The sequence below is a fragment of the Homo sapiens genome, chromosome 21 (genome assembly GCF_000001405.40).
Source record: "Homo sapiens chromosome 21, GRCh38.p14 Primary Assembly".
Lineage (NCBI taxonomy): Eukaryota > Metazoa > Chordata > Mammalia > Primates > Hominidae > Homo > Homo sapiens.
This window is the reverse complement of record NC_000021.9, coordinates 14348938-14421026: the sequence shown is the minus strand read 5'-3', so window position 1 is coordinate 14421026 and position 72089 is coordinate 14348938. Positions and strand designations below refer to the sequence as shown.

Here is a 72089-nt window from a genome sequence, read left to right as displayed (position 1 = left end):
GAAGCCAGCGCAGCACAGGGTCTTGCCCAAGATCTGTAACCACTCCCCAGCTACTTCTTGTACTGACTCAAGGCCCTTGGCCCCTACAATGAGTAGACGGCCATTCCAGCCAGGCCTGTGTTCTTCCCTTCAGTGTGGTGAGATCTCTGAGGCCCCAGGTGGATTCAGAAATGCCATTTGGGGGTCAGGAACTAGAGTCAAAACCTTTGAAGTCAACCTGGTCTTCTATCACATTGCAGCTGATCTGGCACTCAAACCACAAGATGCAGTCCTTCCCACTATCTCCTCCCCTTTCCAAAGGCAGAGGAGTTTCACTCTGTAGGCACTACCACCCCAAGTCACAGGGAGTACTGCCAGACTACTGCCAATGTTCCCATAAGGCCCAAGGTCTCTTAAGTCAGCTTGTTGTAAATGCTGCCTGGACTCTCTTCGGGGAAGTGGGCTCCCCTCTGGTCCAGGGCAGGTCTAGAAATGCCATCCAAGAGGCAAGTCCTGGAATAGGAGACCCTTAGAGCCTGCTTTGTGCTCTACCCCCCTGTGGCTGTGCTGGTACCTAAAATGAAAGACAGAGTCCCTTTACTTTTCCCTCTGCTTTTTGCAAGCAGAAGGAGTTTCTCACAAAACAATAGCTGGTAATATCCTGAGTCTTACCTGAAGCCAGCAAGTCTCAGAGGTTCACCTGAGACCTCAATATAGTACCTGGGACTTTCTGCTGATTATTCAGGGTCCAAGGGCTCTTCAGTTAGCAGGTGATAACTATTGCCACGACTGAGTCCTTTCCTTCAATGTGTCTGGTCCTCTTGTGGCCCAGGGTGTGCCTAGAAATGTCATTTGGGAGCTAGTTCCTGGAACAGGGGCCTAACAACTCTGGCTGGTGCCTTATCATGTTGTGGCTGAGCTGCTATCCCAGATGCAAGACAAAGTCCTCCCCACTCTTCCTTCTCTTCTCCTCAACTGGAAGGAAGGGGTCTCTCTTCGAACCTTGAGCTGTGCAGCCTGGATTATGGGTGGGGGGACGCCAGCACTCCCTTAGCTGCCCCAGCTGGTGTCTCAGTATGTTCTATGCCCACTCAGTTCACTGCCTCTGGGCCTAGTTCAGCATTAGGACTCGCCCAAGAGTTGCAGTCCTTATGGACTAGACTGCCTTTCAAGTTTACCTGGAGTTACTCAGCTACACTGAGTGCTGTAGCTCTCAGTGGTGAGGTTTTCAGGCACTCAAGTTCAGAATGCTGGGGTCAGTGATTCTCTTCTGGCTCAGGCTAGTTTAAATGCTCCCTCTGTGGGCTAACATCGACTAAGTTTGGTTCGGATTTCCTTTCTTCTCTAATAGTACAGCACTGAGTTCAATGGCTCACAATTGCTGTGTTCTTCCCCCATCACCCAGAGATGCTGTCTGCATCACTTTGCCACTGCCGGGGGTTACATAAGGGTGACATCAGTGGTTTAGGACAGCTTTTTCTATCTCTTCAGTGCCTCTTTCTGCTATATGATGTGAAAACCAGGTACTGTGAGTGCTCATCTGATCGCTGGTTCTTAGAAAGGTGTTTTTTTCTCTAAAGACACTTATTAACTTGCTGTTCTTGCAAGGGTGTGTGCGGTCAATTGGTGGAGCTTTCTTTTCTGTCATCTTGCTCCTACCAAGGAATTTTATACATCATATATCTTCATGTTAGTTGTTAGTGTCCTATAATTTCTGCTTGAAGAATTCTGTTAGCATTACTTATGAGATGGGTCTAGTGGTATTGAACTGTCTCACTTATTGCATGTTTGGAAAAGCTTTTATTTCTACTTTATTTTTGAAGGACATCTTTGTTAGAGGTAGTCTTTTTGGTGGATGATATTTTCCTTTTAGCACTTTGAATATATCATCCCATTGTCTCCAGGCTATAAGGTTTCTGCTGAAAAATCTGCTTATACTCTAATAGTCATTCCTCTGTATGTGCCATGTCACTTTTCTATTGCTGTTTTCAAATTCTGTCCAACTCTTGACAATTTAATATAACGTGTCTTATTAACTCTTGACAATTTAATATAACGTGTCTTATTAACTCTTGACAATATAATATAATGTGTCTTATGCTAAAGGACTCTTTGTGTTGAACCCATTTGGGGACTTTTGAGTTTCACAGTTTGGGATGTCCATATCTCTCCCAAAATTAGAAAGTTTTCAGCCATTGTTCTTTAAATAAACTTTGTTGCCCTCTCTCTCTCTTCTCCCTCTGAGATTTCCATAATGCATACATCAGTTTGCATAGTGGTGTCCCATAAATCTCATTGAATTTCTTCACTTTTTTCTTTTTTCTTCTCTAACTAGATACAGGTTGAGTATCCCTTATCTGAAATTCTTAGGAACAGAGTGTTTTGAATTCTCAAGACAATTGAAAGGGTGAGACACTTGCATGGGGTTCATCCTTGCAAGAACACCAAGTTAACAAGTATTTCTTGGATTTTGGATTATTTGCATTATACTTACTGGTTCAGCTTTCTTAACCCAAAAATGCTAAATCCTAAATGCTCCAATGAGTGTTTCTCTTCAGCATCATATTGGCACTGAAAAAGTTGCAGATTTTGAAGCATTTCAAATTTAGGATTTTCAGATTAGGGATACTAGACCTGTAATTTCAAATGACATGTCTTCAAGATTACAGATTCTTTCTTTTGCTTGATTAAGTCTGCTTTTCACTCTTGTATTTTTCATTCCATTCATTGTATTCTTCAGCTCTAGAATTTCTGTTTGGTTCTTTTTATAATTTCTATTTTAAAAGAAAATTATTTTAAATTCCTTTCCAGACAATTTTAAAATCTCTGTTTCTTTGAGGTCAGTTACTTTAAAGTTATTTTGTTCCTTTAGTGCTGTTGTTTCCTTGCATTTTCTTGTTTCTTGTGATTTTGTGCTGATGTCTATGCATTTGATGGAGCAGTCATCTCTTCCAGACTTTAAAGACTGGTTTTAGTGGGTAAAGACTTTCACCTGCAGGTGGGTGCAATGGCACTGATTGGATAGCTCTGGTTCTAAAAAAATGTAGCAGTGTAGTCTCTGTGTGGCTCCATCAGCTGAGGTCAGCATTAATGAAGACTGCAGAAGCATCAACAGCTAAAGTTTCAGGTGTTTGTGGCAGTGGCATTGGCAAAGTGGACTGTTAGGGTCCTCAGTAGCAAAGACTCTTGGAGTCCTCTCGCCCTCCTTTTCCCTACTGGGGGGAAACCAAGCCAAGAGGATCCCTTTTGGTGTCAAGTCTAATGTGGACTGCAGGCAGCCACAGTGGCACTAGGTTCCAGGATACAGGTGCTCAGAGCCACTGCAGAGCTGGCTTCCTGGGCTCAGGCACTTGTGAACTGCCATGGCACCTGGGTCCTGGAGAGCAAATTGATGTACCAAGGCATTGGCATGCACTTATCACCCATGTTGCCAGGGTCTAGGACTTTGGAGCTTATTTCAGTGGCTTGGGCCTGGGGATATATGATATAATGGTGGCTTGAACCCTGAGAGACAGGCACAGAAGCAGCACAGCCTAGGGGTAAAGGGGTCCTCTGGCCACTCAGGTCCTGGAGGGTGGGGCACAGCAGCAACTCTAGTTCCATGGATGTCAGGGCACAACCGTGATTCTGGCCCAAGGGGCAGGGAGCAGCATAGTAGCACTTGGGCACCTGGGGAGACACATTACTGTGTTGGCCCAGGCCTTAGAGCAGCAGTGAGACCCTAGGGACTTGTGGACATAACAGTGACTTAGGCTTCAGGGTTGGTATGGCTCCACAGCAGCTCTGCCCCAAAGGCCAGGGCACAGTGGCAGTAAGGCCCATGGAATTGTGGGGTACAGCTGTAGCTCAGGCCCTGAGAGCCAAGTGCAGCACGGTGGTGACTCCAGTCTCTGTGAAGGCAGAGTATTGCCACAGAAAGGGCTACGAAGGATGGAGCTCAGTTGTGCTAAGCCCCCTGGTATGTCAGGACACAGTGGGAACTCTGGCTCTGAGGGGCATGGTACAGCAGCAACATGACCCCAGGATGGACACGACCCTGTAGGAGCTCAGCCACAGAGGGTGGGGCACAATGGTGACTCAGACTCCAGGCAGTCAGGACACAGCACAGCAGTAACTCCAGTCCCTGGGAAGATGGGATACCAAAGAAGCTCAGGCCCTGGGAACAGTGCACAGCACAGTAATGGCACCAGTCCCTGGGATGGTGGGATGCAAGAGAACCTCAGGTTCTAGGAGGTTGAGCACAGCATAGAGGCAACTCTGGTCCCTGGAAAGGTAGAATGCCACAGCAGCTCAGGTCTTAAGTCATGGGACAGCACAGCGTGACTCTAATTCCTGGGAGGCAGGTGGTAAAGCAACTCAAGCTCCTGGGTGTAGGTCTCAGTGCAGTGGCAACTCCAGTCTCTAGGAAGGCAAGGTGCCTCAGCAACCCACACCCTGGAGAGACAGGGCACTGTGGCAGCAAGGCTGCTGAAAAGGTAGGGCACAGTGGGGACCCAGGCTTATGGCAGCAACCTAGGCCCAGAGAGAGTGGCGCGCTGGGCAACCCAGGCTCCAGGTGGTGGGATGCGGTGACAGTAAGACCCTAGGCGTGTAGGGAAACAATGGCTACTCAGGACCTAACAGCAGGGTGCAGCACAGTGGCAACTCCAATTCCAAAATGTCATGAAACCACGGTAGCTCAGCTCATGGGACAGAAGGCACAGTCTTGGCTCTTTCTCATGGGTAAGTGTAGCAGCATGGACTCCAGGCAGCTCCCTGTGTTGGGCTCAGGACTGGTGAAGACTGCAGGGGTATCCATTGGTGAGCACTGCTGGTGTCTGTGGTAATAATGAGGGCGACTGGGATCTTCCTTCTCACCCTTTCCATGCAGAAGGAAGTACCTCTTGCCTCTGAGATAATCCAGACTGGGCAATGGAGTGGCCCAGACAAGGTGTTTCCCACCCTATTCTATGCAGCCATGCTAGGTTGCTCTGCTCCACAGGGTTTGTGCTACTCTTTCGCTATATTCCAGAGCTCCCCCTTCGTTATTTTATTTGTCATGTAGTTGTTTATTCATTATTTTGTGAAAGAAATGAGAATTAGGACCTCCTTGTTTGATATCTTGCAGATATTATTTCCTTTTTCTTCTTTTTGAATAAACCCAATTGATAAATGGTTTTGTTTTTTCACCTCTTCTTGAGGTATAAACTACATATAGTACATTAAATTTTAGAAATTGTAGCATACAATTTTTATATGTCTATATACCTGTGTAACCACCACACTGATCAAAATATAGAACATTTATGAGCCCAGCAAGTTTCCTTGTTGTCCTTTCCTGTCAACACTTTCTGCAAAAGTAACAAAAGTATTCTCCCCTCTACCATAGTAGATTAGTTTTCCCTGTGTTTAAGTCCATTTTGTGTTTCTATAACAGAATGCCTAAAGCGAGATGATTTATAAAGAACTTCTTTTATAAATAATTTATAAATAAACTTCTTTTACCTTATCAGGTAAAAGATAATCTATAAAGACACTTCTTTTACCTTATCAGTTGTTCTTAGGAACAAGTGAAACTTTTATTTCCAATAAATTCTATTTGATTTTTTTAAAGCAGTATTTTCTTCCTATTGCTTCAATTTCTTTGTTTGCATCTTAAAACAGAACCTTATTCTACAGTCTTCTCAGATTATTCTATTATACAAAATTCTAGAAGTTCTACTTCCCCTTTTTTTAAATCTCCTCTTGTGTTTTGAGCTATTTTGCGGGAGGATTTCCATGTGACCTGAATCTTGTACTCTAATTCCAGCATAGTTTCGCAAAGCCTTCTGCAAGAGATTCAAGAGTATCCCCCACCCAAGACCAATTTTTATGTTAATTCTTCAGCTTGGAGTGTCAGTGTCAGCAGTAAAGTGTAAATTTGGCTCCTTAATTTGTAAGCTGTAGAACCAGGGGTTTGATTTCTCAGAAAAGACCACTCTTGTTGGGTTTCATTTTTATTTTCACTCAGGTCCCAGATAGAAAAATCCCCCTTGTTGCCCTGTACTAGCAGATGTTTTCCTCTTTTCTCCCCTTAATATATAATTTTTCTCAATGGGATAGCTCTTCAAGAATTTTGGCTTGTGTACTGATCTTAGATCCAAAGGCCAGTCAAATCCTAGACTTCATATCCAGCCCCTGAAAAAGTCTTAAAATAGAACTCTTCAGTTACAAGGACTGAGACCCCCATAACCTGCATGGTGAGTTTATGCACCTAGCACTCTGGGGATCAGTTGGCACCTCATTTTTGGCACATAACATTTTCCTTTCTCCTTTTGAATTCATCTGTGCATTTAAAACTTATTACATTTTTGTTTGCAGGAAGATAATCTTTTTTTTTTCAACTTAACAGAAATTTTTTCTATCATGGTTCTGGAGGCTGGAAGTCTGAAATCAAGATGTCAACAGGATTGTTTCTTTCTGAGAGCTGTGAGGGAAGGATGTGTTTCAGGCCTTTCTCCTTGGTTGGAGATGGCTCTTCTTTCTGTGTCTTCACATCATCTTCCCTGTGCATGCCTGTGTCCAAAGATCCTGCTTTATGAAGGCAGCAGTCATACTGGATGAGGGTGAACCCTGGTGAAAACATCCTAACTAATTGCATCTGCAATTACTCTATCTTCAAATAAAGTCACATCCTGAGATACAAGGGGGTAGGACTTTAACCTGTGAAATCTGGGAGACATAAATCCATACATGTGGAGGCAAGAGGGGGCCTTGGAAAGACTGAGGATAATCATTTTTTGTGTGTTCATTTATTTATTTAGTTTTTCCTTAGGCATTCTGCTGGGAGTATCCCATTTAAGAAATTTAAGGGGTAAGCCCATTAATTCCCTTTTTGCACATTGGAATACAAACGTGTCACTTTAAGGAAGGACTCCACCAGAGGCACAGAACAAGAATCTTGAAAACTCATTTGCAAAATATTTCACAGAAAATAGAAAAGTGTTCAAAATGTGTTTTGCTCCAATACTGCTTTCACATGCAAAGTGGTACAAAAGTTGGATTCTTTATTTTCATGCATCTACATATATATTAATTTATGCACATTGACTAGAAAATCTGCACATTATTGGTTCAGTTCTCCTGATTATTTAATTGTTTTCAAGTATATAATACAATGTGTAGGCCAGGCGTGGTGGCTCACGCCTATAATCCCAACACTTTGGGAGGCCGAGGTGAGTGGATCACCTGAGGTCAGGAGTTCGAAACCAGCCTAGTCAACATGGCAAAACCCTGTCTCCACTAAAAATACAAAAACTAGCCAAGCATGGTGGCACATGCCTGAAGTTCCAACTACTCGGGGGGCTGAGGCATGAGAATCTCTTGAATCTGAGAGGCAAAGGTTTCAGTGAGCTGAGGTCGTGCCACTGCACTCCAGCTTGGGCAACAGAGTGAGACCCTGTCTCAAAATATATACATATAAAATATATAATATATATATGCACAATGTGTTGTCTATGATTTTCTAGAACATGCCTTCTGTAAAATAAAATAAAAATAGTACAGGAAATATGACTTTCAAAAAGGAATAGAAACTGGTATCATTTTTTTTCCATGATTTGATTTACAATATTTCAAAACATTCACATGATTGCATTCTCCTGAAATGTGGGATTAGGGAGGGTGTGAAATCAAAAAAATAAAAGAGGAGAGAACAATTTTTTTCTTGGAAGGTTGACTTTCTGTCTTGCTTCCAGGCTGATAAAATGATATATGACCCAAATGAGATCTCAGAGTCACCCCTGGATTTTTTATTCTTTGCTACTTAAATCTTTTCAAGTATGTTCTAACAACTTACTACACTGTTTAAATTGACATGTCTTAGCCCATATTGCATTCTGCACAATAGGAATTTTTTTCAAATTTTTGTGAAATGCTGTGATGATCACAAGACAAATGTGATATTAGTCTTGATTCGTTTTTCTAGAACTAGATTCCTTTTTCTAGGTAGTTCATTTCACTGACCCAAAGGCAAACTTTGACCTAGTTCTCTTGCTGTATGTGTCTGACAAGTGACTAAATGAATTTAATTGTATGGAGCTTGTATGAAACCAGGAACACAAGGAAGCTAACTGGCCTGTAAAGCCCACCTCCCTGATCTCATTAACATTATACGCAAACTCAAAATATGCTAAGCTGTGACTTCCTGCACAACTTACGGTGCACTAAGGGAGTTTGTGTGAATTAAATCAATCTCAGCAGACCAGGGAGAGCAGGAAAGCTCAAAATTACATCTATTCTAAACAAACGTTCTTTACACTAATAAGACACTTAGACAACTACAAGTTACATGTCAGCACAGGTGAGGGTAATATCTAGATGATGAGGCATGGCAATAGTTAGTAGTTTGGACTGCCTTAGAAGAATCATTTAACCAACATCAGCATGATCCTACATGTATTTTCAGGTTGTGTTTCAAACTCTTTTCTGATATATTTTCAAGACCACTCTTTTCTGATATATTTTCAAGACCAGGTGATATTTCAAAAAAGTTGGCTTTAAATTAGATGCAAAAATTAGAGATATTTATAAAAAGGAATTTATCATTACTACCTCATGCTTTTATAATAAAAGTTGCCTAAAACACACATTCTACAAATGTTATTTTCTTAGTGCTACTCTAAGTTTAAAAAGCAATATGACCACTCTTCCCTCATAGAGAAAGTAATTTAACTTATGAAGTAAGCAAAGAGATTAGAACCAACTAAAATTTCCAATTTTTTTCAAATCTAATGATGATCATCTTACTCAATATTTCTCCAAGGTTTTCACAGCACACTCCACAAGACCTAAATAAGCCTATGCATCTATTCACAGGAGCAGGCACATGTACACAGAAAACAAGTGCTAAAGGGAAAAGAAAAGTTATATTTCTGGAAGATCTCTTACTCTACACACTTATACACACACATGCAAATGATTCCTCTCTGCCCAAAAATAAACCTGGGAGTGATAAGTAATGGAAGATCTAATAAGAGAGTAGTGAGAAAAAAGAAGAGCAAACAGTTAAGAAGAAAACTGTCTGGAAATTTCAGAGTTATTTCATTCCACCAAGAATTAGTATGTCTCATCAAAAAGCTAATCTACCATGATCAAGTAGGCTTTATTCCTGGGATGCGAGGTTGGTTCAACATATACAAGGCAAGAAATGTAATTCATTACATCAATAGAACTAAAAATAAATTCTACCTGATCATCTCAATAGATGCATAAAATTCAACATCTCTTCATGTTAAAAACTCTCAACAAACTAAACTATGCATTGAAGGACCATATCTCAAACTAATAAGGGTCATCTATGACAAGCCCACAGCCAACATCCCATGGAATAGGCAAGCTGGAAGCATTTCTTCGAGAACCAGAACAAGATAAGGATGCCTACTCTCACTACTCCTATTCAACATAGCACTGGAAATCCAAGCCAGAGGAATCAGAAAAGAGAAGAAATAAAAGGCATTCAAATAGAAAGAGAGAAAGTCAAACTCTCTTAGCAGATAACATGATTCTATACCTAGAAAACCCTACAGTCTCTGCCCAGAGGCTCCTAGACCACATAAGCAACTTTAGCAAAGTTTCAGGATACAAAATCAATGTACAAAAATCAGTAGCATTTCTATATAACAATAATGCTCAAGCTGAGAGCCAAATCAAGAACATAATTCCATTCATGATAGCCACAAAAAGAATAAAATAAAAACATTCCATGCTCATGGATGGGGAGAATTGATATTGTTAAAATGGCCGTACTACCCAAAGCAATTTACAGATTCAATGCTATTCTTATCAAACTACCAACAACATTTTTCACAGAATTACACAAAACTATTCTAAAATTTATATGGAACCAAAAAGAGCCCAAATAGCCAAAGCAATCCTAAGTAAAAATAACAAAACCAGAGGCATCACACTACCCAACTTCAAACTGTATTACAAGGCTATAGTAACCCAAACAGCATGGTACTAGTACAGAAACAGGCACACAGACCAATAGAATAGAGTAGAGAACCAAGAGAAAAAGCCACACACCTACAACCATCTGATCTTTGACAAAGCTGACAATAACAAGCAATGGGAAAATGATTGCCTATTCAATAAATGGTACTGGGATAACTAGCTAACCATATGCAGAAGATTGAAACTAGACCCCTTCCTTTCACCATATGCAAACATCAACTCAAGATAGGTTAAATAATTAAATGTAAAACCTAAAACTATAAAAACCCTATTAGGAAATCCTAGGAAATACCATTCTGGACACTGGACTTGCCAAAGATTTCATGACAAAGACTCCAAAAGCAATGGTAACAAAAACAGAAATTGACAAGTGGGATCTAATTAAACTAAAGAGCTCCTGCATAGCAAAAGAAACTATCAACAGAGTAAACAGACAACCTATAGAATGGGAGCAAATATTTGCAAACTATTTGAGAAAGGTCTAATATTCAGAATCTATAAGTAACTTAAACAAATCTACAAGCAAAGAAACCAAATAACTCCATTGAAAAATGGGCAAAGGGCACGAACAGACACTTCTTAAAAGAAGACACACACAGAGCCAACAAGCATATGAAAAAAATGCTCAATATAACTAATCAATAGAGAAATGCAATTCAAGACCACAATGAGATACCATCTCACACCAGTCAGAATGGCTATTATTAAATGGCCAAAAACTAACAGATTTTGGAAGGTTGCAAAGAAAGGGGAAGACTTATAAATGCTGGTAGTAATGTAAATTAGTTCAGCCACGGTGGAAAGCAGTTTGGAGAGTTCTCAAAGAACTTAAAATAGAACTACCATTCAATCCAGCAATCCTATTATTTGGAATACACTCAAAGGAATATAAATTGTTCTACCACGAAGACACATGCACATGAATGTTCATTGCAATGCTATTCACAATGGCAAAGACATGGAATCAACCTAGATGCCCATTAATGGTGGACTGGCTAAAGAAAACGTGGTATATATACACTGTAGAATACTAGGTAGCTATAAAAAAGAACAAAATACTGTCCTTTGAAGCAACATAAATGGAGCTGAAGGCCATTATCCTGAGCAAATTAATCCAGAAACAGAAAGCTAAATACTGCATGTCCTCACTTATAAGTGGGAGCTAAAACTTGAGTACACATTGACACAAATAAGAGAACAGTAGAAAACAGGGCCTACTTGAGGGTGGAAGATGGGAGGTGAGTGAGGATAAAAAAACAAAACAAAACAAAAAAAAACTACCAATCAGGTACTATGCTTATTACCTGAGTGACAAAATAATCTGTATACTAAACCTCTGCAACACACAGTTTGCCCATGTAACAAACCTCAACATGTACCTCTTGAACCTAAAATAAAAGCAGAAATAAAAAAAAGAAAGAATTAGTGCCTTCTAATTCCCCATAAAGAAATGCATATTTGAAACTATAGGTATGCAACTACATATATGTATATTTCTAAAAAAGATTCATACATTACATTTGCTTTTTATTTTAACTTAATTTTAATGTCATTTTAATTTTTCAATGATCATTTTTCAATGTCAAGAAATACTCTTCTGGAAATCCTCACTAGAGCAATCAGACAAGAGAAAGAAATAAAGGGTATCCAAATTAGAAAGGAAAAAGTCAAATTATCCTTGTTTGCATATGATATAATCTCATATTTAGAAAAACCTAAAGACTCAACCAAAAACTATTAGAACTAATAAATTCAGTGAAGATGCTGGATACAGAATACATATACAAAAATCAGTATCTTTTTCTATATGCCAACAGCAAACAATTTGAAAAAAAAAGAAAGTAATTATATTTACAATAGCTACTAATAAAGTAAAATATCTAGAAATTAACCAATAAGTGAAAAACCTCTACAATAAAAACTATTAAAAAATTGATACAAAAAATTGAGAAGAACACCAAAAAATGAAAAGATGTTCCATGTTCATGGATTGGAAGAATCAAAATTGTTAAAATGTCCATACTACCCAAAACGATCTACAGACTCAATGCAATCCCAATCAAAATATCAATGACATTCTTCACTGAAATAAAAAAAATCCTAAAATTTATATGGAATCACAAAAGACCCAGAATAGCCACAGCTATCCTAAGCAAAAAGAACAAAGCTAGAGAAATTGCATTAGCTGAGTTCAAATCATATTACAGAGCTATAGTAACCAAAACAGAAGGATATGGGCATAAAAACACATAGACCAATGGAACAGAATAGAGATCCCAGAAATAAACCCATACATCTACAGAGAACTCATTTTCAACAAAGGTTCCAAGAATGCACATTGGGGAAGGACAGTCTCTTCAATAAATGGTGATGGGAAAACTGGTTATCCATAAGCAGAAGAATGAAACTAGATCCTTATCTCTAGCCATATACAAAAATCAAATTAAAACGGATAAAGACTTAACTCAAAGACCTCAATCTATGAAACTACTACAAGAAAACATTGGGGAAACTCTTTAAGACATTGGACCATGAAGAAAAGATAAATACTTGAGATGACTGTGCTAGGCTGTTCTTGCATTGCTATAAAGAAATACCTGAGACTGAGTAATTTATAAGAAAAGAGATTTGAACAGACACTTCTCAAAAGAAGACATTTATGCAGCCAAAAAGCACATGAAAAAATGCTCACCATCACTGGCCATCAGAGAAATGCAAATCAAAACCACGATGAGATACCATCTCACACCAGTTAGAATGGCAATCATTAAAAAGTCAGGAAACAACAGGTGCTGGAGAGGATGTGGAGAAATACGAACACTTTTACACTGTTGGTGGGACTGTAAACTAGTTCAACCATTGTGGAAGTCAGTGTGCCGATTCCTCAGGGATCTAGAACTAGAAATACCATTTGACCCAGCCATCCCATTACTGGGTATATACCCAAAGGACTATAAATCATGCTGCTATAAAGACACATGCACACGTATGTTTATTGCAGCATTATTCACAATAGCAAAGACTTGGAACCAACCCAAATGCCCAACAATGATAGACTGGATTAAGAAAATGTGGCACATATACACCATGGAATACTATGCAGCCATAAAAAATGATGAGTTCATGTCCTTTGTAGGGACATGGATGAAATTGGAAATCATCATTCTCAGTAAACTATCGCAAGAACAAAAAACCAAACACCGCATATTCTCACTCATAGGTGGGAATTGAACAATGAGAACACATGGACACAGGAAGGGGAACATCACACTCTGGGGACTGTTGTGGGGTGGGGGGAGGGGGGAGGGATAGCATTGGGAGATATACCTAATGCTAGATGACGAGTTAGTGGGTGCAGCGCACCAGCATGGCACATGTATACATATGTAACTAACCTGCACATTGTGCACATGTACCCTAAAACTTAAAGTAAAATAATAATAATAAATAATAAATAAATAAATAAAAATAAAAGATTTAATTGGCTTAGGGTTCTGCAGGCTGTTTGCTCAGGAAGCATAACGGTATCTGCTTCGGGGGAGGCTTCCAATCATGGAGGAAGGCACAGAGGGAGCAGGCAAAGATTTTTCGAGTAGTAGTCCACAAGCACAGACAACCAAAGCAAAAATGCACAAATGGGAGTTTAAAAGCAAGTTAAAAAGCTTCTGCACAGCAAAAGAAACAATCAACAAAGTAAAGAGACAACCTATAGAATAGGTAAAAGTATTTGGAAACTATCCATCTGACAGAAGATTAATAACCAGAATATATAAGGAGCTCAAACAACTCAATAGGAAAAAAATAATAATTTAATAAAAATTGGCAAAAGATTTAAAGAGACATTTCTCAAAAAAGGACATGCAAATGGAAAACAGGTATATGAAGAGGTACTCAATATCATTGACCATCACAGAAATGCAAATCAAAATTACAATGGGATATCGTCTCACCCCAGTTAAAATGGCTTTCACCTAAAGGACAGGCAATAACAAATGCTGGTGAGGACATGGAGAAAAGGGAACCCTCATACACTGTTGGTGAGAATGTAAATCAGTACAACCCTTGTACACCGTTAGTTGGAAGATAAATTAGTGCAACCACTATGGAGAACGGTTTGGAGAATTTTTGAAAAACTAAAAATAGAAGTAACATATATTTCAGCAACCCCACTGCTAGATATATACCAAAAAGAAAGGAAATCATTATATCAAAGATATATCTGGACTCCCATGTTTATTGCAACACTATTCACCATATCCAAGATTTGGAAGCAACCTAAGTGTCTATCAACAGATGAATGGATAAAGAAAATATGGTACATATACACAGTAGAGTACTAGTCAACTATAAAAAAGAGTAAAATCCTGTTATTTGCAACAGCATGGATGGAACTGGAAGTCATTACGTTAAGTGAAATCAGCCAGGCACAGAAAGAGACAAACTTTGTATGTTCTCATTTATTTGTGGGAGCTAGAAAATTAAATTTGCTAAAAATTGAACAAATGGAGATAGAGAGTATAATAATGGTTACCAGAGACTGGCAAGGTTAGTGGGTAGAGAAGTGGGGATGCTTAATGAGTATAAAAACATAATTAGATATAACGACTAAGATCTAGTATGATCTTAGTGTGCGATAGCACAACAGGGTAACTACAGTCAACAATAAGTTGTACATTTTAAAGTAACTAAAAGAGTACATTTGGAATGTTTGTAACACAAAACATATAAATGCTTGAGATGATTGTGCTAGGCTGTTCTGGCTTTGCTATAAAGAAATGCCTGAGACTGAGTAATTTATAAAAAAAGAGGTTTAACTGGCTCATGGTTCTGCAAGCTATACGTACAGGAAGCATAACAGCATCTGCTTCCTGGAGGAAGGCACAGAGGAGCAGGCATATCACCTGGCAAAAGCAGGAGCAAGAGAGAGTGAGTGGGTTGGGGGAGGTGCCACACACTTTTAAACGACTAGATCTTGTGTGAACTCAGAGCAAGAGCACACTTGTCACCAAGGGGATGGCCCAAGCCACTCATGGGGGATCCACCCCCATGATCCCAATATCTCCCACCAGGCTCCACTTCTAACATTGGGAATTACATTTCAACATGAGATTTGGGCAGACAAATATCCCAACTATATTACTGATGGATACCTTATTTGCCCTGGAGTGATTGTTATGCATTTTATGCCTGAATCAAAATATTTCGTGTTCCCTATAAATATATGCACCTACTATGTACCCACAAAAATTTAAAATAAAAATAAATAAGTAAATAGTTTTCTATAATTTCATTTGTAGTTGCTTATTTGTATTTTATTATATTGATGTTACATGATTTAATTAGTCCTCAATTGCAGGATGCTTCAATTTTATACTGTTAAAGTGTTGTAGTGGTCATTTGTCACCTCACTTACCCCCTAACTTTTTTTTTTGTCTGCCCAGCTTCATTGTCGAGTCCCCATAAAACCTTAATTTTCAACAAAGGAGGCAGTTCTTTCTCACTGTTTTAAGTATTAGCAGAGAAGAATTCTGGGTGATCACCTGCTACTACAGAAGCCAGTGGAAATAAATTCTCTCTCCTCATTACTGTACATCCTGGTGTTAGCATGTGACCTAAATTTGGCCAGTTGGAGGCCCTCTCCTGGGACTTAGAACCTTGAGCTTTGAATCAAGTACGGGGGGGAAATGTTAGAGGTTGTTCATCCCAACAGGGATGGAGTTCTGAGGGCATCCTAACCAGCTCTGCTGGCTACAAGCCTGTAACTGTGCTTCTTGCCTCTTCCTCCTTGATAACTTGAGTCCCACTGAATCTGTTTCCCATTCTTCTGGAGACTTCCTGGGAGCCTCTTAACAAATACATTTTTGTAAGAGTTAGTCAGTCTGGTTCCATAGCATTAATCAGGAATTTCAATGTAATGAAAGTCTATAATAAAAACTCCAAAGATCTCTTTTGCACTTATCCACTATTATTTCTTTAGTAAAAATCTTACAAATGCTAAGCCAAACATATGCAAAATTTTAGTTGAAAAGCAAATATTGTGTCGAACTACCTTCTCAAAATACAATATAGGGATTTAAAATGTTAGCAGATTTCTGACTGTATAACCTTTTGGAATTAATCTCTCAGCCTCAGTTTATTCATTTTACTACGGGATTAATCACAGCAACAATTTAGCAGGGCCATTGTGAGGGAAAAATAAGAGAGTATATACAAAGTTTAGCACATAATAAACTGTGAGTAAGTGTTAGATTTCATTTTTATTAGAAAGAAAGTAGAAATTATATGCCCACTGGCAGTGTCTAGATGTACTCTTTCACTCCTCTGCTTTCCTTTGGCTGTCTCTTGTCCCCCTTCATCCATTCATACATGCCTGGTCTGTGACTTAAATTCTTGGCAGGGGTATTTTGCATAATTCTTGGTTCTGTCTAGGCTTTTCATTTTATACAGTCATAGGTTATACAAAAGGCAAACTAAATTTAGAAATTCCCTAAAAATAGGATTATCAGATATTTTCCCCAAACTTCTAAGAAAAATACATTTGATATATTAAGAAAACACTGCTGTAGTTGTTATTTAACTTTTAGTTATCTTAAACTTTGTCAAACTTCCTTACAATTTCTTTATAATTTACTATTTTTTATTTAATTAACATATGAGGAGATATGATATTGCAAACTTTTCAGTGCTTAGGGCTTCTAAATAAAGATCTTAAGCCAGCCCTCATTCTATAAAATGGTGCAAAATAAACTTAGACAAAGTGGGTAGAGGCTGGGAATAGTGGCTCACACCTATAATGTCAGAACTTTGGAAGGATGAGGCAGGTGAATCCCTTGAGTCCAGGAGTTTGAGACCAACCTGGGCAACATGGTGAAAGCCTGTCTCTATTATATTTTTTTAAAAAAATTTTAAAGAAAAAATTAAAATAAACATTTAAAAAGAGGGTAGAAGTTAGACACTAAGAAATAATCTTGGATACAGCATTTTAAGAAAATAAAAACAGAGCCCTGATTAAAGATATGAGAGAGGTAAGAGTTTCTTTATATGTTGTTGAAGAAGAAAGCAAATGTAAATGTTAAAATTGAAAAGTGAATTCAGTTAGATGGAGAAGGTAGGATTAATATTAGAAAAGCTTTGAGAATCTCATCTGCATTGTGTAACAGAGACACCTGCTGGTCACTGTATATTTCACTGTTCAAACACTCAAAATACATTTGCTCATTCACTTTTTACCTCCTACTCCCACAGACAGTCTCTAATCTCTTGAAAATTCACAGCATAAACATGACAGGAGATTCATACCAAAATGATAATAATTAAATCAACGGAGTGTAGTTATCACACTGAATCTGGAGAAAAACTTCTGCCAGCAAGACAACTTTGATAATGTCATTTTAATATATATTAAATCAAATCTGCTTTGTGTAATAAGCCACTAAAAGTCAGACTAAAGTCTATCAAACAACTCCTTAACCAGAAAAAAGAAACAGTTTTGTTTTCTGAAAGTACAGAATAATACGGTAATCAAAAAGATGAGGCTGGGTGTGGTAGCTCATGTCTGTAATCCTAGCACTCTGGGAGGCTGAGGCAGGCAGATCACTTGAGCCCAGGAGTTTGAGATCAGCCTGCGCAACATGGTGAAACCCCATCTCTACAAAAAAAATACAAAAAAAAAAAAAAAAAGAAAGAAAAGAAAAACTTAGCTGCGCCTGTTGAGAGGATGAGATGGGAGGATTACTTAAGCCCAGGAGGCAAAGGCTGCAGTGAGCCCAGATCGCGCCACTGCACTCCAGCCTGGGTGATAGAGCCAGCTCCTGTCTCAAAAAAAGAAATGAAAAGAAAAGCAATAAAAAAAAAAAACAGATGAAAAAAATTATAAAACAGATATATCTAAGATGCCAGATTAGGATATTTGTTTTAGAAAAGAAATGCAAATATTATCTAGAAACATTTAAAGTTTATCTTATAATAAGCCACTAATAAATATGGGTTTGTTTTCTCTTAATGTTATAAAATTATCAAGATTGATGGGGTGTGTCCATAGCAACCAGAATAGTACTTAAGAGGGATCAAACGTGAAGACTAATCGGGTGATTATGTAGGATAAGTTGGGTCTCCTATCCCTAAGAGAATCTTGACTTAGTGAGAATACAGCCCTTTTCCTTAAATAATTCAAGTTAATTAAGACATTATGGATAATATACTTTTGGCAAGAAAAATATAATTTGGGTTTTATTTAGCACCCTCCAATTTCATATTTTGAAAACAAAGATTTTAAAAATATTCCAGGGACCAATAATCACAATCAGAATCTAAAATGGCATGTAGTGTAAATTAACTTAGTAAGTTAAATATTGTACATGGCTAAATTCACAATGGGGGCAAATGTAAAAGGTGTTTACCAAATCAGTTAGCTCAGTAATTAACAGGTAGTTATTAACACTCTGTGCTCAATACTGTGCTTAGAATTATAAGAGATACAGAACTGTAAGATAATCTATTTTCAAGGCACCCACATTCTAATTGTATAGACCACTTTATTTCACATAAATAATAATGTATGAGAAAAGTCAGCACTTAGTTATGAACTACATAACATGAAGACCCAAAGTCATGTAAAAGTTTCTACATGACAGTTGGGATATCTAGAAACTAGTTAGGGAAATGTTCATGGTGGAAATTAGTACTGAAAGGGCATGTGAATCCCAGGCTGGACCTGAGTACATGGAAATCTCAGCGAAAGTTATTTCAGGAAAAGGGAAGAACACAAGCAATAGGAAAGAAGCAAAGCCTGGTGACAACTGGTTTCTGGGAAGAGAATATATCTCACTAAAGGCAGAGATTGGACTGAGGGAATAGCAAAAAATATTTCGCTAAAAAGAACGGGATCAGTGTAGGGAAATTCTTGAAAGCCTGGCAGAAGAGTTTAGATTTGATGCATCAGGACATTAAAAAGATGAGTTTTTATAAATTCAAAGAGAGAGATTTGATAAATCCACTATTTAAAAAAGATTAGTTTGGCAGCAGCCTTTAGCGTAAGTGGTCTAATATGGATTGGCTCCACTTGGGTAACTTTGCTAATAATATTCGGATTCAAACTTCAGCTACAAGGAAAATGGTTCATATATAATTTCATACATGCAATATGATAATTAAATTATATACTTGGTGTCTACGCCAACAATAAATGAGAAAGAAAGCTAAGCAATACATTTAATTTCTATGGATAACCAACAAAGTAATGAGACCCCATACCTACCCATCTACCTCTTTTGCTCCACTCCCTGATCAAAGGAAAAATATTGCTCAAGGCAAATGAATGGTTATTGTCTCTTTTTATTATCTAATCCTGCTTAGGAAAAGGTGAAGAATTTGTCCTGAATTACACAAGAATCTAAAGTAGACACTAATAATGATAAGAGTTATAATGATAACTATGCTACTATTAATGAGTGCCTATTAGTTGCTAAGCATAAAAAAGGTTTTCTCTTATGTCATTCTTGCAACAGCCCTGCAAAGAAGGGATTGTGATCCCAATTTTTGTAGCTGAGTTGCCTGAGGCTCACAAGACCTGGAGAATGTTCTCTCAGATTGTGTATTGGCATGTGAAGGCAGGTCTGTCTGGCTCCAAAGATTCTGCTTTTTGCATGATCCCACCTGGCCTATCTGGTGAGGACACCTGTCCCTGTTTCATTCTTAAGAAGCTAAATGTCAACATTGAAGGCCACTTCAAACTACATCCAAACGATTGCATGCCAAAATGTTAGTGGACTACTATGGTGAAAATGATAAGTATTGATAGAAAGATCTTGCTAGAAATTCAAATGGCAGAGTTTCAATTAATAATTTCAAAATTCATTCTCAGTATCCTAGAGTCATTATGAAGCCTGACATTGAATAATAGTTAACAACATGATAATCCTCCTGCTAGGTTTTTGTTTTATATTTGTTTGTTTTAATTACTTCTTTGTTTGAAGGATATAATTCAAGCTACTCTACATTCTGGCCTACTTTTTAAATGCTCTTGACATAAATAACTGACATAGAGATTTTACTAGGCTGCCTCTCTCATTTTGGCATGGCTTTTCACTACTATTGATTAGTATATCCTTATCTGGAAAACAAATCATCTCTGGTTTATAGCTTCTAAATAAGAGAGAAAGAAAGTTAAGGGCTGTTCACTATTTAGCTGTAAAGTTCTTTCCAGTTCTGCAATAATGTACAGTAGAGAGGAAATGACAGAAGTTAAGGTGTTCAGTCACTTTCACCTACCCTAACTCACAAGTAAAAATTGTCATTTCTGAGGTCAACAGTTAATTCAAAATATGATATTTTTGGCTCAGAGTTTTAAGTTTACAACATAAGAAATCTGGAGAACTTCTAGAATTGTATATTACATATGCAAAGCTCCCTCTCACTAGGGAAAAAAAAAGAGCTTCCATGAAACATTGTTTTTATTGCATGCTGGGCTACTGAGAATTTCAGGCAAACCTGTAAGGGACAAAAAATAAAATAAGTTTGCTAAAACTCAAAAAGAAAAAACAAAAGAATCTCCAAGAGACAGTGATGCCTTTGGAGCAAATGCCAAGATCATCACTCCAAATCCTGGGCCAGTAATGAAACAGCGAAGATAAACTCGAAAATCACAGATGTAGCCAGGGGCCTACGACAGGCTTAATATAAAGCCAGGTTGGTTGCTCAGAATCAAGTTGAATCATCTTAAAAATTTTTTTCTAAAACTGACATAAATAATAAAAGGAAGAAAAATAGTCAACACACTCATGAAGAAGAGAGAAAAAGTGAAGATCTTTGTCCTGATTAACAGCATAAACTATTATAAAAATATAATAATTAAAACAGTATTAGATCAATTGGCCAGTAAAACAAAATAGAGAGCTCAAAAACAGACTTGTGAGTATTAAAATTTAATATGTGATAGAGATAGCCATGCAAAACATTGCAGAAATTAGACTATTCACTAATAGTGTTGGCTCATAGTTATAAATATGGGGGAAAAATAGGATCCTTACAGCACACTACATGCACAAATCAGTTCCAGGTTGATTAAAGGCCCAAATATGAAAGTTAAAAAAGATAAAATAGAAGAATGTATTAATGACTCAGGGTAGGTTAGGAGATTTTAAATGATACAAAAGGTACTAATCATAAAATTGACCACATTATATAATTAAAAACTTATGTCATTTAAAGATATTACAAAGATATTTAAAAATAAGCCATAGAGACATTTGCAACATGTATAACTTGTAAAACATTAGTAACCAAAATATATAAAGAATTCCTAAAATTGGAAAGAAAAAAATTAGAAAAATGAGAAAATTTACATGAACAAGCATTTATAGAAAATAAAAAATGGAGAGTAAACTTATGAAAAATTATTTAATTTCATTAACAATTAGAAAAATGCAAATAAATATCACAAACAGATGTCATTTTACTTTCATCAGACTAGAAAATATTGACCAGCATGATAAATGCTAAGTGTTGGCAAGTATGTAGCTCAATTAAAAGTCTATGTGGCTATTGTGAATAGTGCCAATATAAAACATGGGGGTGCAGGTATTCTTTTGATGACTGATTTCCTGTCTGCTGGATAAGTACCCACTAGTGGAATTGCTGGAGCATACAATAGTTCTTTTTTTAGTTTTTTGAGAATCTTTCATACTGTTTTCCATAATGGTTATACTAATTTATATTTCCACCAACAGTGTATAAAAGTTCCACCTTCTCCTCATCTTCACCAGCACTTGTCATTTTTTGTCTTTCTAATAACGGCCATTTTACCAGAGGTGAGATGATATCTCATTGTCTTTTATTTGCATTTCCCTGATGATTAGTGATGTTGAGTATTTTTTCATATACCTGTTGTCATTTGTATGTCTTCTTTTAAGAAATGTCTATTAAGATCCTTTGCCCACTTTTTGATGGGATTATTTGTTTTTTTGTCATTGAGCTGTTTGAGTTACTTACATATTCTGGATATTAGTACATTGTTCAATGAATAATTTGCAAATAGTTTCCCAATTGTACAGGATGAATGGAATACTATTCAGCCATAAAAAATAAAATCCTATTTGCAGCAACATCAATGGAACTGGAGGTCGTTATGTTATGTGAAATAAACCAGGCACAGAAAGACACATATCACTGTTAGCACTCATCTGTGGGAGCTACCTCTTATGGAGGTAGAGAGTAGAATGATGGTTACTAGAGGCTGGGAAGGGAATGGGGATGAAGAGAGGTTGGTTAATGGGTACAAACATGGGATAGAAGGAATAAATTCTAGTGTTTGATAGCACAGTTGACTGACTACAATTAATAGTAATCTAATGTGTATTTCAAAATAGCTAGAGGGGAAGATTTGAAATGTTCCGAACATAAAGAAATGATAAATGGTTGAGGTGATGGATAGCCTAGAAACCCTGGTTTGATCATCAAACATTGCACGCATCAAAATATCACAAGTACTCCATAAACATTTACAATTATTATGTATCAATAAAAAGTCTACATGGCATTGGTGGAAGTATAAATTTCATAAAAAGAACTTTGGAAAACAATTTGGTACCATTTTGTAAAGTTGGACATCAGTTCTCCTATTTCTAAGCCGTAGAGAAATGCTTGCACAATTACATCACGAGAAATATAGAAGAATATCCACAGTAGCATTCTTCATAATAGCAAAACACTAAAAGCAATTGAAATGTCCATAAACAAGATAATGGAAAAATACATTTGAGATTTTTCACATAATGGACTATAATAGACTAATGAAAATTAAAGACATATAGCTACAAAAAACAACTTGCAATGTAAATATTGAGAGAAAAAGTCACAGAAATCTATAAAGTGTGGATACCTTGCCACTTTGTCAATATAACTAATTTGGAATTACATGGCCCAGAAGTGCTTTCTCAGCGTGATTTCGAAATAACATTACTACAAAAGAAATTTGTCTAAGATTTAGAAGGTGAAAATTTTAAGTCTCAGAAGGTTGGTAACATTCATGTGCAGTTGCAGCTCACACACGTTGTCACTGATCTTGGCAGAGGACAGCAGCCCGCCCTGCAGCTTCCCCAAATCCCTCCAGATCTCTTCCTTCACCTTCCCTGATTCTGGCCAGGTGTGGCTCAGCTCTGTGGTGAAGAGAATCATCTTCTCTGTCAAGTTACCTACATCATCAAGATTGGAGGTCATGAGAGACAGGTGTGTCTCCTTGGTCTCTCCACCTTTACTCCAGCTTTAACTCCAGACTCAGGGACAGCTGGCTGTGAGCTGAGACAGGCAAAAACAAACAAACAAAAAGACTACATATACTGGCTAATCAGTTCCATAACTGCCTACATTCTAGTCCCTTGGTCTATATCACTCACATACTTTCTGCTTTTCTGAGCAATCCCTAACTGTATGATGCCAGTGTGGGGCCTTTTAGATAACTCAAAACTAAAAGTAAATAATGAATTGTTTAGGAATGCATCATATATGATAAAACTTTTTTAATAAAGAAAATGGTAGACATAAAATTCGCCTCTGAGAGGGAGGCAGGAATAGAAAAGGATAGAAAAGAAACACATTGGTAGGCTCAGTGGTATTCAGAATTGTGTTGACAGACTTCTCAATATGGGAGGAGGGATTCACTAGTGTTCATTTTATTATTTTGCTTCACAACTTAAATATATATTATATATTATGTTTTATTCTTTTTATTATTTATACATTTATAATTTTGTATGTATAAAACATAAGAAGGGCATGAAAACAAAATTGAGTTAAGAAATCAGTAATTCAACAGGAAAAGAAGGTAGTGTCCAGAGCAGAAGTTGAACCAATTTTCTGAATCACCCCTAGAGAAAAAAGATCTTCAAGGACAGCAGAGTTTGAAAATGTGAGCAGGCCCAGAAGCAAACCACAGAGTAATTAGAATAATTTAGGAGTGGAGCATGCTCTTATAGTACCCTGGGTGCAAAACAGCTTCTCTGTCCTATGTGCTAGTAAGTGATACACAGAAATAATGGTAGAAAAAGGAAGGACAGACATAGAAGGATTTTATTACATAAGAATAATACTAAGAAACTGGAAATAACCCTAGTCTCCAATAAGAGATATTGTTTAAACAAATTACAGTACATTAGTGTAATGGGAAATTATGTAGGTATTAGACTGAAACAGGATTATGTACAACTATATGGAAAGATATCCATGACATATTGTTAAGGGAGGTGAGCAAATTATAGAATATATACAATATTAACAAATTTCTGTTAATAAAAATGCATAGCTATGTTATATATGTCTATGCAGGAAAAAAAAGTCAAAACACCACATGGGGAAGTTGGGTTGTTTGAAAGGAGTTGTTTTCTAACTTTACACACTGCTGTGTTTACATTGTTTACAATGAGCTATATAAAGAAAATGTTTTTAGCTGGCCTAAAATTCAAGGGAAAAAATCACTTTACAAAAAAGAGAAACCTAGGCCTCATATATTTCACCTAGTCCTCTGAGCTCATCATCTTCGTAAATAAAATAAGTCATTGCTAACATTTGAAATTCTTAAAGTAGATGGCACTGAAATAAGCTTATGCCTATCCCTAGAATCTGGCAAAAGAATTTTTTTAGGAAAAGAGAAAACGAATTTTACTAAAAATAGATTTAAAAGGTTAACATTAGCTGTAGACTGCATTACAAGTATTATTTTCTTTATTAAAATTTTGGCCCATTACCAATTAAATCTCTCTCTCTTTACAGGAAAAAAAAAAAAAGATGGAAGGACTTCCCTTTAATACATGAGAGTAAAGGTGTATACACAAAAACATAAAATCATACACAAAAGCCCCCTTTCCACCAATGTAAATCTTTTCTTTGAAGCAGTTATCATACTTAAAATCACATCATTATTTTGGCAACTAGTTGTTAAAGGTCTGGGCTCCTCTGATTGGGCTATAAGCTCCCTGAGCTCAGGAATCCTATCGTTCTGGTTCCTTACTGTATTCACAGTGCCTAAGAAATGGTAGTTGTACAACTATTTGTGGAGGAAAGGAAGGCAGGAAAAGGAAGAGGGAGAAAGGAGGGAGGAATGAAATTACATTTTCAAAGAAAGAAAGGAATATCCAAGGCCATATCTGCTAAAGAGATGTTATCAGTGTCATGTTATCAATGTTTACATGTAAGAGTCATGTAATCAATGTCACACAACTGACCCTGGAACTCTTTTCTAATAGCTCACTCAGAATTCTTTCTGCTGTACTAGGCAACAGATCCTATTCTGTTTCAAGTTCGTGGGTTTCCTCCCAATTTGAATCAAAAGAATATTGCTGTATATAGTATAGTTAATTTGATCTAAATTTAGGCAAGCACTTCAACACCTATTACCAAAATGTCAGATATGTTACTGTAAAAACATTTGAATCAGATCATTTGATTAGGACAAAAAGACGTGAACATCTTGACATAATTTCCCTTCTTTCCTTTGTCTCCAACCTGTATGGAGGTGAGTCTAGAAAACTCTTTTATTTTGTGATGTTATTGAATTTCATCATATCAGGCAAAAATGTAAGGCCATAGCATTGTGTTCAGAAAAACTAAGTAAGTTCTTTGAAAATACCATTTTTATTAAGGCTTTCTTTGTTGAAAAGAGAAAACCACCTGAAAGCTGATACATTTCCATATTCTATAATCCATTGTAATTCTGTACTAGTCCAGCTTTGAAAAATAATTTTAGCCATTGGAATAGTATTTATTTATATATTCTAAAGTCATATCCAAAATCTAAAGATCTTGCTGAGGCTAAATATTGTTTTGGTGGAGTGAGAAACAATGAAGATGAAAAGAGAATTAGACTACTGAAGTCTCATATTTAAGACATAATTAAGTCTAGGAAACCAAAGCTGAGTTTAGGCTTATTCTCCGAATTCTAGAGTTGCTAGAAAGAAAACTTAAAGGGTATCATTTGCATTGGAAATAGTGCATAATATATACTTTGGAGACCAAAAAAAAAAAAAATGAAAATCATACAAGAACACACATCTGCATTATCATAAACTTGTTCTTTTTAGGGATGGGATTCACTCCTTAATTCAACAGATATTATGTGTCAGAGAGTTTTTCAGGGAGTTAGTATTATATATAAGTCACAATGTAAATCACACCCAGAAGGCAACTGAAAGATAACATATTAAATAATTCCATCTTTATTTAAAAATTAAAAGAGTATATTATAGTGCTTCAGAATTGCTATGGACTGAATTGTATCCCACAGAATTTATATGTCGAAGCCCAAACCTTCGATGTGAAATGTGACTGTATCTGGCGATAAAGGCTCTAGGAGGTAATTAAGGTTAAATGAGGTCATAAAAATGAGGTACTAATACCACAAGACTGTGACCTTATAAAAAGTGTAAGATCTCTGTCTCTCTCTCTCTCTAATATAAACACACACAGAGACACACACACAAACACACACTTTGCTCTCTCTCTCTCTCCCTCTCCCCCTCTGTATCAAGTCATCAATGACAAGGAAAGCAGCCATTTGTGAGCCAGGAAGAGAATCCTCAAAAAAAAAAAAAAAAACACATTTGGCCAACACCTTGATCTCTGACCCACCAGCCACCAAAACTGTGAGAAAATAAGTTTCAGTTTTTGAAGCCAACAGTCCATTGTATTTTGTTATGGAGGCCCAAGCTGACTAAGACAAGAACATAGATTGTTTTTTTAATAAGACGGATCTAATTTTAAATTCTTCCCTAGCTAACCCTCTAAATCTCAGTTTTCTGTTTGTAGAAAGTTATGAACCCACCTCCAAACTCTGCTTTCAGAAAGAAAGCTTATAATACATACAAATCAGTTATTATGGAATTAAATAAATGGTAACTATTATTATTTTATGTTTTATTCATTATTTAAACTGTTTAGCAAATCAAAGACTTTATAACTTAAAAAGAACTTAAATAATACATGTTTAAATGCTAATTAATTATTAATAATCACCTGTCCAGAAAGACGTGATTTGTCTTTTATGAGTCTAATCATTTGTCTTGATCTTCAACTTCAAGGTAGTGTGACCTTTGAATGGCTAGCAGCATGTCAGAAGGCACAAATGGCCATTAAGCAAGAAAAAAGATTGTAAAATTATTCTATTGTTGTTGAATACACTCTTTATGCAGCTTTTAGTGAAAACATTTTAAAGATATAGTGTTATTGTTTGCATAAATTTGAATGGTGCTATTAGTTTGAGTAAACATTGCCCTCAGTTACGGTATTTGATACAATATAAGCAATCAGTATAAACTCTCAGAAGGAATGGATAAATCCAGTCATTTTAGCAATAGTAGAAATATTTATGATTAGCTGCCCTAGTACACATTTACTCAATCACTCATTCAACAACATATAATTTCCATGTATCATATATAATCAGAAACATGTATCTCCATGGCATGCTGTGGAAATACTAAAAGGAGCTAGATACGGTCTTAGTCCTTAAGCAGCTGGATCCCCAAGGCTTAGTGAAGAATTTTATCTACATACTTTCATATACACTCTTTATTTACTCTTTTCATTTATGCATTCATTTAATATATTTAAGCATCCACAAGGTATTTAGCACTGTTGTAGGAAGTGAATATACAGCAAAGACCAAGACGACAAAGCTCCGTCTTCCATGATGCCCCATTTCAGAGTCTGTGTTGTACTTCCCTGTTTACTTCTTTTTCTTCCCTGTGTCTTGGGCACATCCACCACCTACCAAAGATTTTTGCACACAGAAACAAATAGTGTAATTAGACAGAAGTAGGAATAGTATGAGTGCCATACTCTTGCATCCAATCTCATGGCAGACATTGTTAATTAATTGTGGCTCTCATTCCCCAAAAGTATGAATATGATCTTAAAATCCTTTTTATCAGTATTTGTACCAGTCAGGACCAATAAAAGGTAATAAACTCATTAAAATTTTGGTCTATTTTAACCACTGAGTGGAATGAAGAAGGCAGGGTACAAGTTACAACTCCCACTTCAACAAATAGAAAAAAATGCATACATCCCAAAGTCAAGTTTGTAAGACATCGAAGTAGGGAGGATGCAAAGAGGACTAAATGAACTGTTTCCAGAGATGGAATATTTCTTGGGAAAGATGAGACCAACAGTTTTCTTCATGGCAGCATTTGCCAAATCTGTGCACATAGTAAAGATTAAGCTTGATTTAAGCAAAGAACTCCTCTAGGAGAAACAGAAACCCTCAGAGCTTTCGGTGGACACTGGCAGGGGAATCTAAAGGAGCCCCAGACATGAGTGCTAAGGTGGTGCAAAGCAGAGAAGGAACTCCTGTTTCTTGAAATGCTTAAAAGATAAAGTCCCTCTAGAGGGAGGGGTCTGCAACAAACACAGGGCATGTCTGTACTTTAGAGAAGGACTAACTTTTTACTTGCGGTGGAATCCAACCCCTATGTGGCTAAATTCCCAGTTGTACTGAGATGATTCGTTCTCAGTCTACCTGCATAAGAGAAAAGGGAAAATCTTGTTTGAGAGGAAAGTAACATCAACCTCTCTCTCTCTATAGTTCTAACATGTATAGAAACGAGGCATCTGAATAAACTGGAAAACGTAACGAAAGAAAATGAAAAAAAATTAGATGATATAAGGACACTTCCTCTTCTCCCTAGCTATGGATATCATTGGACTAAACAGATAAAAGCTTTAAAATAACTAACGAATAAATTTAAATAAAAGAGAATAAACGATGAGCGGAATGAAAGAAAAGACAATTTTAACATACAATTAGAATCAATATAAAAATCAAATGAAACATTCTAGAACTGAAAAATATAAAATACATGAATTAAAAACTCTAGAATGTGTTTAATAGCTGACTAGACACAGTAAAGAAATTATTAGTGTACATAAAGACAGAAAAAAATTCAACTTGAAGACAGAAAAGAAATGGAAAGAAAAGAACTAAGTATTAACAAATATAGGGCAAAAATTAATATAGTACATGGGCAAATACATGCGCAATTGAAATCTCAGAAAAAGAGAAAAGGGACAGAGACAATATTTGAAGAGCTATGGATGAGAATTTTTCCAAATCTGATGAAGGCAACAACCAGAGATCCAAGAATCCCAGTCAGCCTCAAGAGAGACACATGCAAATTAACCATATTTGGCAAAACGTATTTAAACTTCTCAAAAAAAAAAAAGGGGGGGGAGAAACAGATTTTTAAACCAGGCATAGAAAAAAGGCACATCTTCTTCAAAAAGCAAGAATGAGATTTATGGATAATTTTACCAGACAAAAGCAATGGAATGGCATCTTTAAAGTGATAAAAGAAAAAGAGGGAAGAAATTAAAACTGCCAACGCAAATTCTGTATCTAAAGAAAATATTTTTCAAAAGTGAAGATGATATAAAGATATTTTAGCCCCTCCTCAAAAAATGTTGTTGCCAACAAACCAGCACTACAAAAAATATTAATGAAATTTTTCAAGCTGACGGAAAATGGTCAAAAATGAAAACATGAAAGAAATGTTAAATATGTTAAATATGTTTAACATTTAATATTTAACTAGAAATAAAATATAACATTTAATATTTAACTAGAAAAGTTAAATATGTGAGAAAATTTGGAAAATATTGATGCCTTTAAAACAATAGTTGGCCGGGTCCGGTGGCTCAAGCCTGTAATCCCAGCACTTTGGGAGGCCGAGGCGGGCGGATCACAAGGTCAGGAGATCGAGACCATCCTGGCTAACACCATGAAACCTCATCTCTACCAAAAATACAAAAAATTAGCTGGGCGTGGTGGTGGGCACCTGTAGTCCCAGCTACTCGGGAGGCTGAGGCAGGAGAATGGCGTGAACCCGGGGGGCGGAGCCACTGCACTCCAGTCTGGGCGACAGAGCGAGACTCCGTCTCAAAAAAAACGAAGCAAACAAACAAACAAAAAAATAGTAATAATTATTACTTGTAGGGTGTATAACGTAGTACATATACAACATATAACAATAAATATTCAAGGTAGGGAGTGATAAGTAAAAGTGCTGTGAGAGTTTTGCATCCTTCAAGACATGATAAAAGGACTAAATGTAATAAGTCAAAGATATATGTTAAAATCACTACGATAACCACTAAACAATGAAAGAAAAAGATTTTTAACTGAAAAAATAAAAGATATAAAATGGAATAAAAAATACTGAGTGATCTCAAAGACAGCAGGAAAGAAGTAAAAAAAATGATACTTTTTAAATAAAGGAAGATGATAGACTTAAATCCATGCATTGATCTATATCCATAGCTATAGTTAATGTAAATTGACTAAAGACTATAAATAAAAGACATATTATCCTACTGCAAAAACATAAGCCCAACTATATACTATTTACAAGAGACACTATTTAAAAAAAAATCTGTATAAATGTAAGGGGTACAAGTGTAACTTCGTTACATCGATATATATTGCATAGTGGTAAAGTCTAGGCTTTTAGTGTAACCATCATTCAATATCGTACATTGTACCCATTAAGTGATTTCTCATCGCTCACATACCCCACCCTCTCACCCTTTCGAGTTCCCAGTGTCTATTATTCCATACTCTATGTGTATGTGTACACATCATTTAGCTTCCATACAATAAACATGTTAAATATAAGGAGATAAACGGGTGAAGAGATATAGGATAGGGAAAATGTACTTAGGATATACTAACAAAAGAAAGCTGGAGTTACTCTATTAATATCAGACAAATCAGGACTGGAACAAGGGCAAGGAAAGCAAGTGCAACTGCCATAAGAGTGAATGCCTCTTACAGGATGAGGCATTTGGGCACAAAATTTAAGGGGGAGCTTACTCTCAGGGTCCTACAACTGCAGAGTCGGTATCAGAGAGTAGGCATCACCTTAAATTTTGCTGTGTAGTTCTGTTCTGATCCTGGGACAAAGTAGTCTCTAAAACAAAATGTATTATTAAATATAAAAAGGAATATTTCATGCTAATAAAATAATTATAATCTTAAATTTGTATTTGCCTAAAAACAGAGCACACACACACACACACACACACACACACACACACATCAATTGGGAAAATCCACAATCATAGATGGATGTTTTAACCTACAACTCTCAATGACAGATAAAGCATTTAGAACAATAATAAGAACAAAACTAGGATACAGAAGCCGTAAAATACATCTAAATGATAGTTCCAAAATACTACACCCAGAAATGGCAGAACACACATTTTTCACATAGATATGGAATATTCACCAAAACAGAATATATTCTAGACAATAAAACAAGTGTGAATATATTTCAAAGGATTAAAATCATACAGAATATGTTGTCCAACCACAGTATAATTATACTAGAAATCATAACAAAAAGGTAATTAGAAAATCACCAAATGTTTGGAAATTGGGAAGCACACTTCTAAATAACCAATGGTTCAAAGATGAAAAGATAATAGAAATAAGAAAATATAGTAAAGACAGTAATAAGTTAAAGCTTAAATTAAATTAAAGTGGACATAAAATGTTTATGCTATTAGCACATATTGTTTAGGCTATCCACTCGAAGTAGTATTAATGTGTAATTAATTAATATGTGCTCCAAACCTTGATTGATTTTACTTAACAACACGGTTTAGAAACACTTTTTAGAAATACAACAATACAAATGAATTTCATTTTTTGTTATAACTCCACTGTTTGACAGAGCCATAAATGGTTGATTAGGTCATTTCCAATTATTTTTTGGGAAAGAGTCCTGCCATGAGCAATTAAGATGTGTACTTTCATAAGAATATTTATAAATTCCTAGCAGTAGAATACTTAGAATTTCTGGTGTTCTTCTTCACAGTTTTCAGGTATAGAAAATTTTATTTTTCAAAATAACTTTATTTAAGTATAATTTACATAAAATAAAATTCATCCATTTTAACTGTGCAATCTAATGAGTTTGACAGAGATATATTTATATACATAAGTATTTACACAAGGAGATATCTATGTAGAGAAATATAGATCTATATCCATGTGACCACTACCACAGTTAAGATGTGGAACATTTGCATCATTGTAAAAACTTCCCTGGTGCCTCTTCCCAGTCAATCACCTCCTTGCATCTCAGCTATTACTGCCCTGCTTTCTTTCACTGTGTATTAGGTATTTCTTTTCTAGAATTTCCTATACATTTAATCACAGAGTAGAAATTCTTCTGTGCCTGGGTTCTTCTGCTTAGCTCATCATAATGTTATTGTATTCATCAATGATTCCTTTCTGTTGCTGAGTAGTATTCTGTTATATGGATATACCATAATTGGCATCTCCATTTACCTGCTGAATTTGTATTGCTTCTGTTTGGAGGCCATTAGGAACACAGATTCCCAAATCATTCATGTATAAGTCACTGTGTGGACACATTTTAATACTTCTTATGCACAATTGTACAGTAAAACTATTCGCTCAACTGTTAATGGATCTATGATTTAGTTTGTGGCTACTGCAAGAAAAACTGCTACATACATCCTTGCACAATTTTTTTTGATATGGTTTTATTTTTGTTGGTTAAATATCAAGTGAAATTGCTGAGTCATATGGTAAGGATATGTTTACCAACATAAGAAACTGTCAAACTGTTTTTGCAAAGTTAAGGTACCATTTTATAATATTGCTGGTGATGTATAAGAATTCCAGTTGTTCCCTATCTATGTCAACACTTAGTGAATCAACCTTTAAATTTTAGCCATTGTAGTGGACGTGTAGTGGTTTTGTTTGTCCCCAGTGTTAACTATCTTACCATGTGTTTATTGGCTATTAGTATATTTTCTTTTATGAAATCTCTATTACAATCTTACAACCAAATTTTAACTAGGTATTTTCTGTTATATTATTATTTAGTTGTAAGAGTTACTCATAAACTCTAGATACAAGTCTTTTGTTAGATATATGTACTATATTTTCTCAGTTCGTGAGTTGACTTTTCATTTCTTGATGGCATGTAAGAATAGAAATTTTTAATGTTAATGACATTCTATTTATCAACTTTTTTATGATTCATGCTTTTTATTTCACATGTAGGGAATCTTTACCTACAAGAAGATCACAAATATCTTCTCTCATGCGTTTTCCTACAGATTTGTAGTTTGAGTTTTGAGGTCTTACATTTCGATCTATAACTAATTTCAAGTTAATTTTTGTGTATGGTGTGAAGTAAAGGTATCCCAATATTTTGGGGATTTCTGGTATTCTATATAGCGCTTACCTCTTCAGAGCCCTTTGCTGCAACTTCAGCCTCCTTCCAAAACGCCTGAACTCTGGTATGTGTCTTCTATACAAGGCAAGGCCATATACTCTCCTTGGGACTTTCGTCTACACTGTGGTCTTGCATGTGTGTCTCTCAATAAAAATACAGGATGACTATAGACTTTACGTGGTTTATCTCTTTTTTCTCAGGGATCATAGTGTTTCTCTGCCTATTCTCCAAAGTCTGAAACTATTATTTCATCTAATTTTGTGCTGTTTTCCATCTCTTTCTCTGTGGAGAAAGAATAATTCTATTCATTATAATAATGGCTGTAAATGTAAGTCTATGTGCCCTGCATTTTAATCAATATTACCCTTTCAAAATGTACTCCACAAACAGGCCTATCATGAGCAACAGACACATTCACTAGCACTGCTTATCATTATTTAAATATTTTTCCAGTAAGATAGTATATAGTTTCCTAGGGCTGCCATAACAAATTATCACAAACTGCATGGCTTTAAAACAACAAAATGTTATTGTCTCATAGTTTTGGAGATTAGAAGTCCAAAATCAAAATATGAGTTGGGCATGTCCCCTCTAAAACATGCAGGGGAATCCTTTATTGACTCTTCGTAGCTCTGCTGGTTTGTTGACAATCTTTGACGTTCATTGGCTTGTAGCTACATAACTCTAATCACTGCCTTGGTCATCCCATAGCATTCTCCTTGTGTTTCCGTGCCTTTATATGGCCCTTTTCTTATAAGGATACCAGTAATACTGGATTAACAGACCACCCTATTTCTGTGTGACCTCATATTATCTGATTATATGTCCAACAACTTTATTTCCAAATAAAGTCACATTCTGAGGTACAGGGGTTTAGCACTCCAGCATACCTTTTTTGGAGGGGGCCACAATTCAACTGATTACAGATAGGTAGAAATGACATGTTATTATTCTGATTTATGTTTATTTAAGTGTGACTAAGGTAGAATATATTTTCATGTTTGTTGGTTATTTTTATTTTCTATTGTCTATGTCCTTTCTTATTTTTCAATTGAGTTGTACACCTTTATACTCTGAAGGAATTCTCCATAAAGGAATTAAATCTATTATAGATCATGATGTATGTTTAGTATTTCTTCAGTTTGTCATTTGTCTTTTGACTTCATATAAATTCAAATAGGTAATTCTGCCTGCTAGATAATCTTAAATTCTACATAATCAAATTTATCTGTTAAGTTTAGTTTTGCCTTATTTGTTTCTAGGTTTTAAGTCTTAATTTCAAAGACTTCTCCTACCCCTAAGTTAATGAATAAAACTACTTGTAGTTATTTAATTAAACATTTTATCTATTTATATTTATTTTGATGTTAAGGTATAATATCCCTTTTTACATTCAAAGTTATAAATAGCCAACTGCCCTGTTACATTTGTTGAATAATATAGCTTTCATTTATTTTGAAGAGATTGCCACTTTCTTCTTAGGTCTGTTTTATTTTTATTTCTTTTATTTAGTTTTTTGCAATAGGGTTCTTGCTATGCTGCCTAGGCTGGATTCAAAATCCTGGGCTCAGGTGTTCCTTCCACCTCAGTCTCCCGAGTAGCTGGGGCTACAAGCATGTGCTGCTGCTGAGCCTAAAGTCCATTTTCTGTTTCCTCTGTAGTATTAAGTTTGTAGTTTTGTCACTTAACATGCGCAAGGACTATATACCCATTAAATTCTTATCTTAAATATTCCAAATAAATTTTATTGTCATTTTATCAAGTCATAAAATATCCTGCTGGCTTTTTATTTGATATTTCACTGAATTCAAAGATATAAAAAGAACTGGCACCCTTAAAATAATAACCCCCTGGCATACAAATTATGGTCTCCAGATACCACACTTTCTTAATAAAAGAAAGCAGGGTTCCTTAGACATACAGTTAATTATAAGTATGAAACAAAACAAAACAAACAAAAAAAAATAAGAGGATTCTAGATATCTTTTTAGAGCAGGTAGCAAGGCAGTAAGTAAAGCGATTGTGTCAAAAGCATTCATGAGTGAATTTTGAAGAGGCTGCCATCGGCCAAAATTAAAGCAATCTAAGTATCAAGAAGGATAATAATTGCAATGGATTGTAACATAAAACACCAAACAATAACTATAAAAACAACGAATTAATTGGTCACTATTGGAGAATGATAACAATGATTACTTCCCAACCCCAGTGCCTTGACTTTTCTGTTCTTTATAACATTACTGGAATAGTCTCACCAGCATTCTTATCTAAGTATTTCATTGTTCCTCTGATTGTAAACAAACAAGAAGGGATAAGTGGTATCAGTTACTACCCCATTTAGTTGATTTAGATAATGAGATGCGAGACTTTTGAACTGATGAAGTATAGATGAACTTTCTGGACTTTGAGTTCATGCTATAATGGGATGGGACTTTGGTGGATGTTGCATTTTGTATGTGGACAGATGTGAATCTGAGGGGCCACAGAACCATTTTAGTAGGCATAATAAAGGCCTCCTCAAACTGTTAGAACTCGTGAATAGTTACCTTACATGGCAAAACGGACTTTGCAGATATGATAAGTTTACAGGGTTTGAAATGGAGATTACGTTGAGTTGTCCAGATAGGTCCAATGTAAACACATGACATCTAAAATTTGGAAGAGCGATGCAAAAAAATGTCCTCTGTAAAGGACCTGACCCGCTGTTGCTGGCTTTGAAGATGGAGAAAGAGGGTCTCTGAGCTAAGATATGTGTATGGCCTCAGAAACTGGAAACAGCTCTCAGGTTACAGCCAGCAAGAAAATGAAGACCTGAACCCTACAACTGCAAGAAAATGAATTCTGCCAATAACTCAAATTAGCAGGAAACTGATTCTCCCCTAGAACATCCAGAAAGGAATGCAGCTTTGCTAATAACTTGCTTTTAGTTAAGTGAGACCCATACCAAATTTCTGATATACCGAACTGTAAAAATAATAGATTTGAGTTGGTTTAAGACACTAAATTTGTGGTAATTTGTTAAGGCAGAAATAGAAAATGAATACAACCTATTTAGTTCAATCTTAATTCTAAAGGCCTTCTACTCTGAGATCACATAATCTTTACCTGCTTCTTGAACAAATCAGGATCTTGTTAGCAAGGAGAAAGGAGTGAGTGGCAGGGAGAATCCCAATGACCAGTGCTTGTCACAGACGGCTAATCTTAATCTGGTTTAAGTCTCTAGTTCTGTCTCTCAGAATTCTACCTCATGCTTTATGATCCACCACTTTCTAATCTATGGAATAGATGATCTCTTGCTTCTGTGCTCTTGGTAATTGAGTTCCGTCTGCCTGGAACACCTCCAGCCCACTGCCCATTACAAGTAATACTTAAGAACTAAGTGCTTGAATTCTTCACTCCTTATAAGAATCTTATTGAACAGCACTCACTATAGACACACACTTTTTATATTTCGCATTATGAAATACTTAAAAATGCGCAAAAGTAGAGAGAACATTACAATGGATCCCTATCAACCAGAATTCAGCTTCCATAATCAAAATTCACATTGATAAGTCAGAAATAACCAGCAATGTATTCCCACAGCAGGCTGACGTGTTGTCAACAGGGATGGTTTGATTTATATCTAAGCTGAGAAAATGGATTCAATTCTCCAGGATCTTAGTTATCGTGAACTCTAACAGCAAAAATGACAAAACCACTCTCAGAGGAGTCATTAAGTGCTACCAGTGACCAAGATGCGAGAAAAATCCTACTTCAGACTAGAACCTGAACAGCATGTCACAAGCGTCCTAAAATGGCTGTCACGTTACAGGACTTGCCCATAAGGTCAATTTTGGCCACTTAAGACTTACTTGAAGAGAGAGCTAAGGGTTTTCTTTTTAATTTCGTTTTTGTTTTTGTTTTTAATGGCCCACGTCAGTGCTAGCAATAGAGAAAATGTGTCCCTGATCCCTTGGATAAATCGAATTGACTGAAGAATGCTTGAATTCATTTATCCCAAAACAAAGGCAGACGGCTGAGGGTCACTGGAGTTTCAGGGCTGCTCCCAGCGTTGGAGCACGGACGCCAGAGCCGACTTCCCTCAGGCCCCGCACTGCGGCAGGGACCCTTCTACGGAGGATGGCTGGGGCTCCGGGAGGCTATAGGAACGCCATCTAGAAGCTAGATCTCAGGCAAACGAACGCGCTTTAAAAGGAATTAAAACGAAAGAACACAAACTCGAATCCTGGACCTGATTAGGGGCACGACCAAAGAAAGAAATAACTAACGGTTCTCACCCTCCCTTTCATTCCCTCCCGCGGAAAGAGAAAGGCTGGAACTCCGCTTCCCAGAATGCAAAGCGCGGGGCGGGGCTAAAGAGATAGCCTGTTTTCCCTCAAGTAGGATCGCGGGACCACAGGTTTGATTATAAACGCCAGTCTCTCGCCACGGCGCTCCTCCCCCTCAGTCTCACTGGTCCTGCCGGCCGTTGCGTGGAAGGGGGACTCAGTCGTCACTGGCAGCGGTTGAATGGAGGCTCTTTGCCCCGCGCCCTCACGGTAGATGAAGTCCTTGCTTTGGTCAGAGCGATAGCTTCTCCGATTGCCTCAGAGCAAGCGGACTACATTTCCCAGGGGGCTGCGGGACTGCCGGGAGGAGTGGGGGCGGTGCCTCACGTCTGGTACAGTCATCACAAGCCTGTTCGGCGGGACTGTGATGGCCAGAGAGATGACGATCTTAGGTGGGTTCCCGGGGGTCCTTGTTGCTCTTGCGGGCGTAGAGGCGATCTGAGGATGCCAGAGTGGGCAGGGGTGGTTGACTCACCTCCTGGATCTAGCTGGAGCAGCGGAAGGGGAGTCAGAAAGGTGACTTAGAGACGGTTTTCGGCTGTTCGGAGTGGATGGGGGCGGGGACGCCTCTAGGAGGGCCCCGGCCCCTGCAGGCCAAGGTAGGATAGACGGCGACCAGCTGTGTCCATCCCAGGGACATCAGGCTTAGGGAGGCGTTCCTTTCAACAGCACCTAGGTTTTTGAATTGCCTGTTGAATTGGGGCAAGCTATGGAAGGCTGCGAGAACGTGCACCTCCAGGACCCCTTTGTGGAGGAAGGGGGAGGAGCTACATCCGGATCTGTCGGCTCAGGGATGCTGAATTTGGAGGCTTTTTCCATCACATCGGGTTTGGAATTACCTATCCCCCACCCACACACACACCCACCCCGCGTCTCCAAGGTGATGAAATGCTTCTGAAATGTTGCCTGTAGCTGGAAGTGGAAAGTGGGATTCGCACTTGGTTTTATTTCTTTGAGTTATGTGTTGATGAGGATGAGCTAACAATTAGTAACACAGAGCCCTGAAAATTCATGTTTTGGGTCATATGTAATATGAGCGGACACAGGTGTATAACACAGCCTCCTGATACCAAATACGAGATTCATTAAAAACTAAAGGGGCATCTTTCTTCGCTTATGTTTACAATCTGCGTGGCATTTGTTCCTACTCTTTTTTCTTTTTTTTTTAAATTAGTATTTGTTGGGCATCTGCTATTCCTGGTCTGGGGGATACAACAGTGAACGAAACTTGTCTTCAAGAAGCTTTCATAGATGTTGCCGTCAGGGTTGCCCACCTTTATGCTTCTTCTCCCCTAAATATTACCACTGCAAGAAGGAAGTCCCTAGTTCATACTTAAATACATAAAAAGTTAACTGTGTTCTGTTTTGAAGTGACAGTTTCATATCTAAGGAACTTTCAAAATCATTTTATCCCATTTATTCATTTCATCCTTTTGAAAGGGAAAAGGAGGTGAGATACGAGGAGAGAATTTTAGACTTATAAAATAATAAAGTTTTTCTTGTGAGAATTTTAATAATGGAGCTTTTAAAAAAAGATAATCGAAGCTTTTTATAAAGCTGTAAAATCTAAATATCAATTGATCAAGAATATTAGATTATATCTGGCTTTTGCTCCAGATAAATGTTGTTTCTTGTCAGCATCTGCACAAATATTATTGAAATATTTTTACATTTTATTACATTTATTAGAGAATGACACAAACATACAGTTATAGGGTTTTTTGTTGTTTGTGTTTACTTCATTTTAAATTTTATTATAACCAGTTTACATTTTGAAAAACTTGCTGTCTGAGAGGAGTGCTATCAGCAGTCCTATAAAAAATTTTGAAATTTGTCTTTTTTAGCCTTGTTTCAACGAGTGATATTAAAGGGACTTTGCTACAGTAATTTAGTACATTGTACTAGTTTGATAAAATACATCTTTTAATTTTCCTTTATTTCAGGATCGGCTGTTTTGACTCTCCTGTTGGCCGGCTATTTGGCACAACAGTATTTACCATTGCCTACTCCTAAAGTGATTGGTATTGATCTTGGCACCACCTATTGTTCTGTTGGGGTGTTTTTTCCTGGCACAGGAAAAGTAAAGGTGATTCCAGATGAAAATGGGCATATCAGCATACCCAGCATGGTGTCTTTTACTGACAATGATGTATATGTGGGATATGAAAGCGTAGAGCTGGCAGATTCAAATCCTCAAAACACAATATATGATGCCAAAAGATTCATAGGCAAGATTTTTACCGCAGAAGAGTTGGAGGCTGAAATTGGCAGATACCCATTTAAGGTAAGTGATTAATCTAAAATCTATATTAATTTTAGTGTACTCTTTTAGTTAATGCTTTGGCTTCATGTCACAAAACATTCTATCTCGTCTAGTTTTATCTATTAATACATGAAAGTTCTGTTATCTCACATAACCAGAAATTCCACAGCAGCTATAGGATCAGTTAATCACTGACTCCATAATGCTAACAGGTACTTAAGGCCTTGCCATTTTCTTGCTGTCCCATCCTCAGCATGTCTTGCTTAGCTCTTTCAAGGTAGCAGGAAGGTTGATGAAGCCCTGTGTACCATAGATAGATATTCTGTGTGTGTATGTGTACATATTTATATACATATAAAGAGAACATACCAGGTGTGCTATTTTTTGCTATTTAATATGTCATGGATAATTAATAGGATCATGTCATTATCTTTAATGATTTTGTGGAATGACTATTCCATTATTAATTAGACTAGTCTCTATCAGTGTACTTTTTTGTGGTTTTTCACTAATGTTGGAGATTCCGGTAATATCCTTACTTATCTTTGTACACTTCTCTGAAAGTTTCCTAACTTGAATGCTAGAAGTCTAATTGATAGGTCAAATGTGTACGTTTTTAAGGCTTTTGATTTATTTTTCTGGTTTGCTCACCAGAAAGGTTATATGCTCTTAACCATAATTTTTTAGAGTGGCTGTATCTTCGCTAGTTATTTTTTTTAATCTTTAACAGTCAGATAAGTGAAAAATAGTATCCTGTATTAATTTTTATTTATTTTGATTTTTTTTAGTGAGATCAGAATTTTTAGAATTTTATTGATATTTTAATTTTCTTTTATGGTCCATTTTTCTTTGTCCTTTTTTGTTTTGGTGTGTTTTTCTTTTCCTTAGTGAGCTATAAAAGACCTTCATTATATGTTTTTGTTATCTTTTCCTTACCTTTTTTTTTTCACTGATGTTTTTGAGCTGGATGTCAAAGTTTTAAATTTTTGATTTTAGACTCTTATCATGTTTACTGTAGCCTATCCCATCCTATCCACTGCTACTTTTTTTTCCCTCTTAATACGTTTATGTATTTGTTGGTTTGGATTTCGCTGCTTTTTTTTTCTTTTAAACATTTAAAGCTTTTTTCCATGTGGAGTTTTTCTTGGAAGTTATGAAGTGAAATTCTAAATGAAGTGAAATTCTAAATGAATTAGTTTTTGTTTTTTTTTTTGAGACAGTCTCATTCTGTCTCTCAGGCTGGAATGCAATGGCATGATCTTGGCTCACTGCAACCTCTGCCTCCCAGGTTCAAGTGATTCTCCTCCCTCAGCCTCCCAAGCTGGCATTACAGGCGTGTGCCACCACGCCTGGCTAATTTTTGTATTTTTAGTAGAGACGGGATTTCACCATGCCGGCCATTATTTAGTTTCAAAATAGACAGTTGTATCAGTGCTGCTTATTGAATAAACCTAGCCATAAAAATGTTCAAATTTTTCATCCGTTTTCAAAGAAAAAAAAATTGCTCCCTGCATTTCTTAGGTTTATTACTTTGTTGTTTTTTGACTTCTTTTTTGGGATTCTTTACTGACTTACAATCTTTAATGAAAAAATCATCTAAAGCTATATATGCCCTCTGAATTACAGCTTTGGGTACGTTACTTATTGACCCAAAAACTACTTAATGTTTCTAAGTGATCTGATTTTTTTGTTGTTGTTTTTGTTTCATGTGGGCACTGATGGTTCTGGTATATTTGTATCTTAGTTTAATATTGTCCATGTAGCTTCTTTATGTTTTCCCCAGACTAGTGAAGTACTTTTTGGAAGGTCAGTTTTTCATGATGGAAACCTAACTATGAGGCCTGAAGTGAGAAAACATTCTTATAATTTCTTAGATTAATTCTCTTTTTTATTTATATTAATAGAATCTTGGTAAAACTAGGATAGTATTTTTTAGAGTTAAAATAGTTTTTTAAATGTACACCCACATTATCGGGGACAATGAGCTAATGCACAATACATGTTTTCATGGGAAACAAGAATGTAAATGAGATTTGATTCTTGGATAAGTACATAATGATGTACTAAAATTATTCTTGTTAATATGTACTAGAAAATTCTTTCAGCTATCCATTACTCTTAGAAACAAGAAATTTGGGAAAAAAAGGGAAAAGATTCTGAGTTACATACTTGAATGAGCAACTTTTATTTCTTACATTTCATCATTTATTCTTTCTTTATTCAGCAAAAATATATTGAGAATCTTTTGTGTTCTAGTCATGTGCGTGGTGATGAATTTTATTCTGCTGTTATTAAAAACTAGTGTGGGCCAAGCACGGTGGCTTTCACCTGTAATCCCAGCACTTTGGGAGGCTGAGGTGAGCGGATCACAAGGTCAGGAGTTCAAGACCAACCTGGCCAACATAGTGAAACCCTGTCTCTACTAAAAATACAAAAATTAACCAGGCATGGTGGCACGCATCTGTACTCCCAGCCACTTGGGAAGCTGAGGCAGGAGAATCGCTTGAACCCAGGAGGCGGAGGTTGTGGTGAGCCGAGATCATGCCACCGCACTCCAGCGTGGGCAACAGAGCAAGACTCCATCTCAAAAAAAAAAAAAGTAAAACTAATATGGATTCATTGTACAGATTTTAATGTATAACATTTAACAAGTTCTAATCTTGGTAAATGTACTAGATAGATTTCAAATGCATTTTTTGATTTTGTAAAGATAAGGGTAAGTTCTCATGAAATCTAGTATTTATGTATATATGTATGTCTGTATGCTTTTACTCTTTTATTTATTTACTTATTTGCAAATCCTATTCACAGGTTTTAAACAAAAATGGAATGGTTGAGTTTTCTGTGACAAGTAATGAGACCATCACAGTGTCCCCAGAATATGTTGGCTCTCGACTATTGTTGAAGTTAAAGGAAATGGCAGAGGCATATCTTGGAATGCCAGTTGCCAATGCTGTCATTTCTGTACCAGCAGAATTTGATCTAAAACAGAGAAATTCAACAATTGAAGCTGCTAACCTTGCAGGTAACAGTACCCTTGACTGAGATGCATTTTTCTCAAAATTGTGTTGGGTTGAAAACCTTCTGTAGTAAGGTTTACCACTTCCCAAACCACACAACCATAGTCAAAATAAACAAACTATATGGTAGGTGTATTAGGGTTCTCTAGAGGGACAGGACTGATAGTATATATGTGTATATGAAAGGGATTTTATTAAGGTGTATTGACTCACACTATCACAGGGTGAAGTCCCACAGTAGGCTGGCTGCAAGCTGAGGAGCAAGGAAGCCAGTCTGAGTCCCAAAACCTCAAAAGTAGGGAAGCCAACTGTGCAGCTTTTAGTCTATGGCCGAAGGCCCGAGAGCCCTTGGCAAACCACTGGTGTAGGTACAAGAGTCCAAAAGCTAAAGAACTTAGAGTCCGATGTTCAAGGGCAGGAAGCGTCCAGCACGGGAGAAAGATGGAGGCCAGAAGACTCAGGCAGTCTAATCCTCCGACATTCTTCTGCCTGCTTTTATTCCAGGCACACTCTGGCAGCTGATTAGATGGTGCCCACCCAGATTGAGGGTGGATCTGCCTCTGCCAGTCCACTGACTCAAATGTTACTCTCCTTTGGCAATACCCTCACAGACACACCCAGGAACAATACTTTGCATCCATCAATCCAATCAAGATGATAATATTAACCATCAATGTAGGTAAAGTAGATAGATTTTTATACAGGTTTATAATTTTGAAAGCTCTATAGCACAATATAAAATATGTATTTAACAAGAACCAATCAGATGCTACAGGACAAAGGCTCAAAGAGAAAATGGACACATGTTAGCAGTGAGGAATTCTTTCTTCTAAATTCCGTTAATGTTAAGGTGAATATAATTTTTTAAGTAAAATCTGAGATAGATCATTTAATGATTTAACATTTAATGCCATTGAACCAATATTGAGGGCCTTACTAAAAAAAGAAAGAAATCTTTGTTCTCATGGAACTTATGTTCTACCAGAGGGAAACACAGAATGAGCATAAAAGGTAAATTTAATAATGTTTTCAGCCTCTACATTACTGATATTTTGGGCCAGATAATTCTTTATTGTGGAGGACTGTCCTGTAAACTACAAAATATTTAACAGCGTCCCTAGCCTCTATTCACCAGATGCTAGCAGCGCCCTCCTCCACCAAGTGGTGACAATGAAAAATGTCTCCATATGTTGCCAGATTTCTTCTGGAGGTAAAATCCTGTCTTGTTGAGAGCCACTGATACAATGTATATCAGAAAGTAACCACTATGAAGAAAAGAGCAGGCTAATGGGTCAAGGTTGCTTTTGGTGGTCAGGGGATGGATGACTTGTAGAATTTAAATAGGGTGATCAGGCAAACCTCATTGAGAAAGTAACATTTAAGCACATTTGAAGAAAGCAAAATACTTAACCATGCAGACGCATGGAGAAAGTGTGTTGTAGGAAGAAGAGATGGCCACTGCAACAGCCATAAGCTGGGAATTTGCTGGTACATAGAGGATAGGAAGTTGGTCAGTGTGGCCAGAGTAGAATAAGTGGTAAAATCAGAGAGCTGAAGTGAAGGGTGTTATGATCTCTGGAATAATTCTTTAGAGTTTGAATGTTGTCATAGCTCCTGATACATAATGCCATACTACTTTGCATACCGCTCATAAGTATGGCATTTAGTTTAAAGCAGGAATTTCATTCAAAGAAACCTGATCTTTTACCTGCTCAACATAAGCCTCTTTAATTTCCATAGCACTTAGTGATAGTATATAATGATTAAATTTTTTATTTTTTTTTATTTTTTGAGACGGAGTCTCACTCTGCTGCCCAGGCTGGAGTACAGTGGCGCGATCTCGGCTCACTGCAAGCTCCGCCTCCCGGGTTCACGCCATTCTCCCGCCTCAGCCTCCCTAGTAGCTGGGACTACGGGCGCCCGCCACCACGCCCGGCTCATTTTTTATATTTTTAGTAGAGACGGGGTTTCACCGTGTTAGCCAGGAGGGTCTCTTGATCTCCTGACCTCGTGATCCGCCCACCTCGGCATAATGATTAAATTTTTATCGCTCATATATTCCAAAGTAGAATATGAATGTTAGAAAAGGCTGGGAGACTTTTTGAAAATTAAGTGTTAATTAATAAAGAGTAGAATGACTTATTGCACTGAACCTTGGATTTTATTTCTTTATATTGTAATCTTTCAGAATAATTTTAAAGATAGCATTTAGAAGAGCCTATGTTTACTGTTCCCATTTCATGCTTCTGTTCGGTTTGTGACTGCTCTCATTATTACTCAGTGGTGGAGTTCATGTCACAGAAGACACAAACATGCTGTAAGTGGGAAGAGATTACTTGATCGCATCCTCTCATGAATTTTTCTTCCCTTAACCAATCTTACAGGACTGAAGATTTTGAGGGTAATAAATGAACCCACAGCAGCAGCTATGGCCTATGGTCTCCACAAGGCTGACGTCTTCCACGTCTTGGTGATAGACTTGGGCGGAGGAACTCTAGATGTGTCTTTACTGAATAAACAAGGAGGGATGTTTCTAACCCGAGCAATGTCTGGTAAGAAAAATGCAGGGAGAGGCTGGGCGCAGTGGCTCACGCCTGTAATCCCAGCACTTTGGGAGGCCGAGGCGGGTGGATCACGAGATGGGGAGATCGAGACCATCCTGGCTAACACGGTGAAACCCTGTCTCTACTAAAAAAAAAAAAAAAAAAAAAATTACAGAAAAATGCAGGGAGAGTTGAAGAGGTTTGGGCAGTGCTTTCTTTAACATATCCAATGTGTAATGCATCCTTTTTTTCCCCCAGAATTCTTTGACTTCATTTTGATAGTTTTCTGTATATGTAATTTTATACCATTTGTATATATTTACAGCAAAAAGTTAAATCTCAAAAAATGCTGGGCATCCTATAAGTCGCATAAATACATTGCCAGTTACCCAATTACGGCTCACATAGCCAGTAGGACTTTTCATGGTGATGGTGAAGAAAGGGAACAGAGGGAAGAAAAATTTCTTTAAAATGAAGGGTGATCAGTATATTTCATTTAATATGTTTTATAAAGTAGATGTCTTTAGAAAGTCTAATTGTATTTTTCCCTAGGAAATGATAGGATTATGCATTCTAAACCCTTTTTTAAACGTTTTTATTTTGTCGAATTTAGCTTAAGGGATTCAACCTGTTTGACACGTTGAGTTGTAAGTTACAGGTATTCTAACCTCTGCATTTTTTTTTCTCTTTTTCTAATCAAGTTAAATACCAGGAAATTATATTACACTACTCTTTTCCTTTGAAATTATTTATCTAGTTTTCAGGTAGAAAAGTAGAAAGACCTTTTCAGGTCCTAATCAGGCAAGAAAAAATGAAAGGAAAAAAAGAGATTAAATACCTACTTTTTCATTATAAGAAGCACTTTCTTCTGTTGAGAATGACATTCAGTGTTTTTAAATAGCTACTTATAAGCCAATCTGTATTCTTAATCTCTATTTACTGAAAAATTATTTGATATTGTGAAGAGATACTTCCTTTTATATAATTTAAAATTTTGACCCTGATGTGCACTAGTTTTTAAATAGTACTTATTTGGGTTAAGATAGCTTTAACCCAGTCATTATTTTTTAAATTTTTATTTATTGATTTATTTTATAGAGGCAGGGTCTTGCTATGTTACCCAGTCTGGTCTCCAACTCCTGGCCTCAAGCAACCCTCCCACCTCAGCCTTCCAAAGTTCTAGGATTACAGGTGTGAGACACCATGCCCAGCAACACAGTTATTTTTAACCAGTCTCTGTATGAATAAAATTGTAATGATACATGAAACAGGGATTTGTTATTCCCAGAATATAATTTTTACGTATACATAATAACATACGTGTATACATACACACATATATGCATAACTATATTAAACTTTTATTTTTCACTCAGGAAACAATAAACTTGGAGGACAGGACTTCAATCAGAGATTGCTTCAGTACTTATATAAACAGATCTATCAAACATATGGCTTCGTGCCCTCTAGGAAAGAGGAAATCCACAGATTGAGACAAGCTGTGGAAATGGTCAAATTAAATCTGACTCTTCATCAATCTGCTCAGTTGTCAGTATTACTAACGGTGGAGGAGCAGGACAGGAAGGAACCTCACAGTAGTGACACTGAACTGCCAAAAGACAAACTTTCCTCAGCAGATGACCATCGCGTGAACAGTGGGTTTGGACGTGGCCTTTCTGATAAGAAAAGTGGAGAAAGTCAGGTTTTATTTGAAACAGAAATATCACGGAAACTCTTTGATACCCTTAATGAAGACCTCTTTCAGAAAATACTGGTACCCATTCAGCAAGTATTGAAAGAAGGCCACCTGGAAAAGACTGAGATTGATGAGGTGGTTTTAGTTGGGGGCTCCACTCGTATTCCTCGGATCCGTCAAGTCATTCAAGAGTTCTTTGGAAAAGATCCCAACACATCTGTAGACCCTGACCTAGCAGTAGTAACGGGAGTGGCTATCCAAGCAGGGATTGATGGAGGCTCTTGGCCTCTCCAAGTCAGTGCTTTAGAAATTCCCAATAAGCATTTACAAAAAACCAACTTCAACTGAATTCTGCAGAAATAATGGTTATTTGTGAACTTGTCTGATGATCTCTTCCCATTTATCAGATTACCTTTTCCACAAAAGAAAGTCTCTAAAATATCACAGATTTACCTAGAGGGCAACATTTAGATACAGGAAAATTTTACATAGTGTTTTGTCTTAGGATTAGACGTGACCAGATTGATCCTGTTTGATTTTGGAGAGATCCTATTCTAACAAATACTCTAAAATGATAAAATTGAGGTACAACTCTCTTAAAAGAGTATGGATAACTATATTTTCTGGATTCTGGAGGTTGATAACCATATGCACTTAACATTATATTCTATAAACATTAAGTAGTGCCAGTTATGAGATTCCCAGTTCTTACTAAATTGTATTAGCAGGAGCTGGTAATTACTTGTATTATCACATGTAACTAATAATTTGAACTATACTTGAAGGACCGTGTTGATGTCAGGTATTTACAGTGGTTGGAAGATAGCAGTATTATTAGCATAAGCTGCATACGTAATATTCAGTAACTGCCATATTATATAACAAATTTACATTCACAAATTCAGTATCCTGTTAAGTGTCATATTCTTGTAATCTGCATTCTCCAGGAGTTTTATGTGTTTAATAGATGAATTTATTTTATTTCTAAAGGTATTCAAATGTTTCAGCACCATATAATAGAAATACCCAATTATATTCTAGTTCCTTTATGTCCTGTACATCATTCTCTGCTTGGATTTCCATTATTCTGTTTGGTTAGAGAATAAAATTGGTAATTGCATTTGAAGAATGTGTTAATGTCATAATAAAGCCATGATTGCTATCTTATTTTTGTTATCCGAGACCTTTGCAAACATTGGCAAATAGCATCAATTACCTACTGTATTTGTTTCTTTGTTTATATTTTCAGTAAGCCCTGGGGAATATAGCATGGAATTGAGCTACTAAATGGTTTTGGTTCCGTTTTACGGAGATTTTTCCTCATATTTAGTTTTGAATGAGGAAAATGTGCTCAATTATAAAAGCTGTGTTATTGTTTTCTATTATTATTTTTAAATAATCACACTTGGACTCTTTTCAAACATTAGGTTAGTTTGTAATGAAAGCAAAAAATTTGTGAATACTGGAAGTAACGTGGAAATCTAATGTGGAAGCCATTGTGGCAAGGTTTCTACAAATCGGCATTTGGAGCAGAGTTGTTTGTTTTTGTTGTTTGTTTCCTTTAAGAAAAACCACAGGGACCAAGAAAGAAAATATAACAGTTTGATTTCTGTCATACCCATTGTATTTGAAGATATATGGATACAGATTATATATATATATACATATTTTCCTTAATAGAGGAATGCTTCATATTATTCAAAAATTATATCCTGATCACCTTTTTTTGTTTTTTATTGTAAAGTATCTCTGCTTTATCCATTGCTGAATTCGATAGGATGTTGAAATGCTGGTCACCAAAAAAGGAAACTGAGCAAATTCATTTCAACAACATCAAAACTTCAGCTTCTCATAGTAAAAAGCTGAATGTTACTAATATTTTTCATATCTAAAAAAAAATTCTTAGCAATGAAATTGCTGTTAAAACACAAATTTCAATCAAATACTTTTGTGTATAGAAAATATGTATAGTAGGTAGATAGAAAAGTATAAAATGTTTGTTGAAGTATCTTATTTTAGAATGAATGGAGAAATGCCAAAGATGAATCCTTCACTGCATTATGAAAATATTTCACATGTTCTCTTGGACTTTATATAAATCTGTAATAGATTTTAGAATTGAAAAATTCTTTGTGAAGGTCTTCTAAAAGTGTTCCAATTTATCTCAAAATCTCCATATATAGGATCAGCTTAAAACATAAAGAAAACCTTGAATTTCTCAAATGTTTGAGATGTTCAAGACAGTCTCTTAATCCGTTAATGCTTTTGGAAACAATTGACAAAATAGGGCAGGCAGCTCATCTCATGTCCTGAAGTTGGAATTTAAATAATTCCTATTTGCAAATTAGAATGACAGTGTTGGAATTTGGAGGCAGTAGTTGAGCATATTCTCTAGTATATAGCTACACCTTTAATAAAATGAAGGAATGTCTTCAATCATATTTTAGTGGGCTATTTATAAATAGTCTTGAAGTCAATTTAGTTTATTTATTTAAAAGATAATGCATCCTGAAAGGGATCATTTATGAATAACAATCTGAAGTCTTTTCATAAAAAAAATTAATAAACTTTAGTTGTACATTTAGCCAGTGTTATTTGAAGTATGTAACTTTTAAAATATTAAGTGTCTTGTATGATTAGAATATGTGAATGAGTAACTTATTTTGTATCAGGAATGTTTTGGTACTGTGTTTTCACTCAAACCACTGACTTAACAGATACTGCTGTGTATAACATGTACTAAATATTACAGTTATTGTGCATAACAGATTGTTCCTCTTATATTTGTGTGTATACAGGCAATTCATGTTTTAATGTAAATAAATACCATTTTGCAGTTTGTTTTTTAAACTATGTACTTTTTCATTCAGGACTAGTCTGGAGTATACTTTTCAGGCATATAAATAAGAAAGTGAGGATGGAACTGATTTGATGCCAAGGCACTCAATCTCAGTAGCTGTTGCCTAGTTGTTCCCGAAATGTACATTTCTCTATATCCTTTCTATTGCTTATATGCTTTCCACTGGCTTCTCTAATTTAGAAAAGACAACTTGTAGCATATGAACAGTATCTTCAGAATTCTAAATACTAATTCATGGCTTCTGACCACGATGGAGCCAGAAACTAAGCTAACCTAATCTAGCTAGTTAGTAAATAATCCTGCATAACAGGATTCCTTTGGTTGATGGTTAATAAATATTTCTCTAACAAAGTTTATATTAGTCTTTGGACAAAAAAACAATATATTATGTTTTGCTTCTTTAAGAAACTCATTTGATTAATGTAATCTAAGATGAGCCTTTAGGTAATGACGGTATACTTGACCTTGGAGAGACTCAAATATATGAGGAAATACAGCAATACTTCATATTTATCTTAATTAACAGATAGTGCCTCACTGAGGTAGGCAGCCTCTGATGTGGGACCCAATGATCCCACCTTGTGGAATTAACATCCTTGGGTAATCCTATTCTCTTGAATTTGGGCAAGAGATAATGACTCAATGCTAATGAATAATACGGCAGAAGTGCTGGGATGTCATTTCTGAAATTAGGTTTAAAAAAGATCAGCTTCCTTCTTGGATGCACCCTCTTGCTGGCTTTCTCTTTTGGATCCCAGCTGCCACATAAAGAAGACCATGTGAAGAAGGCTGTTCTGGTGAATACAGGTGTAGAAAGACACCCTAGAAGATGAGAGCCACATGGAGGCAGAAAGGTACCCCCCACTGACAGGAGGCACGAATTTCCAGCTATGTGAGACAGCCTTCTTGAAATGAACCCTCCAGCCTTAGTAAGTCTTGAGATGATGCAGCCACAGTTGACTAGTTGAATCCACCTCATGAGAGACCTTAATTCTTGTTTTGGCAAGAATTATAAACAGTTTGCCTTCCATAATTCTTGTTTTGGCAAAGAATTATCATTCATTTCTGTTATTTTAAAGTTCTGTTTTTTTAAAGTACTTTGGATTAATTTGTTACACAACAGCAGATAATAGAGTTCTCACTATGGCACTGCTCTAAAAACTTTACTAATACTAATCAATTTAGTTTAGTTCTAGCCACCATTTGAGTAGGTACTATTATCTGCATTTTCAAATAGGGAAATTAAGGCATAGACGTGTTAGGCAGTTTTCCCAGGATTACAACTATTAAGTGAGAAAGTCGGGATTCAAATCCAGTCTATGCTTGTAATCCCAGTGCTGTGCTGCCTTACCCATTACAGAATACAATCCCATAGTACCTTTTCTGTTCTGTTACCAAACCTGGATAATATCCATGTAAGACCTCTTATTTACCAGCTAATGTTAACATTGGAGATTTATGCTTGTTATTCCTTTACGTTTTCAACAAGCAGGTTTAGAATGTATAGATTTCTTAAATACAAAATGAAATCAATAGCACCTATTTCACCTGGTTTTTGTAAGTGTCTGGCACATAGAAAGTGATAACGATTAATACATATGGTAGATACAGAAATGAACAAAGTTCAGTGACTGTCAATTTTATGTGAGTTTTTTAATTGGTTGATTGAGATGGAGTATCGCTCTGTCTCCCAGGCTGGAGTGCAGTGGTGCGATCTCAGTTCACTGAAGCCTCCACCTCCCAGGTTACAGCAATTCTCCTGCCTCAGCCTCCTGAGTAGCTGGGATTACAGCACGTGCCACCACATCCAGCTAATGTTTGTATTTTTAGTAGAAACAGGGTTTTGCCATGTTGGCTGGGCTGGTCTCGAACTCCTGACTTCAGGTGATCCACCTGCCTCGGCCTCCCAAATTCTAGGATTACAGGAATAAGCCACCGCTCATGGCCTTATGTGGGTTTATTAAGGATGCCACGAATAGGTTAGATTCCCCAATATCATCAGAACTTAATTCAATGGGTCTAAAATTTCTGTAAATTATTGAGAGTTCTTCTGACAAACTATGAAAAAAAAATTGCTTTGGTAAAGCATTTGCTTTGTTTTGACAAGAATTACAAACGATTTGCCTCACATTAAGTTATTTGGATTTTAAAGCAGGAATAAATGCAGTTTGTTTGATACCTCATTGAATTACCTATTAATTGGCCTACCTAAAATACCTAAAAAATTTCAAATGCTCTAACACTTGTAACTCTGTAACTTATTTTATATATATTATATGTATACATATATATGTGTGTATGTGTATGTGTATGTATGTAAAGCTAATATGATAAAAACACATTTTTTTTCTGTTAAGAGTTCATTCACCTTAAATTACTTAACATGGACTGTTGGAAACTGGAAACTGGGTCTCAATTATTAGGTGTAATCAATACCCTTCCTCTGTCTCCCAAGTTGCTAAACTAATAAGATAATTTTGACATGATTGAAAAGTTCTTTGAGTAGTTGTTGCAGATCCTGCTAAATGCTATCACAATATTTATTCTATTCATGCTTACTTCTGGACCCCACTTTTATTTGGAGCAGCAATATCCCTACTTCAAAAACTATATTTTCCAACTTCCCTTGCAGCTAGGGATGGCTCTATGACATAATTCTGGCCAATGAGATATAAGCATAAATCACTAGGTATAAACTCGGGCTTTTTTTAAATTTATACATCTGGATTGTACAAATATCTGCTCACCATTCATTTCTCCTTCTTGGAATGCAGACATGATACTGGAGATAGCAAGGGGTTTGCAACTGCTAAGCAACAAACATGCTATGGATGTTTGAAACAAAGATAGGTACAGCCCAGGTGATATGGAGCCACCTTAACCAACTTTGTACTCTCTATTTTGGGACTTCCTTCTACCTGAGAACAATAAGCCGTGTGGTTGTTTACGCTTCTTGTTTTACTTCTTTTCATACTTGTACTTTTCAATTTATGACCCTTACGTAGTTAAACATTTGGTCACATTGTCCTTTGTTGGACTTCTGCTTCTGCCCAAGATGGAATAAAAGAAAACTGATTTTCCTCCTGCCTGTATTAACTAAAAAGTCAAACAGAATATATGAAACAACACTTTTTAAGACCTTATGTATCATGACTAATAATACCTGTTTGTTACCTCTCCAATATCATAAACAATATGGTAATATAGGTCAAGCAGTAAGATGTTCTGTAAAATCTGGAAATTGTTGCACAAATGCTCATGACAGAAAGCCAGAAGCAGATGTTCACAGGGCATTAGTGGTGACTGAAGCTGTACTCATATTTATGCCTAGTTCCTTTTGCCCTCCATTGTCTTGCATTCTAAATCATTCATCTTAGTCTTCATCTTGATCACCACATTATTTCTACTGTGTACATCAGAGTTTAAAAAGGCCATAAACCAGTCACCACAAGCGCATTAATGAAGATCTGAGTTGTTTAAACATGAATTCAAAAACTGATCCTATGTCACTTTCCTTGGCACACAAAAAAATGCATATGTGTTATTTTCTTTCTAAATGTTTGAAGCAAATTTATCAAAAATAATTTTCTATTTATGATCTATTTTACGTTCTCCTTGTACGCCTATTCCTTTTCTCTTTTTGCAGCATTATTGAGATAAACAAAAGGTTACTACCTTTGGGCAACAATGATAACTAAGCTCAGACTGGGCATTCTGAAAATAACTAGTGAGAAACCTGGGTTACCTGGATAGCAATCATCCAGAAGCCAGTAATTCTTTATATGGTTCAGACCCATTACCTCGGCCCATTAACTCAGCAGCATAGCAGACACTTGAACTACCAATAGCCTTCCTTTTCATAAGAAGATTTAGTGACATGTCGATAACAGTACAGCCAGAAGTTCTTACTTCCTGTATTTAAAAATGATCTGCTTGCATCCAGGAAAGTAGGAAAGGAGAACTAGAAGGAGCTAGAAGAAGCTCCTAACTGCTGCCTCCTCATATTTGCTTGATCTCACTGAGATAATATTAGGCATCACGGAGGCCTATATCTTCTTTGAGTCTCCAGTTATCCCAAGGTTGCTGTGTATAAAATAGGCTTTTATAAACTTTTTGCAGTTTTTATTTACTAAAGAGTGTGTCCTGCGATGGGTGCGGTGGCTCATGCCTGTAATCCCAACACTTTGGGAAGCCAAGGCCAGCGGATCACGAGGTCAGGAGATCGAGACCATCCTGGCTACCACAGTGAAACTCCGTCTCTACTAAAAATATAAAAAATTAGCTGGGTGTGGTGGCACACAGATGAGGCAGGAGAATCACTTGAACCCAGGAGGCAGAGGTTGCAGTGAGCCGAGATTGCATCACTGCACTCCAGCCTGGGCAACAAAGCAAGACTCTGTCTGAAAAAAAAAAAAAAAAGAGTGTGTCCTGGCATGGTGGCTCATGCCTGTAATCCCAGAACTTTGGGAGGCCTAGGTGGGCAGATTACCTGAGGTCAGGAGTTCAAGACTAGCTTGGCCAACAGGGTAAAACCCTGTCTTTACTAAAAATACAAATATTAGCCAGGCATGGTGCCACATGCCTGTAATCCCAGCTACTAGGGAGGCTGAGGCAAGAGAATTGCTTGAGCCCAGGAGACAGAGGTTACATTGAGCCGAGATCATGCCACTGCACTCCAGTCTGGCCGGCAGAGCAAGACTCTGTCTCAAAAAAAAAAAAAGTGTGTCCTATGATGTGATTTTGTAAATATGAGACTACGGTTATAAGGAACAATGAGTGTTGGTGTTTAAATAATAGCCAATATGTTATTCAATGTTTTTTATATGCTAGACACTGTCTTAAGTGATTACATGTATTCCATGATTTAATTTCCAAAGCATACTTAGGAGGTAAATAAAATTATGACTCCCAAATAAACACAGAGAAATATGTTAACTTACTCAAGTTTATACAACTATTAAGTGGTTGAGTTGGGATTTCACATAGGTATCCTGTCTTGAGATCCTGAACTCTTATTTACTATGTTTTTGCATTCTAGCTTTTAAATTTTCTTTTAAAAGAAAGTCCCTTTAGATCAGGTAGAACTATTCACTATTTATATGCATATTAAAATGCAACATTAAGTTTTCTAAACCCTTCTGTATCAAGGCTATGTTTAGAAGTAAATGAAATTGCCATTACTCAGCCATTTTTTGACCTACAGAAATGACTATTTTATATGGTCCAACCTAATGCTATATTTAAAGAGGCATGGATCCCACCCCCACCACAAGCTTTGATTTTATTTAATATGCTTACAAAGATACTGGTTTAAAATCCTGTTTTTTAAAAGATTTTGGAAGTTTTTCGAACTACAGACTATTTTTTAGTGTTTCCTCTGGAATGAGACATCTTGGTAGAGAAGTAGAAAGAGCATCATCAGCTATGTAGTCACGTAAACCTAGATTCCAGCTCCTCTTGGAATCTTAATATCATATTTGGTAAAATAGAGCAGATAATTCCTTTCTTATATTATTTAGTGAGAATTGAAAGTGACACATGTTCCAAATATATTGCACATTACCTGGCACATTGTGGGCTTTCAATAATGAACATTCTCATTATCCTCAAAGAAAGCAACTTAATGTTACATAGGATTTTTCTCTATCAGCTATGGTAAATATTTTGTCTATTGAAATTTATCATTATTTTATGAATCTATTTTGAAGTTATAATCTTTAAACAAATCATACAATCATGGAATAATCTTTTTTATTACAAACGTGCTACCTCTCTGTAATCCAATCATTTTGAGTGCTTTGTACTTTGCTTCTAGTGTACATCAATAATTGATCAAGCTTTATGTACATAATTGAAATAAGAATAAAATATTAATTTCTTAAAACAATAAAATTATCTTTGAATAACTTTGATTTAGTCACTTTTTGTGTTTTTTACTTTTGCTTTTCTTTTACTCTGTATTACATATGAAGATAATGTATATCTGTATATATATGCAGAAAACTACCCGTATTCTAAATATGCAGATTGATGAACATTCACAAACTGAATGAGTGCTCAGATTCACTTCAAGAAACAAAATGCTACCATTAATCCAGAAGTCTACCTTGTGTACCTTATTATAACCCTCCCCACCAAGGATAACCAGTATCCCAACTTCTAATAGTATAAATTAATTTTTCTTTTAAAAAAATTATATAATTAGAATCATGGAGTCATATAGCAATATTCTTTTGTGGCTATTTCACTCAACATTCTTTGTGAGATTCATCAAATTGCCTAATGTACACAGTAGCTGTTGTACCTTCATTCTATTAGCTAGATAGTATTCTATTATGTGAATATACCACAATTTATCCAGGTTACTGTTGATTTCCCATTAGATTTTAAAATTATTCAGCTTCTCTGATTTACTAAAATTATAGGAGTAGGGAGCTAAAACATCTTTTAACTCATATGAATGAAATATTTTGATTCCTTTCTTAATAGAATTCAACAGCTATTTATTCAATGTTTACAAAGCACTTCAGGGATTGTAAAGACAGGACAACACTTCAAGTAGCTTACATCCTTAAGGGAGGAGACTTTAGATAATACAAGTTTTCTAGTTTAAGGCAACTTTTCATAAATACCCTTAGGAAATAGAGCAAGGTTGTACAGGGCTGCATACAGAGGAAGAAAGGAGGACAAAAGAAATGGTTGATGGGCTTTAAAGAACATGTTAAACTATTTTATTAATATCTTCTTGAAAGAAAATCCTATTGAAGTTTAAAGACTTTAAATTTGAAGGGCAATTCAGAGACATAATGTTGCTTCCTTTAAATAAAGCTACTAAAGAAAAAGCCCTTCAAAATCTGATTAGGACTACAAATCAACAATCCTCTCATAAATGTAATAAAATATCTCACTGAGGTATATATATTAACCAAAAAATAATGTTCCAAAGAAAATATTAGGTTTTTTCTTCACTCAAAGGTAAATAGTAAAAATATAAAACATTATAAACAATTATAAAATTCTGTTAATATATAATTACTCTTTCCAAAAAGCAGCTGACTAGCTTATTTTTTTCTGTGATTTCTTCATCATTTCATAAATTACACAATAGCTCAAAATATATTTGTAAAACTTATTTGTTTTCATTTTTTTTGAAAGATGGGGTGTCTGTCACCCAAGCTGGAGTGCTATCGTGTATCATACCTCACTGCAAACTTGAACTCCTGGGCTCAAGCAATATTCCCACCTCAGCCTCCTGAGTAGCTGGGATTACAGGTATGCACTATCATGCCCATCTCATTTTTTTCATTATATTTACTTACTTTTTGTAGAGACAGGATCTTGCTTTGTTGCCCACGCTGGTCTCAAGTTCCTGGCTTCAAGCTTTACTTTCACCTCGGCCTCCCTAAATGCTGGGATTATGAGTGTGTGCCACAGTGCCCAGCCCACATCCATTTATATATAAATAAGTACTTATAGTACTCTAAAATGTCTAGCTATTCATTCTGCAAACATTTGCTCGGCATCAGTTATGTGAAAGGAACTATGCTAGGAACATAACATACAAGGATGATTAAAACTGGGCACTTGCCTTCAAGGGGAAAGCAGACTTTAAAATGGAGTATGAGCCCTGCCATGATAAAGGTATGCACATGGGGCTAATGAAAGCACAGAAAAGGGGCGTCTAGATCACACTGGAGGGCAGAGGGGAAGATCGGGGGACACATTGAGAAGGGAACTCCCAAGAGAAGTCAGGGACTTAAAGGACAAGTGGCATTTGGCATTTTGGCCAATGTGAACAAGGTAAGCACGAACGGAAGAGGGAAATCTAGGTACAGCCCAGGATGGTTACAAACTGTGGTGATGGCCGGGGGCCGTGGCTCACACCTGTAATCACAGCACTTTTGGAGGCCGAGGCGGGCAGATCACCTGAGGTCAGGAGTTCGAGACCAGCCTGGCCAACATGGCCAAACCCCAGCTCTACTAAAAATACAAAAATTAGCTGGGCATGGTGGCAGGTGCCTGTAATCCCAGCTACTCGGGAGGCTGAGGCAGGAGAATCGCTTGAACCCGGGAGGCGGAGGTTGCAGTGAGCTGAGATCAAGCCATCGCACTCCAGCATGGGCAACAAGAGCAAAACTCCATCTCGAACAAATAAACAAACAAAAACAAACAAACAAACAAAGAAACTCTGGTGCCTATGAGTGTGTGTGCCAACTCATAGCAGCGGCCTGCCCTTGTGCATTTCTCTTCTGTCTTTGCTTTTTAAATACTAATGCACTGTAGTGTTTTTTTACTAGGCAAATTAACATACAGCTAAAGTAATTTGTTTTTTTGTCACTGAGTCTTGTGTTATTCCAGCATCCGTTGTCATTTCATAGAAAAGTCCTTTCTGACGTATCAAATTCTGAGGCGCTTCGAATTCCACAATGCTTCCTGAGTCTAGAACATGCACCCTGAAATGTGAAAAGAATAGTGTCAGATAACATACAGTCTTCCACCTCACATTTTATTGGTCCTGCTAATATAAAGTTTAAACTATTCTATGAGTTATTTCAGTACAAAATATAGGTGCTAGTTAATTCAGGAACTATATCAAGTTCTCTAGTAATTATTCTTTTACCTTTAACTTTTTCTTCCAATTATTTTGGAAAATACCTTCTATATATATCATTATCTATATCAAGTTTTCTAATATTCTTTTAGCTTGAACTTTTTCTTCCAGTGATTTTGGAAAATACCTTTTATATCATTAGGGAAAATTTTGTATCTCTCAGCACAGATATAATTATTTATGACCGGCATGTAATCAGTGTGTTTCATATGCCCAATATTTATCTTGGCAGAAATGATTTTATTTCTGAAAAGAAAGAAAGCACACTTGTCTGAATCAATGATAGATTGCAGTCTGTGAGCAATGGTCAGGATGATGCAATCAGAAAACTCCTTCCTGATTGTGGTCTGCACCAACTTGTCCATCTCAAAGTCAATGGAGGCTGTTGCTTCATCCAAGATGAGAATTTTTGTTTTTCGAAGCAGAGCACGAGCTAGACAGACCAGCTGCCATTGTCCCATGCTGTTAAAATAATAATAATAATAATTTCAACAATGGACTTCATGGTAACACACTTCATGGCTTAAAATTCTGATGATACTGCTATTCATTCTTTTTCTGACCCACAACTTCATTTGTTCTTTTATTCAAAAAATATCTCTTGAGGGAGTGCCAGACTTTAGACCAATGAGCAAAACAGACAAAAATCTCTGTGTAGCAGATACATTCTCATGGGGACACAGAAAACAATAAGCAAGATAATTGAGTAAAAAGCATAGTAGGAGGGGTATATGAGTACGGTGCAACATTATATGCAGTAATTCCATGGATAATATGTATATAATAAGTGTTAAGAATTCAAACACACAGAAGTGGGGTATAAAGTGTAGATGTGGGATGGGCATGTTAGATGGGTGTGCCAAAGAAATCCTCTGGAGAATTTTAAGGCAAGAACTGAAGGACATGGAGAGTGAGGCTTACAGATTTCCAGTAAAAACTTGTTCCAGGTAAAGGAAATAGCAGATGTAAAATCCCTGTGGTAGGCGTGAATTGGCCTGGCAAACTCATGACACAGCATGGAGGCCAATGTCGCAGAAACACAGAGGGGTAGGGAGAAAGTGATCAAAGAAGGGGTGGTGGGAGTCTTGCCACGCAGGCCATTACAGGGATCTAGCTCACTTTTCTGGGGTCTCTGATCACATGAAGTGGGCTATCGTAAGGCAACAAACAATGGTGAAGGCAAAGTAGCCCCTTACATTTTTTAGGAACAAGGCTTTTAGAGTAGTAGTCTTGACAAAAGAAGATTCAATTAAATAGTGACTTTTCATAGGGCATTGCTCTTTTTTTTTCTTTCCTTTCTCTTAGTCAGTGGTTTCCCAGCCTAGAGCTACCAATTTACTTTTCCTTCCTCTTCCCTAGAAAGAATCGGCCATGGTGTACTTTAAACAGGCCCTGGTGGCTCAGGAGCTGTATTTCTCTTGGATGCCAATTCGAGTTTCTAAAGAGCTTGGAATGAATAACTTGGACAAGCTCTGCTCTTAGCAGCTTACCTGAGGTTCTCGCCACCCTCTGAAATCTCAGTAGCTTCTCAGGAAGGGACTGCACAAATTGTTTCAAGTGACACAATTCCAGCACTTCCCACAGCTTGCTATCAGAATATTTGTTTAGGGGATCCAGGTTCATTTGAAGGGTTCCAGAAAATAAAACAGGGTGCCAAAGCAGGAAATAGTCCTGCATAATCTTACTGTCATGAGGCATAAATACATTTTAAAAAATCAGACTCAGAAAACAAAGCAGGAGAAAGCAAAATTATCAGACCTAATACAGTCATCAAATTCATTTTATATTTACAACAAAAACAGAAGAGAGTCAGAATAAACTAAAATTCATATTGTCATCATAAGTCTCCTGATTTTCTTTCTCCTCTTCCTATTATTGAAAATAATAATGAGTACTGAAATAATGATGACAATTACTGCCGTGTAGTCAAGGATATAATATAACATATAATAAATATGAAATATAGTATGTATATATTATCAATCAGTATACCAACTCAGAAAGATAGAAGTTAGTATTCTTATTTTACAGAAAGTGAGCTGGAGGTTCCAAAGAGTTCTTGTCTACACCACACGAAGGTAAGTTAGTGGTTGAAGAGAATTCGAAGAGGATTGAGTTCATTTTCTTTATGCTACACCAAGATGCCTAGTGACACTATATTTTACTCTATCTATAAGAGAGGAACAACTGATGTCTCTTTTTTTCCACTAATTTTTTTCCCTTCCAGAATTCCAGATTTTACTCAAATTTGTTTTGAAGTAAATGCATGAATACAAGTATACGTCTAAACAATATGACATTTTAATATATTAAAATGAGTATTTTAATAGATTTTTAGAAGACAGTACAATGATTTTTTTTTTCTTTTGAGATGGAGTCTAGCTCTGTTGCCCAGGCTAGAGGGCAGTGGCGCAATCTCGGCTCACTGAAACCTCCGCCTCCCAGGTTCAAGCAATTCTCCTGTCTCAGCCTCCTGAGTACCTGGGATTACAGGTGTGCACCACCATGGCTGGATAATTTATGTACTTTTAGTTGGGACAGGGTTTCACCATGTTGGCCAGGCTGGTCTCAAACTCCTGACCTCAGATGATCCACCCGCCTCGGCTTCCCAAAGTTCTGGGATTACAGGCGTGAGCCACTGCACCCAGTTTCAGCTGAGTATTTCATCTTTGACTTAAGAGGCATATTTTTAAGCTAGTTTGCATGCCCCTTAATGATCAAGTTCCTTTGATTCCACAGATGGAAAAATCAAAGGACTTGAGAAAAGAGAACTAACTGAATTACTGTTCTTTTTTTAATGTTTCTAAACTTCAAGTGAAAAAGAGTCAAAATTCTACACTCTAACAACTAAGCAAAAACTTCAGTAATATTTTCTTCAAAAAAAATCAATGTGTTTCAGTCTGATCTATTTATTTGAATTTTATTTGCACTTACTATTATGAAGGAAATTTTATCAAAAAGATGAACTGGTTTTTCAAATAGATAAATGCTCTTAGGAAGAATGCTTTATGATAAGGGTGTTTAAAGAGGATTCAATTACATAGCAGTTTTTCATATATTCCATTTAAAATGATATGGCTTCAAACAATGAATTTATAGACTTGGAAGGAACAGATTTTTAAAAAGAAAGACAACAGATTTACTTGGAGTGGGTTAAGAAAGCCTATGGCAACATAGGCTTTACCTGTGGAATAATATTAAGTTTGCCATGAAGGTCATGAAGTCCAATAGTTGATACATCAATTCCGTCAATAATAATTTCGCCTCCTGCTCTCTCCACAACTTCTAAATAAGCAATTTGATAGTGTGGATTTGCCTGCTCCAGTCCTGCCCACAATTCCAATCTGTAATGAAATAATCACAAACTCTACTTTTTGTAAGGAAACAAGGCCTTTGCACTGGCAACAAATGTATTAGGTGTCAGGTCAGTGGGATCCAATTTTGTCAGCAAGACTAACCTTGATGGGCGTGGAAGATGTCAGGTGACTTCTAAGGACCAGTCTTTATCCAAATACTCTTTACTTGCTGGAAAGGCTCTGACTAATCTGTGTTTTTCCTTTAGCTCTGAGTAATTTAGTTGCTTCCTCACCAAAGATCCCCAGCAGACCCAGGAAAAACAGATCATTCCTGAACCACCCCTGAACTACCCATTAAAGTTTAGGGCAAAAGAAGCAATGATAATGAATGGTTTTATTGAGATTTTCAGAAAACAGATTTTCTCTGTCTTCCCTTCATTGAAACAAGCAAAGAAACAAATAGGGCACTGGAATCTTTTGCCAGATAGACTAGAAAATCCAAAGGAATATCTGTAAATTTCCCTAGTATATCAAAGGAACTCTGCATTAAAACTATTATGGGCAGCCAAAAATAGTGTTTAAGGATTTTGACTCCTGGCCAAAATAATCATTTTGTCCTAAACATCCCAGTGATTAAACATTTCCCTATGACCATGAGAACTAAAGAGCAATATCTTCTGGTTGCTGATTTGTGTCTTGGTATTAATAGGAATGTTAGGCAGATAGAATATTAAAGTGGTTGGTTTACCCTAATATAAAATCTTAAGTCTAACAAAATGCATCAGAAAAAACAGAAATCTGTTTAATTCATTGGGGTAATGAAAATTTCAGAATGATTTGTCTGTTCCAAAAATATTTCTGCTCCAAAAATATTTTTGCTAATGTCTCTGTTTGCTTTTTAAAACATAAAACTAATATCATATACTATCGACAGTTTTGTAAGTTGCTTGTGTTAACTAAAGTGCATTTCAAGCATTTTCCCATCTTTTTAACGGTTTTGGAAAACATGATGTCTTTGAGTATACAAATAGTCAAACATATGGATTTATTGTGTTTGGGGTAACGATTTACTTATTGTTGCAATTCATTTTATAGAGGAAGTAAAAACTAAGTACACCAAAGTTATGTTTCACAGTAGTATATGAGCAATTTAATTAAGAAATGTATTTTTTATAGAGGGAAAACTTATTCAGTACACACCAACCACATGTCTTTATTACTTTTGTGTAACAAAAGACCACCTTATATTCAATATCATATTATACTCAACAATGAATGCATTCAGATAAAAGGGAAACCAAACATATGAAATATATATGATACCTTCTCTTCCCCATGAGTCTGGAAAGTGATATCTTGCAACGCTAAACCAAGATCATCTTGGTATCGAGCCTGATAATTAATAAATTCCACTATACCTTTATTGGGCCATTGTAATGGAGGTCTTCTAGACATTATCCAAGGTGACTTAAAACAAAAACAAACAAAAAATAAATACTTTAAACAACAATTATAATTAAAAAATCCCTACCCCCAAAATAATTCTTATGCAGGTAACAAAAGTGAATATAAATGATGAAAGACATTTGTGGATATTATGATTTTCTGAAAATAGTTTTAAATGTTACCAACCTGAAACTTATCTAGTTATAAGAAAATATTAGAAATAAATATTTTGAGGTAGCAAGACTTCTCATCTCTTATCAAGTTATTAAGAAAAAATAACTTGAAATTTTAGCTGAGATAAGGACAGCTTGTCATTCATTCATTCCTCAAAGGTTTGCTGTGTCAGTCACTATTTTAGTCGCTGGAGGTTCCGCAGTGAGAAAAACAGATAAAAATTATTTCCCTTGTGGGGTGTAGTGGGGACAGACAAAAAGAACCATATAACATATGCAGCCATGCTGGATGATAATAAAGCTTTGTAAGACAAGAAACAGCCAGGGTTGGGAAAAGGAGGAGGTGTCATTTAAAGAAGGGTAGTTAGGAAAGGCTTTGCTGACTGTGGTCAGAGAAAATGCTAGGTGGATACCAATGGAAGAACATTCTAGGCAAAGGGTTTAATGACTAATTGGATCTAATTAGTTGTGCCCAAGACCTAAGACAGGGGCCTGTGTGAATACTGGAGGAAGCACGAGGTAAAAGAACACACAAGAATGTGTGATGCCTGGGCAGTGAGGTAAAGTGTTTCATGGGAAAGAGAGTGACGGCTAACATCAAATGATAGATCAGGTAAAGTGAGGACTGAGAAAGAACCTGCTGTGATTTTCATGAGTCAAGTTTCAGTGCAATAGTGGGATCAAAAGCCTATTTGGCGAGCGTCCAGAAATGAATCAGAGAAAATGAAATAGAAAAGCAAGTACAGGCAACTTTGCAAAAGAATTTTTCTGTAATGGAAAGCAGAGAAACAGGTGTAGAGGGCTGAATAAGGTTATTTGAACACATTTATCCTTCCACATCAAGAGTTTTTGTAGCAGTATTTGTCACAACTTGCGTCAAAGTACACAAAGATTTTTGTTTGTTTAAATGTGTGTACACACATATTTTTATCATCTTTTTCTAATGTGAAAGAAATATATTTTATGATCAAAAATTTAGAAAATATAGAAAAATAATATTTGATATTAGCCATGAGATGACAGACTGAACAAGTTGAATATTGGTAACTGAAGATTGTGAAGGTAGACTAATCTTTCATGAAATTTCTTTGAGAAGGAAAGACAAGACCTGGGGAAAAATCCAGAGGAAAATTCAAAGTTCAGGTAGGAGTTGGAGAATGTAGAAAATATTTTGGCTTAGTTACAGGCTGAGAGGAACTGCAAGGGAGTGCGAATTAGAAGAGGTGGTTAATGGAGTAAGATCTGAGAGAAGACAGGAAGAAATATTACCAAAGATGCAATGGGAAATGTTAGATTTTTCTTTGGAGGAGGTACCTGTTCCTCAGTTTCATGAGCAAAAGAGGAAGAGTTACAAGATAAAAAAGAAAGATAGCTTCCTAGGTGGATTGAAGAAGGAACAGAAATTCAAGTCATCTTTGTTATCTGCCCTGTTAATTAATAGAATTGGAAGCAGAAGTAATCCAGATGAGTAAAATATTTTAGAAACTTAAATATTATACTCTGTCAATAGTTGAAATAACTCTTCACCCTCCCAAATTACAGTTAGAGGGAACAAAACAGACTGATTTATTCTCCTCTCCCTTCCCATTCACAGAGATACTAATGATGAGTAAATAGAACAAAAGGTACAAGCAATAAAATGTAATTAATTTAGAATTGTGCAGAATCTAAATAATTATGAGTTGACTATATTAAGACACTTTTATCACTGTAAAATCCCCACAAAGTTATAATTGCAAGTTGAATTTTTTACTCTATACATCAGTAGAGGACAAATCACTGCGCCTTTTAGAAACAAGATAACATCTTGCATTTTTATAACTCATTGAAGTAGGGATATATCTTATAATTTAGGGTGTATCCTAATTTAATTAGAAGTATTTTTATTTCTATTTTAATGATATATAAAATAATAGGCCACTTTGTAGCAATTTTGGTTTTAATTTCATTGAAACACTGAATATCATATGAATTTGGAAATGCAGGTTTGCTTAACATTTTTTTTAATGTCAATTTATGGTACATTACAATGTCTTACTCCTGCATCCAATCCATTTATTGATTATTTAGGAGTGCTTACCTCTTTTTTTTTCTCATACTTTTTTTTTTATTAGACAGGATCTTGCTCTATCACTCAAGCTAGAGTGCAGTGGCGTGATCATAGCTCACTGCAACCTTGAACTCCCAAGCAGAAGGGATTCTCCTACTTCACCCTCCCAAGTAGCTTGAACTAAAGGCATAAGCCACCATACCCAGCTTTCTTTCTTTCTTTCTTTCTTTCTTTCTTTCTTTCTTTCTTTCTTTCTTTCTTTCTTTCTTTCTTTATTTTTGTAGAGACAGAATCTCACTATGTTGACCAGGCTGGTCTTGAACTCTTGAACTTAAGTGATCCTCCCATGACTCCCAAAGTACTGGGATTACAGGAGGCGTGCTTACTTCTTTATCCATATTTTCATATTCACAAACTCTTTCAACAGCAACTGCATTGGTTTCAATTTCACATGCTTTCTTCACCCAAAAATTCAGAGAATGAGTTATCTGGGGGGTATGGGGGAGGAAAGAAGAGCTTAATGGATGTTCTTTAGTTTTTTATGTAATATAAATAATACTTTATTTTTTATAGAGTTTCACTTTTCATTTCTTGAATCTGCTGAGAGCTCGTCACATACTGTCTCATATACTTTATATCTTTTGATTATTATTTAGCAGCTCTAGAAATAAGCATATTTCTTCATATGCATATTTGTGTTTAAGGATACAAACTCATTAATATCATAAATAATGGAATTACTTGGGATAAGATAGACCATAATTCAGCATATATGCAAGAAGTGCATAGTGGGTATAAGGAATGATGAATACCAAGATTGATGGGATATGCCTCAAAAAAATGTGCATCCTAAATGAGAAAAAAAATAGTGTGCAAACACTTTGGCATTCTTCACTACCTTCCATCAGAAGGAAGATTCTCCTAGCTTTCTAACTATTCCTGCTCCCCTATTAAAAAAAAAAACTATATTTTCTTCTCACTCTATTCCCAAATGTAGATTCTCTAAGGGTGTAACTTTGAACAGAATTCTAAAAGTCAAAAAACTTGTACAATGCAATTTTTTTCTTGAGTTTGGTGCCAACTCATTTGATAGACCACCTGACTTGAAGTGATATGGGGCTCTTCAAAGCATTTACTTAATCCAGTTAGGGTGTACATGCAGTAGTGTTTGATTATGGGCTTCTGAACCAGGCCCTGGATATGGCTATGTACATATTTCCTTTCTAGAAGCCTAAATTCTGAATTCTGAAATGCAACTGGCTCAAGGTTTTTGGATATGGGACCAAGAGTATATAACACAATCACCTAGACTTATCTTCTACATAATGTGGAAGCAGTTTAGGGCATTTGCTATTTTACAAAGGGGGCATGCATCCTACCACTAGTGCATTGCAGTGTAATATCAAATAGGGTTTATTAGGGAAAAACTTACAAGCCGAAGAGAAACAGCAAATATATTCTCCCTAGAGAATTATCTTCTTGCTTAGGCTGAGCAAATGAGATACACCAGCTGTGTTGGAGAGGGACCCTACCCTTGTAACACTCTATAAATCCACCAGGACAGAAAAGCAGGAAACTTCTGAGTAACTACAGAATAGCAGGAGTTTCCTGGTCTTTCAGCACTCAGCCTTGAGTATTAGCCTATTCTTCCTATAAGTTAACTTAGAATTGCTGAGCTAGCTTCCTGCTACTAACAAGATAGAGAAGGAAATGAGCCTCCAGGGCAATCCAGATTTGTCTCTCATTACTTAGTTAATATAATATATAATTCAGACAAGCAAAGAAGAAGAGTGTTTAATTAATTGGATTATAAACATACCATATACCACAAAAGTCATTATTACTTACATTTAGGGCATAGGATACAGACAAACCAACTATTGCTGAATCTATAGAATTGCCAGCCAGCACAGCAAGCAGTGCAGCAAAAAGCACCATTAAGTTGCCAAGAAATTCAAGTCTAACAGACAGCCACCTGTGACAGATGGAATATATTCCTGAGTAACTGAGATGAAAAAGTTTTGGTGCATTTGGTACTAACCCTCTCCTCTGGGAAATTGAGACATAAACAGCAATAGCTGCTTTCTTTTTTCTCCCCAACTTACTTGGAACTCAATCAAACATGGGATCATCACATGATAACTTAAAGAATTCATCTGCATGAAAATGCATTTTACTTTTGCAGAACTTTGCTTTAAAACTTGATCTGAATTTAGAAGCAAAATAACACCAGCTATAATGATGTATTGCATTTTTTAAATCCTATTGGAAAATCAATTCCCTTTCCAATTGTGTATACTTTTTAATATGATAAAATTAGTCTTTAAAAATTGAAACATGCTCAACTTCTATTTAATTCATTTTTCTCCTTTATGTGAGATTATAACTTCAAATTCAAAAATTTTACAAAACAGTGTATACAAATAAAATATATTCTAAAGATATAAAACACAATGTAGAATTATGTCATGAGTAATTCTAAAAGCACCTTTTTCATATTAAATAGTATGTGCCTTTCATGTGAATATAAATAGATATAATTTAATTTAAATGTACATTAAATACTGGAAAATATTTGTCTTATTAATACATACTTCTAAAACTTGGATGAAATGCCATTTCAAAACCGTCTGTTTAGAAGTCAGTGAGCAAGATGTCTAAGAAGAGATTGATCCTAGGCTAGGTATTAACGGGACTTACAGGTTGAAAATTACATTATTGTAGAAACAGACCAAGTCTTCATTCACCATCTCTTTGTATTGCTGGATAAACCTCTGTTCATGTCCAAATGCTCTGATGGTGGACACTCCTGATAAAGTCTCACTAAAGTGAGAAATGACAGGAGAACGGGACCCTCCTGTCAACCTCCGGATTTGCCGAGAGCTTGCCACATAGTATCTCTAATCAGAAGACAGAAAGAAGCAGTCGGAAAAATGTAGCAGAAATTGCTTCAATAGTTCAAAAACTACAAGACCCTTGTGTTGTGATTTAAAGAATGACCCCCCAAAAGTCAGATACAAGTCCTAATCCCCCGTATCTGTGAATGTGACCTTATTCAGAAATAGCATCTTTACACATGTAATTAAGTTAAGGATCTCAAGATGACATCACCCTGGATGTAGGGTGGACCCTAAATCCAATGTTGAGTATCCTTATAAAAGACAAAAAAGAAGACATAGACACAGGGAAAACACCATCTCTGCCAGTGGCAGAGATTGAAGTGATGTGTTTAGAAGCCAACGAAAATATCAGGATTGTTGACAGCCAGCAGAAGCTAGGAGAGGAGCATGAAAGAGATTTTCCCTCAAAGCCTCCAGAAGGAATCAACTCTGCCTATATATTGATTTTAGACTTCTGGCCTTTAGAACTGTGAGAGAGGCCAAGTGTGGTGCCCACGCTTATAATGCCAACACTTTGGGAGGCCAAGACAGGAGGGTTGCTAGAGCCCAGGAGTTTGAAACGAGCCTGGGCAATGTAGGAAGACCTTGTTTTTACAAAAAGTTATATATATATATTATATATATATATATATGAAGACTTCGTTTTTACAAAAAGCAAAACATATATATATTATCCAGATGTGGTGGTGCATGCTTGTTGGCCTAGCTACTCGAGAGGCTGAGGCAGGAGGATCACTTGACACTTGAGCCCAGGAGGTTGAGACTGCAGTGAGCTATGATCGTGGCACTACACTACAGCTTGGGTGACAGAGCCAGGCCCTGTCTCATAAAAATAAAATAAAATAAAACAAACAGGTTTTTAAAAATTGTGAGAGAATACATTTCTGTTGTTTTAAGCCACCCAGTTGGTAGCACTTTGTTAGAGGAGCCTTAGGAAACTCATGTGCCCTTGTGATGGTAAAAAGCCCAAATTCTGAGGCTGGGAGCGGTGGTTCACGCCTGTAATCCCAGCACTTCAGGAGGCTGAGGCAGGCAGATCACTGGAGCTCAGGTGTTCAAGACCAGCCTGGGCGACATGGTGAATCCCCATTTCTACCAAAAATACAAAAATTAGCCTGCTGTGGTGGTGACTGCCGGTGGTATCAGCTACTCAGGAGGCTGAGGCAGGAGAATCGCTTGAACCTGGGAGGCAGAGGTTGCAGTGAGCTGAGATCATATCATGCCACTGCACTCCAGCTTGGGTAACAGAGTGAGACCCTGTCAAAAAAAAAAAAAAGCGCCAATTCTGGACAGCACAACAAGAACATAATTGGGCAAAATTTCACTTCGACAGTGCTCTCAAATGACCATTATTGAGTCCCTTCTATGAAGAAAGCTCTATGTTACATGTTGAATATGTGACCGAACAGTTAACTCATTGAATGAGGGAAGCAGACCAAATGCACAATGATATTTTGTACTTAAACATAATTATAGAAAAATAATATTTTTTATTTTTTTCTTCAAATATTTCCACTACAGTCACAATTATAAGTTATCTATTTCCCCTTGGCTTGAAGTTGAGGACAATTAGGATAGGTAAGACTGCTGGGAGCTGGATGGAGCATGCCCTGTATTAACCGGATTATTAATCAGCCCCGGAAAATTGCTACCAACTGGAAATGAAAATCAAAAGTTATGCGGTCTTGCACAATTTTCAGGAAAATTTTAAATCTGGAATTTTATGTAAAATCCCAGATTTTAAAATGTCTACATTTGGTAAAAACACTGAGCAAGCTAAACAAAACCATATCTCAGGTTACATACAGCCTGGTGGTCTACAACTGAACTCTATGCTAAGTGCTCTGAAGAATACAGGGGACTATGGCATTCTGAGGCTGTAAAGGATTTAGATTGCCTAGATTAGGGAATATGTTATTGGGGTCACAGACCATGTGAGTAGATAAATAAGGGTAAAATGCTTTCCCTAGACAAATGCAAATACGCATACACACTTGGAGCTTCTGATCAATTTTCAGTGAATTGTAGAATCCATGGAGTTCTTTCATGCAACTCTCTGGGGAATCTGGTTTAAGAAATTTTATCTAGATCAATGCTTCTCATACTTTAGTAAGAATCATCTGCCTGAAGGGTTTGTTGAAAGGCAGGTTTCTGGGCTCTACCTTGGGACATTCTGACCCAATAGGTCTGAGCTATGGCCCATGGGTCCAGGAACTACACTTTACACAGCACACATCCAAACCAAACCTTTTATTTCACAGGGGAAAGAAATAGAGCCTAGAAAGGGAAATGATGTCCCAGGCAGGTAAGTAAGGAAGATGACTAGAACTCCAAGTTCCTGCATCCAAATTCAGACCTCATCCTATATTACTGCCCCTAATGAGACATGATCTCTAGACTCCTTTTTACTCCTGATAACTCTGTTATAGATTACCAGACAGGAGACCAACACATAAAATTTCATTTGCCACATGAGTGCTTTTTTTCTAGATTTTTACAATATATATAAAACATAGTCTCTGCCCCCAGAGCACTTACATTTTCATATATTCTGGATTTATTATACCATCAGTATATGCCAGCAGTGTAATAAATCCATAATAGTAGATATTAGAATAGTAGATAAGGAGTCAGTTCTTTTTGCACTATTGTGATAGAGAATGCTCCACACAGAAAATGGAAAATGACCTAGGCCATCAATGTCAAGTAAGATCGGGACAGACAGAAAGAACAGGGAAAAGATGTGAAGTAGGAAGAATAATGGAGTATAGGTAAGGAAATGAGAAAATCATTTGTAGTCTGGCTTGAGCAGACTAAACTCTAACATGAATTTTAAAACTTGGGTTTTTGAAAAGCATTAAATTCTAAGAATCTTTTTGTGAAAAGAGCCTCAGATACTTCTATATTTAAAATATGCTTCAGCATTGATTTTACCTTGTATGTTATCAGTTGAAACTATCAGGATAAAGAAATCATGCTTTGGAATAAATATTATTTTAATATAGGAATTTCACTGAAAATTTAGAAATAATGGGTAATTTTCTCTGTATTTTATACTTCATTTAAAATCTCCAACAAATGTAAGGATTACGTTTTCATAGTAGATTGCATATTTGAGGATAATCAACTAAAATACGGAGTGGAAAAACATACATTCATTATTTTGGATTCAATCTGAGCTCCATTTACACCTATAATCTACTTTTGTTTTTCTGTTTACTTAAACTAATTTCATCTTTTACTGAAGTCCTTATTGCCAAGATAAATAAAATAAATGGGAAATAGTTATTTCTGCAACTGTCTTTAAATTTCACTCTTTATTTGCGGATTCAGCCTGTAATAAAAAATTGCACATACTTCGATAAAGGCAATGTAAAAAGATGCCTAAAATGTTTTATAATAATAATCTCTTGATATCATACATTTGAAAAATTCATCTATTTATAGTTCTTGCATGTTTGACTAGTACCTTGGTATAAGTGTCAAAAAAAGTTGTGGGAACAGAAATAAGGTGTATAAATCTGTGAATATGAAAAGAACTTTTATGTCACAGTGTAGGAGCGAGCTGGAGAAATTTCTTTTATGTGAGTCATTTCTGTATGAATCTATAAACTTTTTTTAAACCAAAAGCTGTCATGGTTTCTTGTAAAATAATAAAGATAATAAAGACATCCATTTTAATTGATTCTTT

The 72089-nt window shown here is 36.4% G+C and overlaps 1 protein-coding gene and 1 long non-coding RNA gene across 3 annotated transcripts, besides 3 other annotated features; one reads left to right on the top strand and one right to left on the bottom strand.

Moving 5' to 3' along the window:
* Nucleotides 5639-5778: an enhancer, noted in NCBI's record as "active region_18272". NCBI's record gives its function as "activates an Ori minimal core promoter by ATAC-STARR-seq in GM12878 lymphoblastoid cells {active_cell/tissue: GM12878}" and the evidence as "EXISTENCE:reporter gene assay evidence [ECO:0000049][PMID:35858748]".
* LOC105369304 (uncharacterized) lies at nt 27490-38261 on the bottom strand. Of its 2 annotated transcripts, none has more exons than XR_007067924.1 (2): nt 33219-38261; nt 27490-27705 (listed from the first exon to the last, which is right to left on the bottom strand). It is a non-coding gene; the product is annotated as an uncharacterized LOC105369304 (long non-coding RNA). The 2 variants fall into 2 exon arrangements; XR_001754959.3 differs by having other exon boundaries at nt 37490-38261.
* Nucleotides 37345-37474: an enhancer, noted in NCBI's record as "active region_18271". NCBI's record gives its function as "activates an Ori minimal core promoter by ATAC-STARR-seq in GM12878 lymphoblastoid cells {active_cell/tissue: GM12878}" and the evidence as "EXISTENCE:reporter gene assay evidence [ECO:0000049][PMID:35858748]".
* Nucleotides 37865-38174: an enhancer, noted in NCBI's record as "active region_18270". NCBI's record gives its function as "activates an Ori minimal core promoter by ATAC-STARR-seq in GM12878 lymphoblastoid cells {active_cell/tissue: GM12878}" and the evidence as "EXISTENCE:reporter gene assay evidence [ECO:0000049][PMID:35858748]".
* Nucleotides 37881-49912, top strand: HSPA13 (heat shock protein family A (Hsp70) member 13). Its single transcript, NM_006948.5, has 5 exons — nt 37881-37932; nt 39484-39824; nt 42615-42828; nt 45208-45375; nt 46743-49912. Exons 1-5 carry the CDS (start codon nt 37908-37910, stop codon nt 47408-47410), a joined length of 1416 nt encoding a protein of 471 aa, NP_008879.3. The 5' UTR covers nt 37881-37907; the 3' UTR covers nt 47411-49912.
* Nucleotides 49913-72089: the final 22177 nt, after the last annotated feature.

Coding starts and splice junctions, on each gene's coding strand:
- HSPA13 (NM_006948.5), top strand. CDS start 37,908: ATGGCCAGAGAGATGACGATCTTAG. Junction 39,825..42,614: donor TTGGCAGATACCCATTTAAG/GTAAGTGATTAA, acceptor TCCTATTCACAG/GTTTTAAACAAAAATGGAAT. Junction 45,376..46,742: donor TCTAACCCGAGCAATGTCTG/GTAAGAAAAATG, acceptor TTTTTCACTCAG/GAAACAATAAACTTGGAGGA.